At 37.6% G+C, this 55,876-nt stretch overlaps 1 protein-coding gene across 4 annotated transcripts; it reads left to right on the forward strand.

Annotated features, from left to right (window-relative positions):
- The first annotated feature begins 3,526 nt into the window (after positions 1-3,526).
- fam49al (family with sequence similarity 49 member A, like) lies at positions 3,527-33,578 on the forward strand. 4 transcript variants are annotated; one of them, XM_026929711.3, is made up of 12 exons: positions 3,527-3,975; positions 18,520-18,612; positions 23,549-23,629; positions 26,600-26,721; positions 27,062-27,167; positions 28,126-28,262; positions 28,414-28,491; positions 28,596-28,712; positions 28,846-28,925; positions 30,767-30,893; positions 31,328-31,398; positions 31,589-33,578. In XM_026929711.3, exons 3-12 carry the CDS (start codon positions 23,560-23,562, stop codon positions 31,650-31,652), a joined length of 972 nt encoding a protein of 323 aa, XP_026785512.1. In that variant the 5' UTR covers positions 3,527-3,975; positions 18,520-18,612; positions 23,549-23,559; the 3' UTR covers positions 31,653-33,578. The 4 variants fall into 4 exon arrangements, with proteins under 4 accessions (XP_026785512.1, XP_053084499.1, XP_053084500.1 ...); XM_053228524.1 differs by lacking the exon at positions 23,549-23,629 and adding an exon at positions 23,975-24,054; XM_053228525.1 differs by lacking the exons at positions 3,527-3,975; positions 18,520-18,612; positions 23,549-23,629 and adding exons at positions 18,626-20,108; positions 23,975-24,054.
- The last annotated feature ends 22,298 nt before the right edge of the window (positions 33,579-55,876 follow it).

Here is a 55,876-nt window from a genome sequence, read left to right on the forward strand (position 1 = left end):
GTGGTTAAAAATGATATTTGTGCTTAACCACACATATTTCACTTCCTATCATGCTATCTGCCTAGCATGGCTCAAATGTGTCATACAGTACATAGCAGACAGGGAAAAAAAAAAGGCCCAGGTAGTCAGAAACTTGTCGAGTTTAATCACACTTCACTTCTTGACTGATCTCATAAGATACATCAGCAGATGACATATGGGGATTTCCAGTGATTCCCCTCTATTGTGGCTATAAGTCAAGCAACATGTATTTTCATTTTTGTTCAAACTGAAACTGAACTTCTGTTTGTTTACACACTTAAATAAATTCCCCATTCCAAAGTGTACCTCAATCCTCCACCAAAAGCAACAGCAATAACAGATTAAACAGAAGTCACAGGACGAGCCATGACTGAAAATAAACTGCTGTAAACAAGCATTTGGAATGAAATACATCACATTCCTAAGTAGAACAGTGTATGAGATCTGAGTAGTGATATAAGCAGTGACAAACAGTAAGACACTGTAATAATTAGATACATTAAAAGCATTTGTCATGCACACAGTCTGTAGGAGTTACCCTCTCGGACAATTTGGGGCATTATCTGTGTTTGTAATAATGACTTGTGATTCAGTCTAAATGATTCATTCTGTTTCAATACCAACTTTTCTCACTTTGGGGACATTAGTGAGGTTTTAAAAGTGTTGGGAGTACACACTGACTCATTCACAATAGTGGTCAAACTTTTCATTAATTACCACCCATGGGCAACCATTAAGTTAAAAAAAGTACTTTAAAAGTCTGTATGTGACATCACAGTATGATCTGTCTAGTAGAAGGGCAAAAACATAGCCTCCATTGTATATCTGATCATGTTGAAGAGGAACTAGTGCAAAGTCCCTTCCTGTTATTAACAAGTGTTCTAGTGGCTGTGGATACTAACCGATCACATACTCACACCGGTATGTGTAAGTACTGCACTGTAGTCTTATAATGAGATGTGGGAAAGGTGACAATTAAAGATCACCTTGTATTACCTCACATCTGTGAAAATCTGTGCACTTAACCACACTGCAGAAACCTACAGCTGACACCTATGTGCCCCAGAGATAGAAATTCTGCTTCTGACAGTTCCTCAAGCTCAGCTACATCACTCAAGTTATGCATAGGACAGTTTCTTTTAAATCCTGCTCATGCAATTATTTTTGTACATGCCTGTGATATTTTCTATTTGAATTGAACTAGTAGCCTAATGCTGCATTCAGCTAAAGGTAGTAACTCATAATTTCTAAAAAAGAAAACACCCCTCAACTTAGAAATCCTACTCAGCAACTCGGGATGGTCTCCTCAACCCCAAGTTGAGGTGAACAAAGTAGCAAGGAGTAAGCAAAGTAATACAACATAAATGAGTAATGCTATATATTCTAGTTGCTTTAGATCAACATGCAGACATATTATCTTTATTAAATGTATAACAATAACTATACAGTTTGCTGTTTTGAGGGGGTAATCACTCATCACGTTTAGCTGCCTAGCTTGTTGCTAACAAGGGGAACGTGGAGGTGTCCATTGAAGCTCAAAAGGTCAAAAAAGGGGTAAATGCAATTTCAAATTTCTGACTTCCCACTTCTGATGTAAGTCAAATTCAGCATAATTTAAACCACCATTAACAGCCAGTTACTGAGGAAGAGTAGATGAATGCTGTAAATGCATTGTACAGCACAGCATATTCAAATTAATGAGTGTGGTCTTTTTGTCCCCATCTGACTTCTCACAGACACCTCTATGAAAATAAAAGCCTCCCACTCGCTTTTTGTTGCATTCGTCTCAAGAACCTCCAGTCTCAACCAGAAGCCCTGTGAACTTTTCTGGAAAATTAAAAAAAAAAAAAAAAAACATTGTGCCTCCTACTTGTATCTGTTTACAACACATTAACTGTTCATTCCAAATAATAAACTAATGTACACATGTTCTGATTGGTGTGTAAGGAAGTAACTCTCCATACCAACAGGTGGCAGTTGTCTGTCTTTGTAAAAAGAAAAAAAAAATCTCTCTGTGATTCTAAGTCTACTGAAAATCATAATAATGCATTAAATAATATGCCACTTACTAGTATCTAGTTAGTGTGATATGCAGTTTTTGAGCGTAGTCAAATTAACAAATTAAATTATCCTAGCTATCATTTACCAAACATAGGTGTGTGTACTAGATAGGTGTGTGTGTGTCTTCCTGAGAATGTTTTATTCTTGTCCTGCTTGTTTCAGTTTCTCTTCTGCACTCAAGTGCTGATTGAACATGCTCAGTTGGAGCTGAAAACTACAGGCAATGAGCAACTGACAACTGATGATAACTGACAACTGATGGCCAACAGTTGCCCTGGTGTGTCAGGGCCCTAAATTTTTATGACTAATGTAATGAATGTGCATGCCTTGTGATCGCCTTGCTATATTGTATGGACCACCTGAACATAATGACATGTTTTTTTTCCTTTCTCTTTCCTTGGCTCACAGCGACTAATACTTCTGATTTATTATTAAAAGTCTGACTTATTATTTTTGTCCAAAGTCTGGAAAGTGTTGAATGTTTACACCCTGTTGCCCGGCCACAAATAAGCCCTCTGCTCCAGTTATGCGACATCTTTTCGTCTTATATTAGCTTTTTCGGAGTTTGATCCCTAACAGAGATTCTCTAACAAACTCTACACTAAGAATACAAGACTATACACAATGCAAAACTAATGATTAGCCAAACGCTGTGCAGCAATAAGGGATTGCAGTTGACAATAATAAATAGTGCTACAACGTCCAAAGTTAAAAATCAATGATCACACAAAGTTGTCATGTTCAGTATCAAAGTGTAAGTCAAATTTAACAACGTGCAGTCATTTGATATGAGTAAGATAGATGATAGCACTGCAGGAGGCCACTGTAAATAATTGGCATAGTCCCTGCGCATTCTGGAGGCATACTGCAGAGATGATAATGATGAACCCATGAATCATATATGAGTTGAATGCAAATACACATCTAATACATGAGCTAATGCACCATCTATGTGAGCATGCATCTAAAATAGGTCAACTGCTATATATTACCAAATACTCCACATCCCAGCTTCAGAGATATTGAGATACTGTTGTGGCCCATGCTAGGGTGTGTGTTGACCACAAACTGGGGAGGATGAGGTGAGAAGGGGTACAAAAAGACGGAATGAGTATGAAGTAGGCTGGTGAGTACAAACAATGGCCATTTTGTTCACACACTCCAAGCCAGACGCAGATCGTTTGACCAGTCGCATCACTACAGAGACCAGTCTTGTTTTTATTTGGGGAGACGGCTCACACACACCTGCTACGAGGGAGGGCAAATTGCATGACAAAGGGTTAAATAACACCCCCCCATGCCATAAATGCATAAAGCGCACATACTCACACACTCCCCCCACTCATGCTTGTAGGCTTTGGAGATGTCAGTTGTTAGTCAGGGGGAGGGGGTGTGAAGGGGATAGGCTGATGGGGGTCTTTGTAAGAGTGAGAGACAGAGAAAAGAATATGAGAGAAAGAGAGGGAGGGAGGATGGAACGGAGCGTACTATTTCTCAGCTGCTAAGCAGAGAGTCTTGAGTGCAGAGACAGTCAGAGTGAGAGAGATCATTTGGTAACTGAGCAGGAGGAGCGCATGAGCAAGCCAGAGGCAGGCAGGGAAAGGGACTGACACACACATTTCACACACACACACACACACACACATACACACACGCAAACACACACACAGCGTGAGGTTGACTCTAGTCGTGCGTTCAGGGAAGTCCACACAGCCGCTCACAGGGGAAGTGAAAGGAGTGCTGTTTTTTCACACTTCATACTCTTCCTTTGTATTCTCCAAACAGGGGTCTGCTCTGATCTTTTAGCTTCTCTATTTTCCCTTTTTGTCACCTATTTCTTTTTCCTGAAGACAGAGCAGGAGCACCGCTGCCTCCCTGTAAACCTTCTTGCCGGTAAGCAGCATCACTAATGCTCTTTCTCCATTTTTCAGTTCCTCTATCTGTCCCTTCCTCATTTGTGTCTCTTTCTTTAATTCAGTTGGTATCATTTTAGATGCAGCAGTGCTGTAAATTAGAGTAGAAGGTAGCACATGGCAAGCGATGGCAGCCGCTCTTGTTACCATGCCGGCATCCTCTTCAGCCAGACTTTAGAGAATTGCACCGGTAGAACGAGAGAGGGAGGGATGGAGGAAGAGACAGAGAGAAAACTGAGGGGTGTGCTACTTTCCTAGCAAGAGATCGGTCAAACAGGGCTCGTCCTCTTTCTCAGCAGTGCGTTGTAGTTGCAAATAGACACATAAACACATACATGTGCACACACACACACACACACACACACACACTCAGTAAAGTCTGGCATGTGCCTATGATGCACAATACACCTCAGTCTCTATATAAATACACGCTTTTGCAGTCATCCTTTAATATACTAATATATACTTTTATTTTCAGTGGTATAAAATGGTGCTGTAAAATTATTATTAAAATATAAATAACAGCGAAGTGAAAAGGTGTTTCAGTGTAAAACTGGCAGTTCCCATAACAACAGACAGTCTGTACTGTATGTCAGCTATTTCCTTTTACAAATGGCAACCATTTTGCCCTGCAAACCAGTTATTGAGCGAGTACCCCATTCTAGCTTTGTTAGAAATGACATTTTACGGCTCATGTGACATTTAGATTGGCATGCAGAGCATGTAGAGCTAATTAGCTTGTGTGTGGGTGTGTGAGTGTGTCTTTTAATCCCATGCATTCTCACACCTACCTAAAACCACCATCCTTGCAATAGGGGTGGAAATAAATGTGGAGCAAAGAAAAGAGTGAGAAGCAGGGAAAAAAATGAATGAGATGGTGAATGAAGGAATGAACCACTCCTTTTTTCCACTCATTTCCCTGGTCGCTGTGGTTTATTCAAACCACAAAAGAGAAAAGAACTAGATGTTAATGAAGTGGCACAACAAGAGATTTGATGGGTTTTGGTGGAAGTCTCAAAACCAGGCCTTTCAGGATGTGTGCTTTTCCCTTAAGCCTTATGAACAGATTCCCAGGTGTGTAATGAGTGTAACAGAGAATTTATATTGAATCTTTTTTCCTATTATTAATGTATATGTGCAGAAATTCACATAGGCACTTGACACAACACTGGTAAACTTATCAACTGCATCCCAAATATTGGACATAAAAATCAGTATAGTGAGGAGGTATATATGAATATCTATTATTCAGTGACATTTGAAAAAAAAAAGTCTTTATTCTGTGTCTAAATACTATGGCTAGCTGGATCTCAGGTATCAAATAGATACTAACAAAAAATATGTTAGCCTATGAAGCAAACCGTCTCAGGAGAACATTCCCCCAAATATACAAAATGAAAAGAGCCAGAACAGATATTTACTCGTCTGTTGCTAGGACACTCCCTTTGAACATTTTATAAGAGCATCCGGATTGGCTGATGCAGATGATGTAGCTTTCTTACCCCAAATCTCTCCCCTTCGCCCATGGAAACATGTCTGCCTGCGCTTCTCCTTCCATTCCTCTGATCTTTCTGCCAGTGGCTGTCTGTCTATTTCTCACCTCCATCCTCTCTTCAATTTATCTGTCTACTTGGTCATCTTGAAGCTGTCTCATTGTAATGATCACACTCCTGTTGGAGACACAGGAATCCTAATCCTTGAAAAACACCTTTCATTAGGTATGTCTATTCAATTTAGCAGTCATGAATAACATCCCATATTAGATTTTCTTGTGAACAAAAAAAATCTTGTTTTGACATGATGTAAAATGTACATTTTACACATCTTTCTCCTTCCTGCCTTTATAATTACTATTTGTCAGTCATGGAGATGCACATTAGGTATATTGCATAGTGCTGAGGATCAGACCTATGTAAGCTAAGAGGTGCAGAGATTTAGAGCATATGACAATAGATATACTGTATGCAAAGAAGAAATATGCTCAACAATTTAAAATGTACAAAAAGACATATGACATACAATGCATACACCATAACAGAAGTCTGTACAGTGCATATAATATGTACTTAAATAGAGTAAGCTTAATAACAGCAAAGAGATGCAGTGATGATGAATGTCCGGTAAATCTTGCAAATGAATGCAGAGAGGGCAGAAGCACAATAGCCCTGGTTCTCATGCCACATAAAATCCCAATCAGTTATTTCAAACGGAGGGTATGCATGCCATCATTTTTCTATTATCTGTTTAGACTGTGTCATGGACATAGTTGTTAGAGCAAATCTCACCTCATATTATAGCAAGATGCTGTTGGAGGAGGAGGATGCAGAGCCAAATTAGACAGTGGCAGATGTCATATGACAGTCATTGATAACTTTGCAAGAAAAATTGGTACTAAGCCCTTTTTTCACTGCATAACTTACTGGAACTTTTAGCCCCGGAAAGCTGGAACTGATTTCTTACTGGCAATGGGCCTAGCACCAAAGGTTTCAGTTGGTTTTAGTTTTTAGTACCTGCTCAAGATTGGCACCAACATGAACTACTGGTGCACAGGAATAGCAGAACTGTTCATTGTTGACTGGCTATGCAAACTGTGTCGCAATGACTATCTTCATATACACAGATGAACAGAGAATAAAAAAACACAACATAGCATTGTATAGCAGGGTAAACACAACATAGCATTGGTGCTGTTTATGTGTATATCCATTGGTGCTTCTTATGTGTATATGAAAAAGAATAGTTTTGTTTTCTGATCACATGGGATGCCAAACTTCATGGAGGTTTTTAATTTATTGAAATGAACTGGAAGCACCACAGGTAGTTTTGGCACCTCATATCTCCAGGATTCAATCCTAAATAAGTCTCTGCTCGGGTTTTCATGTGGTGGTTCTGCATCAAGTGAGTTTACACTGGTTTCTTCCTACCTCCCTAATACATGCCAGGAGATGTACAGGCTACTCTAAATTGCCCATAGGTGTGAAGGTATGCATGCGTACATATGTGTGTGTATTCTCACCTTGCACTCAGTTTTCCCAGGATAGGCTCTGGATCCACCATAACCCTGACTAAGATAAATCAGTTACTGAAGCTAAATGAATGCTATCAACAGTCATTTCAAACCACTTTAATTTCATCACCAAGCATCTTGCCATTATTCATTCATTGATCTTCAATAAGTACTTTATCTTAGTCAGGGTGGCAGTTGATCTCAGGAACACTGGGCACTAGGTGGGAATACACCCTGGATTGGACAGCAGTCCATTACTATGCACACACACATTCACACCTAGGTGCAATGCAGTGTAGCCAGTCCATTTACTGTCATGTTTTTGAGAAATGGGAGGAAACCAGAGAACCCAGATGAAACTCACGCAGAAACAGAAATGCAAGTTCCACACAGACTGTAACCTGAGCTCAGGATTGAACTGGAGCTGTGAGGCAGCAATGTAACCTGCTGTATCACTATGTTGTCCTCTTGATGTTACTGTAGGCAAAATTAAAAAACTTTGATTAACATACCTTTTGGTCAGTACTTTCCTTGCATTCAGCAGAAGCTAGTTAACCAAATGACCAGTGAAACAAATAAACAATGTTAATCCAAACTCAACAATGGCATTGCACACTGTAATTATGATACGGTTACTGTCATCAGTGTAAAAATCAGGTTAATGAAAAGAAAAAAAGAGTCTGAACTCTCTGCTGTTCATATTAAAGTGTTTATCCCCTCCTGTGTCATTGAAGAAGTAGATGATCTGGATTACTGTGTTTGGCTGAAAGGGATTGTTTTAGAGGGCATCTGAGAGAACAGGCCCAGTGGGTTTTATAGAGCTGGACTAAGATGGATTTTGAGTGCTCTGTTTACTGCACAAAGGACATGTAGTGCTGTGTGTTCTCAGTTTAGAGAAGATATGCTGAGCAGTGGTTTCTGGTCTCATGAACTACCCCTCTGCAGAGAACATGAGCTTGGCAGGTATGGAGGGTGAGAATCTAGAGAGCAAGTTGGGGGTGGATGCAGTGGGGGATGTCAAGGGATCTGTAGTAACCTTGAGATCAGCTTTGACTGTCACTGCTGCAGTGTGGATGTGTGTATGTAGGCATTATAGTGTGTGTGTGTGTGTGTGTGTGTGTGTGTGTGTGTATGTATGTGTGTGTTTGCATTGCTAGGTAAAAGAAGACTGTAGAGAACACATACATTCCAGGTTATCAGAGGCACTGATGTAAATTCTCCATTAGTTAATTTAAAGTGGTTCAAAATCCTGTGAGACCTGGTACATTACACACATCATACTATAAAAGAACAATAGATCTCTAAATGAATTAACATAAAACACATAGTACACAAGTAGTATAATGGGCAAATGGTGAATGAAACATAAACCCATAAAACAAACCCAAATTCCTAATTAACATGCCCCAACAATAAAATTCTGCCACTAGCCTTAGTTCACATAGGTGAATACTGTCAAATCCATGTCAGCATTGTGTACAAAGTTTCTGTATTCACAGCTGGACGCTTAAAATAACAGATCATAAAGCTGCCCAGAGTAGAGGCATATCTGTCAGTAGAAATTAATTTACTATTTTTTTGGTGTCCATCATATATTCAAATCTTTTTTAAACACATTACATGTAAAGCAAAACGTTGTTGGCTTGTTGCGACTTGTTGGCATTTGACTATTAATGGTCTTACAATGAAAATAACATTCAAGTTACTATTGTATAAACTGCATTTCCAGGTTCCTTGGTACAGTTCTAATTTTGTTTTCTAAATTAAAACAAATGTTAGATTAGTGGATGATTTGGAAGAATAAAACAAACAAACAAACAAACAAACAACATCTCAAATTTGCTAATTGCCAGTATCTAAGCATCTTGCTGATTCTAACTTGGCAGTTTCCCATAGCTTACTTATCATTAATATTAAATAAGTTGAATTAAATGGCTAAAAATATAACTGAACCATTAAGGCATTTCACACCACACTAAACTTAATTACAAAGACACAAATGGCCAATTAATGTTCAGGCTTAAGATATATAAAAGCGTATAAGTAAAGCTTTTACAGTTTCAGTTGATCATTAGACTGATACATGGCTGATCCACTTGAAGCAGTTTTTGGTAGTAGTGCAATGGTCACTTCTTTTAATATGGAAATAATTTTTTTAAATGTTTTTATTACCAGAGAATAATCAATTATTTAACCTTAAATTCTACTGCAGTTCTGCAACCAAGGTTGATTGCTAAGATATGCAACCTTCTAGTTTTTCACTCTTGACACTGAGTGGTCAAGATAGAGAGCTGCTCCACAAGCCTTGAGCTGTCAGTCTCTGGCAAGAAGCTCTGTTTCAGAGCCCAACACATTTGGACAAAGCGCAAAGAGCAGGTCTGAGAAGAGAGACACCCCTACAGGAAGGGCTAAAAATGACCATGTCTGATAGAGAGACAGCCAGAGAGCACTGTGAGAGTGCAGCATGCTGAGGACACACATTTACCAAGAGCTAGTGATGATACAGGATACTGGACATTATCAGAAACTGTGTCTTCAACCATAAACAACTTCCTTTAGATTTCCAAAACTTATCAGCATATTGTGTAGTAACTACAGAGAAAACAAATAAGAATTAATCTAATACATTATAAGATTAAGGAGAGGAATCATGGAGTTTAAGGAGGTTAATAACTGTTTCATGCATCATCAGCTATATAAAATGAGTCATTTATTGCTGTACAGTGGTACTGACCTCCAACAAGAGATGTACACATATAACCCTGTAATGTTATCATAATAATAATAATAAATATAGCAAATAAGAAAGGGAGAAAACCATATATTATACAAATCCAAACACTTTCAAGCAGCGCAATAATAACATCACATTCAATCGATTGAATGCGCTATTACTGTAGAAGGAATAACATATTACAATGAGCGCATTAATATAAATGTATGATTTGCCTTGCAGCCAGAACAATGGATAGAACTGCTATAATAAAAAATGAATCAAGTCCTTCTGACCAATCAGACCAATTTGATCATAATGACATTTTTTTTTTTTTACTATTCTAAGGATAATAAAAATAGCAAAAAAAAGGAGGGAGACAACTCCTTACATATATTATACAAATTTGAACACTTTCATTCAAAAGTCATACATGTGAGGGGAAAAAATTGATTCTCCAGCTAAATTTAATCCAAAACTATTGAGAATGAAGCCATTTCAGTCATTCAGATTTTTAGTCTAACAACCTTAAGGCAACAGCACAAACCAATTTGCATGCTATTTTAAACACTCTGGTCTGCTCATATTAACATATTTATTATCTTCTTCATTGCTCAAGGGGTAGATGAAACTAATCTGAAGTGTTTTGTCTGCCTGAAAACGTTTGGGTTGGAGGGAATTTTAGAGCACAAATCCCAGCAGGACTGGCTAGCACAGAGCTTCTCATCTCCTCTCATCTCTCATCATCCGTCTCTCTCTGTGGCCCAGGGCAGCCGAGCGGCGGGCACAGAGGGCAGCCTGACAGCCATGGCACCTCAGTATCGGAAAAGCGTGCAGTGGATTAAAGAACAAGCTGCTGGCACAGATCCAAACAAGACTCTCAGAGAGATCAACAAACTCAAAGATGCACTTTGAGATTAACGAGCATGCTTTTATGTCAGTCATGGTAGTATGTCAATAACGGATGTGAAAGATATGTTCTTTCCCTCTCTTATCCACTTACATAGAAAAACTTTCATATAATACCCATTCTCTTCATTTTCAGACTCAGCAAGAGTCAGGTCAAACCAGTACCTTAATCAAAGGCACAAGGACAGAAGCTTTTGTCAATGAGTCTAAGACATGTAGCTATATATAGATTGCTGATTTAACTGATGACCTTGAGCAAATGTGCTCTGTCAAAAGGGAAGGAAGAGAATAAAAATTGATTCGGATGGGAGAGGAGATAGATATACTGTGAAACCAGGGTTGGTAACATTTTTAGTAATTAGAATAATTAATTTAAAAAAAAAAGACCAAATAACAAAGGAGCAGATGACAAATAACAGAGCTCTCTCCCTCATGATATTTTGCAGCAAAATTCAGAACAGTGAGTATTGCAATTTAGGCATATCATGGTCTTTGATATTTTGAATGAAGTTCATTGATATTGTTCAAGTAAGCAATAAAACATGATGGGCCAGGCTTTTATAGGAAAATAAAGAAAACCCCAGGGTTGTGTGATGCAGCCTGATGGAAAGCAGACTCACTGTTAAGTTATTTTCCAATAACAGCATGTCCCAAAGTGTTGTTTTTTTCTTATACCACAGCAATTTGACAATTTATTATTGAAAGACATATGATACATTTAGCCTTTAATAGTTACATTTAACACTGTGGAACTTCCACAAGACACGTTAGTTCCTGATATCCTTTATTAAAGAAAATATAAACAGTTGTTTCCTCACCAACCTGTCTTTTTTTCTTGAATAAGTAAACAAAATATAGCCTTATCATGTTACCAAGAAACTGGAAAGCATTGTCTTCTCAGTCCTGATGACTCTCCTGTGGTGGAAAACCTACTGAATATTACAAAGCGTAGACATCTAAAACCCCTTCCATTAACGTTAAATAAATATCTTCTTACAGAAAATTTGATCATACATTTGTCTTTGTTAAGTAAAAACAATCAACAATTTTTTAATCCTTTTGAACAGCTCATTCAAGCAGCTCTATGGTAACAGCACATTCAATGGTTTGACTGAGCTGTTACTACAGAAAGAATAATATATTACAATGAGCGCATTAATATAAACCTGTGATTTCCCTTGCAGCCAGAACCATGGTCAGAGCTGCTGTAATAAAAAATGAATCAATACCGTCTGACCAATCAAACCAATTTGATCATATTTACATTTTTTTTTTTTTTTTTTTTTTAATAACACTTTCCTTACATTGTTGTTACCAAAAATGGATTGTCACCAAAAAAAAATCCTCAGAGGCAATTTGATTTTTAAAAATGCAGAACTGTAGCAGAAGAAAGCCTTGAGGCTTCATCACACTCTTTCAAAAGCTAACGCACGCAGTGTGAAAACCATGCATGCAAGTGAAACTCTTTCAGTAACCCAGTGAAGCAAAACAAAACATCTCATTATGCATTCTGTTAATTGTCTTTTTTTATCATAAGAAAAGTAAACATGGCATTGATATCTTGAAATATTCCAAAAATCTGCTAACCTTGAAACCCAATCAATGACTAAATGAAATGAGTCAAAACATCAAATGAGATTTTTTTTTTTTAAATGGTCAGATCCTATACACTTTGAGCTCAATTCTTAATGCTGGTAATCAATTGGCTTTTTCATGCAGCACCATTCTCTGATCACAGACACTGAGGATGGAGAGAATGTGGGGGGAAGGGTGGCACAGTAGAAGCTCCCCCTACCTTCCTGTCCCTCTCACACAATTCTTCCTAGTGCTAGCATTCACTGAGGTTGATGACTGGGCGTCTCAGCCCCATAGCATCACGTTACCAGTCAGTCTAGTCCCGACATTGCCACTTCCCATCAGCTGCAGAGCTGAGCTCTTTGTCTGCACTAACCTCCCTCCCACTGCCCACTGCGCTAAGCTAATGTTCCATCCACAGCACATCGACCATGCTAATGTCCAGGGGAAATGTGTTCTCCTCACATCAGAAAAAATGGTGGGAAAAGAGGAAAGACAAATGATCAGCACCTTTCTCGCTTGCACAAAATGAAAGACACTTCACTCACTGACAAGAATTAATGCAAGAACATATTGCGAGAGAAAGAAATAAGCAGCCAGGCATCATTCGCTCCTTTCCATCATTCTGTTTTTTCATTATTTTCTAGAAAAGGAAACACACAATTTAAATAGCAAGAGAGGCGAAGTTAACATGGCTTGTTATATTACCTGATTGTATCTTTTTTGTGAAGCAGAACCTTTGATATAGCAAGTGGATAGAGATGTACAGTGCCATGAAAAAGGATTCATCCCCTTCTTGAGTTCTTCTATTTTTGCATATCTGTCACACTTAATTATTTCAGATTTTCAAATAAAAATTAATATGACAAAGACAACCTGAGTAAACTAAAAGTATCATTTTTAAATAATCATTTCATTTACTGAATGAAAAAAGTGATTCAACACCAACTGGCCTTGTGTGAAAAAGTAATTGCCCCTTAGTTACTCAGACAAACAATTAACCAAATGTAACTGATAATTGGGATCAGTTAGACTAGACACACCCAGGCTTAATTACTGCCTGCCCTGTTGAATCTAAATATCATTTATATAGAACTTTTCCAGTAATCTGAAGTAGTGGTTTCAATGTACAGAACACTATGCCATGATCGAATGATATAAAAAGCCATTTCTAAGGCTCTGGGACTTGAGCAAAAACAGTGATAGCCATTATGTCCAAATGGAGAGATCAAGGAAAAGTGGTGAATCTTCACAGAAGTGGTCCAGCCTAGCAAAATTCCTCCAAGAGCGCACTGACAATTCATCCAGGAAGTCACAAAAAAGCCCAGAGGAACATCTATGTAACTGCAGGCCTCGCTTGCCTCAGATAAGGTCGGCATTCATGACTCCACCAATAGAAAGAGACCGGGCAAAAAAATTGTATCCATGAGAGAGTTGCAAGGTGAAAATGACTGGTAACCAAGAGGAACATAAAGGCTCATCTCACATTTGCCAAAAAAAAAAAAACACTTTGATGACCCCCAAGCCTTTTGGAAAATGTTCTGTGGACTTTTTGCAAGACTTCAGTCCCCTTACATCTGGTATGAAGCTAACACAGCATTCCATATAAGAACATATCAGTAGTCAAACATGGTGGTGGTAGTGTGATGGTGTGGGGATGCTTTGCCTCTTCAGGGCCCAGGCAACTTGCTGTAATTGATGGAACCATGAATTCTGCTGTCCTGAAGGAGAATCAAACCGTGATCTGAAGCTCAAGCACAATTGGGTTATGCAGCAAGACAACGATATGAAGCACAAGAGCAAGTCCACCTCTGAGTGGCTCAAAAGAAGTAAAATAAGGTTTTGGAGTGGTCTGGTCAAAGTCCTGACTTGAACCCCACTGAGATGCTGTGGCAGGACCTTAAACTCATGCTTGAAAGTGGAAAGTGCAATTTCACAGAATTAAATTAAATTAAAAATAAGTGGGCCAAAATTCTTTCACACTGATGTGAAAGACTGATGAAGAATTTGGCTGCAGTTGTTGCTGAAACAACAAGTTATTAAGTTTAGGGGGCAATTACATTTTCACATGGGTGATATAGGTATTGCATAACCTTTTTCCTTGAATAAATGAAATGATGATTTAAAAACTTCTCCTTGTCTTATATAACATTTTGAATGAGGATCTGAAACCATTTGCTGTGACAAATTTGCAAAAATAGAGGAAATCAGGAGGGCCAAAATACATATTCACAGCACTGTAGATGCCGTACTACTATAAAAAAAAATTGCAGTATCTATAAAAATAAAAATACATAAAAAATAAGAATGAGAGTACTGTTGAAATTGACTACTTCCTCAATAATATAACTAAACAAGTCGTGGAAGTCAATTATATATTACTCAGCAGAAAAGCATGGTTTGGGGCGTGCTTCAGCAACAGACTACTGTACAAATATCATATACACATTTTCTTTTCATACTGCAACATTAAAAATGGGCTTGTGTTCACCGTGGCTAGGAGAAGATTCCATATAAATATCTCACTCTTGTGGCATTCACTGTTTCAGAAATCAAAATTCACTGATAGTTGTGATGCCATTTGGTTTGAAGTCGATGTTAATTCTAATGACTGGAAAGTGTCACTTAAGTCATACGGAGGTTTTTTTTTTAAATTTTTTTATTTTTACAAATTTACTAATGCAACTGAAGAAAATATTGACATCCCTGATGTTTTCTTCTTGCTTTCACTGTCATTGTGCATTTAAAAGCCCTACCAGCTAAGTGCTAGCTAGTTAAATCGATAGCCTTAGTCTTTATATAGTTAATGCTTGGTGTTCTAGAGCTAAATTTTCATGACTTTAGCTACAAGTGGCAAGCGTGTCTCGAGTGTTCACCATTTCACATTAATAGAGCCCTTGAATTCCTTTTAAACGCAGCATCCGTAAGTAAAATCATCATATAGCATCAATATTCCTTTCTCTCTCTCTCTTCAGGTGGTGCTAACTGCTAAAATCAAAAACAAAGGGACTGTAGCTCTCTGCTCAAAAAAGACACAAGGAATCAAATTAAAGCTGACGGCTGCACATTTCACAGAGGGTTGGTCATTACAGTGCTTGTCTCTTAGATCTAACCGTAATGCAATGACCAGGATTTATTGGAATATTGAGGTGATTATTGTCAATATCAGAGGTGAAAAAGGCTGACCTTGCTGTATTATACATCCCACATCATAAACAAACTAGGCAGTCTATAATATTTAATCATTTGTGGCTCTGAACCATTAAGCAGTTCACTGACAAACCCCATAACATTTGATCCACATACAACTCAAGGTCTCAAAAGCATCTTTTGACCTGTGATGACCCTGTACGGCCCTCAAAATGTATTAACAATACTGCCCAGTCAATACACTCACTGTAAATCCATCAGGGAACAGAGAAACTGAACTCTTCACAGTCTGGCATTTCAAACACCACTTGGACAAGGATGTGTGAGACATAAACAGAAGAGACGTTATTATATCCAGTAAAAAATACCATACATCCCCCATCACCCCAAAGCACACTGCTCTAGTTCTGTCACTCATGGTGTAGTGATAATGGTTCATGTTAATGATGATGCTGAATCGGGACTGTGGTTCATGTGGAGCAGTTGTGCGGTTCAGTGTGAGTGCGGTGCACAGCAGGACAGCAGGTTGCTCATAAGCCATGGCAACAAGCAGAGCTGTTTGTGTGCTATGATGAATATTCTTTTGGATTTATGGAGTGGACATTGCTGCATTATGCATCAAACTTATTGGCTGTGGCTGGTGATGATTTTGAGTGTGGAGTGTGTGTGTGTGTGTTTTATTTAGATGTGATAAGAAATTTATAGACCACAGTTTCACGTTATGTCACAAAGCCATGATGTCTATTAGTGTATATTTATTTAGGGTTAGTATACAGTTAGTGCATAGTTTATGTTAGGATGTAACTGAATATGAATATATTATTCACAATGAAATAAATAATATGTTCTAAACAGATGCAAATGCAGATACAAATAGTAGATATACTACAACTAGGTATACTATAATACTATGGTTTTTTTTTTTTTCATATTTCTTCATATTTTTTCATAAGTTCATATGGTCTGGTTAAGACTAGATTTATGCAAATAGGGACTGGGGGCAGAGTTGTAGGGCTTATATTAAATTTTAAAAAAGAAGAACCCATCCAGTTTTGGCCATTTCCACTTTGGGTTGAAATCAAAAATATAAATACAGTTATGAATATTTGGAGCATTAAACAGATACAGATAATGTAATTGTGTAATTACACCTCTAGTTTATATACAGATGTGCCAGCAGATGTTTGGATGTATATCAATAATGAAAATTGGTGGACAGAGTCAATAAGGCCTGTTTGCACATCACTGACCATAGAAAGTTTGTCTTTGAGTCCATATATTAATGTCTTCAAGCAGGAGGAAGAAAGCCATTGGCATTCATATATGCTTATGTCATTTTCCATATTTTGTTAGTCAGTGACTAACATGACTTAACCTGACAGGATTTCTGAGAGGATTTTTAGTCATATTCATAAATGTTCATTATCTTATAATGTTAGCAATAGCTAGCTAACATAAGCTAACCTGACAGGTTTCTGACATTATTTTATCATTTACAATCATGTTCACAATCTTCCCTGAAATGCTAGCTGGCTGATAAACTAACCAGACAAATTTTCTTAGAAATTTAAGCATTCATAATCTTCATGGCAAAAACTGCCTAGCTAGGTAACATAAGCTAACCTGACAGGATTTACGAGAAGATTTTTAAGTCATTCATAAATGTCCACATCCTACACTACTAGTATTAGCTGGCTAACATAAACTAACCTGACAAGATTTCTTAGAAATTTTAAAGTGTTCATAATCTTCACATGGCAGCTAACTTATGAAAGCATGACATGATAACTGAGAGGATTTTCAAGTACTATTCATAAAAGTTTATAATATTCACTGCTAATGCTAGCTAGCTGATAAACATCAGATAAATCGGCAAGATATCTGATCTTAAAACAACCTCTGATAGCTGCGTGCCTACTCAGGAACGTTTGAAGGGTGTTTGAGTTCATACTATATACATTATAGAACATCTGTTTTGCTTAAAAACATGTTCAGAGACCTGAAGTCTACTGACAGACCCTCCTCAGTAGAGTTGAGCTGCTTGTCCTTTGAGAATTCATTAGCCCAAGAATTTTCTGGGAACTTTGTTGTGAAGTGTTGTTTTATGTTGGATTTCCCACTGGAACTATACACTACGCTGATTGCAGACTGCTGAAAGTTTTCCTATGCATCATGCAAGCGTGACATGTAATAATCAATAACAACACTCATATACACTTACATACTCTTGGCAGGAACTACAGAGTTTAGAGAAGGTGCTTTTAGTGAGATGTGTGCACAAAACGGCCAGTAACCTAGACACTAGAAAATCTAAGACATTTCTTGCCAACTTTATGTCTCCATTATTAACAAACTGTTCTGGGCTATAATCCAGTATCATTTTGTTAATTGAGAAGCTATGTCTTAGAAGCTAAGTCTTCTTTCAACACAACAAATGCACCGTCTGTCTTACAATAACTAAAAGCTTCTACATGTCAACACTGAATATTCATTTGAGTTTATTATTTGAGTTTATTATTGCTCAAAAGCCAAAAATAAAAAAATTGTCACTTTCCATTTCTACAGTAGATGCTCCTAATGATGTACGCACAGATAAAAAAATAAAAATAATAATGTATGTCTAGATAAAAATTATCACTTTAATCACACAAATTAGGTTAGGTTCAACTTTATTGTCATTGTCAGCGTACTAGTACAGAGAAATATGTGCGTTTCAGCATGCATGTATCTTTTTTTGGAGAACAAATGTCCCCATGATGATAAGAACACATGCAAATTTTGTGGTTGCAGGTCCCTGTGAAAAAAAAATCAACTTTTATTTGAAACACTAAAATAGTCAAAGGATTTCCTTTCGGTTGCTGAAGTTAAGGTTTGGTGTAGGCACGTAGGATGTTGGCTGGTTCCCATGAGAAAAGCTACTTTACCGTTTATTAAACAAAGTAAAAGAGTCAAAAGGTTTCCTTTTAGTTACTGAGGTTCAGGTTGCGGTTAGATTAGCTGTGTTAATATTTATCTCAGTGGTAAGTCCTCACAAGGATAGTTAGACAAACGTGCGTGCGTGTTGCACCTTGGTTGGTCAGTGTTAGCACCCTGTGTCTCTGCTATCTTTTTCCAATCAATTTTCTGAAAAGAAAACCAGCAAGAACAATATCTTCCCTTCTCTCCTTCAGGCGGTGGATGCTGATGCTGTGATACTGGCAGAGGAGCAGACAGGCCCCCAGTGGATGCAGTAAAGTGCTCTTGGAGGAACATTGCAAGCAAAGGTATGAGTATGAAACTGGCCAGCTGTGGCCTGTGCATCCTTGTGCAACTAACCCATATGGCACAAAGAATGATGGAACAAGGGTGCTGGACAGACAGATAATAAAACATAAAACCACAGAATGCATATGTCACTTGCATTATCTACACATGTTGTTTCACAAAGTGGCTGCAGAAAGGCCATAGCCACAAAGTAAATCAAAATGAACTTGCTTTAGAGCCAAAGTAGTGCATTTAAACAACAAAAAAACATACATACCTATGTAGAAGCAAATGTCTTACACTAAATTCTACAAATAAATACTTAAAATTAAAAAAGTTATCTGCCCATAGAACATGACTATTTCAAACTTGAAATTGAAATTGCTTGAAATTGAAATTTAATAATCATACATTTGGAATATTGTAATCTTATAATAAGAAATATTAGATACATTTGACTGTATGCAAAATATATGCACTTGCTATGATGCAATCCTTTTGCGGCCATGGACAGAATATTTATAGATAATGTATATACTGCACTAATGTGTAAACCAGAGCATGGCTCGATTAAAGTTCAGGAAACTGGGCAAGAGCAGGCCTTTGGTCTGGTTTTAGCATTAAACACTGATGAGGCAGAAGGCATTTTCATTCTCACAGTAGTTAGACAAGGCTGTGACTTCTCGTCTAACTTCCTCTTTACTAGCAAGGAACTTTCTCTCCGCACCTCACCATTAAATATATTTAAATCCAGCTATGAGGTGCCTATTATTTATATTTATTCATTTAGCAAACGCTTATATGTAAGTGCTTCTTGTCACAAACCTTAACCACAGAGCTATCAGCTATCACTGGCTGCCACTGCACACCATACATAGTTGGCATTAATGATTTATCCTTTCCTAATATTGTATACGCACCAAGCATAAAAAAGTCTAAAGAGACATCTAACAAAAAAAAAGGAACAAAATGTAGCATTGGGAGCTTTCAGAGGTTTTTTTTTCTTTGCGGAAGCTAAATCGGCATCGTTAGACAGAATTCTGTTTAGCAGACTTTTTTGTCCACAGGAAGCTGCTGTTTAAGCGTTCACATAGTTACTAAACCCCAGGCCTAGTTTAGGGCATCCTCTGTAGCCCACACTCTTTTTTCACACAAGACCAAAAAGTAACACATCTATCAGTCAGACACACACGCACACCCACATACATATACACACACACACACACACACACACAACCACACACACCATGTGCCTTCAAATAGCAGTCACAAAAAGAGAAGTGTGAAAAGAACAGTGTCATGCTGAGTGCAGAGCGGCTTCTGCACAAGTGCACAGCTCTTATAAGGCTACACAACACATAGGCTGACTGTTGGTAAGCACATGGTTCTGCTGATCTGAGAAACACCTCAGTGTCCAGCGGAGGAAGAGAGTGAGGAGGAAGAGGCACAGCATTGTTACAAGAGAAAACTAGAACAAAACAAAGAAAGGTGGGAGAAGGCAAGCGTATGTTGGCTGGTAGGTGATAACAACAATAGATGTCATGATGTCCGCGTTATGTTGAAGTGCGTGCTGTAGAGCCATAATTAACAGTTGTCGGTTTGCTGAGAAATTGTCCTTGATGACAGAAGTAGCAGAGTTGACATTAAACTACCTCTCTCATTCTCGGTTTGAATGGTGGATGGTGCGCCTTTAAGTGCAGCAATACTAAAAATAACTCTCCCACTATGTGTTTTGGCTAAATTTCTCTAATGAACATGAAAAATAATAGTAATAATATTTATATTACAGAGATTATCTTTATGTCATTTATACTTAAAGAAATATTAACCAAAATATTTTCCAGTAATTAATATATAAGTTAATATATGAATATAAGATATATTGTGTATTTTGAGGTGAAATTTCAAATCAGATGCTATAGGAGCAAACGATTTGAACAATATAGATCAATGGACCATCCATTAAATAAGCAGTGAACAGAATATGTAGGATATTTGCTGCCTTCTCAAACTATTTTTTTTTTTATTTGGGAAGCAAAATGACATCCATCATGTAACATCAGCCAGGTATACTGTAGCTCCTATGCCCCATTCCTTGTAATAAGTACAGGCGAAAATGAGGAAGCATGGGGCTGATGAAAGTCCCAGCTAGCAAAGAGGGAGGGGGAGAAAGCTGAGCAATCCAGCCATGGAAACAGAGCTATACGGCTAGTTGCCAGGAGACGGGCAGTGATAAACCGGCTGGGAAATGCTATCTCTGTACTGTGTGTGTGTGTGTGTGTGTGTGCGCGCCTTTAACCAACATACTGCATCACCATTTGATGCAGAACGTAAGGCTAGCTGCCATTTCAGATAACATTTGTAAAAGGAGTCTCCTAACACGTCAAGCATTTATTTTCAGTCTTTCCATTTTTATATAGCTGCAGTATGGAGATATGGTATTAAATCTTTGTATGCTAATGAAGTTTATATACATGTGGAATGCTAATATGAAAAAAGAAGTGAACCCCTGGAACCCCTGTAGATATTTATTATCGTGAGCCTTCTACATGCTTAATAGCCATGGTAATTACACACAGTGATAAAATGTAAAATATAAGTTGGTGGCTGATCTGCAGTAGACTGAGAATCCAGTGAATTCATGGGGTCTTCATGACTATTGGGTTAGATTATATTTTTACAGTAGAGTTGATGAGGGTTTTTAATGTTTTATGATATACCGCATAGGGGTGCAAACCACAGGTTTCCACTCGACACAATACCATTTCAATTCATAAGGCAATGATTCAAAATTTGAAAATAACACTGAATCTGCTACATTACAATACAATTTCGAGTCATAAGGCAACGATTCGATATACAGAACTGTGCAAAAGTCTTAGGCACATGCAAAGAAATGCTGTAGAGCAAAGATGCCTTCAAAAATAATGAAAGTAAATGTTTCTACATTTAAGAAAATACTATAAAGAGCAGTAAACAATAATAAATGAAACAAAGTCGATATCTGGTGTGACGACCCTTTGCTTTTTAAAAAAAAATTAGGAGTCACAATTTGTACAGTTTTATAAGGAAATTAGCGGTAAGTTTTACTGAACGTCGTTTAGAAGCAGCCACAGTTCTTCTGGAGACTTTGACTGTCGACTTCTTATTTTTGCAGTGAAACCCAGCAGCCTTCATTATGTTTTTTGTGAAAAGTGGTCTCTTACGTAATATTCTGCTTTCTTTACTGACATACAAACATTTTTCTGTTGCATTTAATTTTGTGCTGGAAAACTAATGTTTGGAAATCTAAAATGATTTTGTAAAAATCTTTAACAAAGTTTGTACTAAAAAAAATATAGGATGCCTAAGACTTTTGCACAGTACTGTGTGTGATATTACCACTGAATCTGCTACAATAAAATACAGTTCACTTTAGGAAAATTTGTTCAGAATCCGAGGTAGGCCTACCGTTTGTTGGCGAATGCTGATGATGCAGATAAAGACTATTTTTAAGGTATCAGAGTTATGGACAAATCACCTTATTGGCCTATTAAATAATTTATACATTAGTTTAAAAATAGAATTAAAATATTTTTTTTTACATCAATACATCGATTCAATCGTCTGATTATTACACCCCTAATGGTGCATGAGCTAAATCATCAGTAATCTACTCCCATAATTATCATATTACATGCTGTAAATTATTATGCATATAAAGATTTTTGCTTAACCTTAAAGTTTTTAGGCATCTGGTGGTACTCAGAGCACACATGAGAACCAATGGGAATAACAAATGGATTCGCCTTCATTTAAACCAAATAATTATGGTGGTGTGGTGAGCTTTCAAAATTTAATTTGACCAAATATAAAATGTCATTTGTAAAAGATTGGAATTTTAATGAGAGAGGACATAAACTACAGTTATTAGGCACTAGCAAGAGTCCATATCATATGGTGTATTACTTTGATGTGAGGAGTGGAAAAAATGGGATGTTTCAATCTCACCCCTTTGCAACTGACCTACGTTTAATATTTTTGTGTATAATTACTGAAACCCAGGTATGAGAGACTTACTGTATTATATATGTATGTATATTTTCAGTAGTTCTGGTCATACTAAGAGCTGAAACACAATGAAATGGGCATATGTAGTGACTCTTAACAGGGACCAAATATTTTTGAGCTTGAAATCATTTTGAGATGGTAAACAGATTTTTTTCTTAAATCAGATTTTGTGTTTGTAACATGATATTCACAAATCTGATATAAAACTTGTTATATACTATAGGGTGCATGTGATTCATTATTTCAAAGTAGCTAGTAGCTGCTACTAATGTTAGAAAACAACAGAACAATTTAACAAGGTAAGGTGCAAGATTTTAGCAGGTTCTAGAAAAACAGGAGACACGCTGGGAACTAAAAGCAAATTATTCTGGAGTGTTAATATAGATTCACCACCAGTTAAATTAGGATATCCTCATCACTTCACTGAATAAATGACAAATGGTATTTCACTTTTTACACCAAAGCTTTGAGTTTTTGCATTCCTAGCATACTTTTATACAATGCCTTACAATTGCATCCACATACTGCTAAACAAACCTAATTGGATACTGAATATAAATTGGAAATCTGATTGGATATGTCTTGAGTCACACTGATCTTTTCTGAGACATTTATTCATTGATATCTCAATCATAACTGATGAAGTTTAAAGATCCAGATCCAGTTTAAAGAGAGACATTAATGTATTAATATGATTCTTTAATGCTGTCAGAATGTCCACGTTTCATATAATATTATACATATAATATTTGATCAAATAAAAGTTGGCATGGCTCTTGCACATGTTATACAGTTATAGTGCTGAAGTCAAAACCTGCCTTCTGAACTGCTCTTGTGATTAAAAAAAAAAAAAAAAACAGGTTTTGTTGCCTTGTACTGTATGCATCTGTTGTCTCCCTTGCCCAGGTTTGCCAGCCATGGGGAACCTCATTAAGGTCCTTGGCAAGGATTTAGAGAACTGTCCACATTTTTTTCTGGACTTTGAAAGTAAGTGCTTGTTGCTGTGTGGTGTGTTATATCTCAGTGTGTGTGAGAGCTCGGGGTGGATGTGCTGAGGTTGGAGAATGGAGGGATTGGAGGAGGTTCTGTGGGTGCCTGCACTTGTTCTGAGAAATAAGAATGGAGCAGGGAAGAAGAGATGTATTGCTACACCATGACATCACACCAAACGCCCCAGTCTTCCTGGTCTTTGTCAACACTTTTTAACCCATTCCATCCACACCTTACGCCTTGTATATGCCCCTGGTGTCACACATATCTGTATACACACACACCACACAGATCTCCATGACCCTCCATCACCCACACATGTCTCCCTTCTTTCTGTTCCAGGGGGCTCATGGGGAATCTCCTGAAAGTGCTGACTTGCGCCGAACTTGAGCATGGCCCAATAGTTTTCCTTGACTTTGAACGTGAGCTCATCAGCTTCTTATTTTTTGAGTTTTGTTTCTTTATTTTCTTAGCGCTGCTCATCCCCATTTGCGTCCATCACAGCTTTCATTTCCTTTTTCCCTCTGTTCCTCTATTTGTTCATAAATTGCTGGCATTCAAGAGTTTCAATGTGCAATGTCCTCCTACAGTGATCAATTTTTTTCTTCTGATTTCCAGGTCTAGCATGATGCACAATCTTTTGCAATATCTCAGGAATGCCATGCATATATTGAAAGATATGCTATAAACCCATCTAATGTCATTTCTCCTTCTTTCTCCTCACTATTGGTTTCTGACTACGCATATGCCCATGTTATTTGTTCATCTGTCAGTGTGTGTGTGTGTGTGGCTGGCAAGGTGGTGTGACTGAATGAGTGAGAGAAGCAAGCATGTTAATGTGTATGAACTGAGGAAGTGGGAATTTCCATTTCTCTGTTCACTTTTTAACTCTTATCCTTCCCGAATAGCTCCTCCTTTTCTGAAACCTCCAGTCCTTTACCAGCTCCACTTTAACATTTCCTCTCTGGTCTTTCACTAACTTCATGTGCACAATACCCAGTGAGCTCAAACAGGCTGCTATCCAAACAGCACTCTGCAAATACTCAGCTCTAATGAAGTAATGTATAACGACACAGCCTAAGCCATTGAAAACAAAGCTAATTACTGTCTAATAGTGTAGGTGAGATAGAGATTTGTATTATGGTTATTTAGAATGTAAATAACCATAAAGCACTCTGAAAGGATGGACATGGACAGCAGCCTGTTCTGCTCTGTACTATACTATTTCTGATGCAACAGGGAATGGCCACCTCTGTCACAGTTCTTGGTTTCCTTTCTCACAATCCCAGTGATTCAGCACCTGAAGGAACAAAATACAATTCACTGCTGTCAAATGAAAGCTTCCTACCTCCAGTTTTGACAGCATTCATTTTACATAAACTGAAAGTTGACACTTGCCGGTGTGTATTCAAGGTAGATGTAATCTAATCAAATCTACATCTAATGCCAGGGCCACACTACAAAATGCAACCGTAATTGATGTGAGAGACCCCAGATATAATGACAGATTTCACAGATTTTTTTTTTTTTTTTTTTGCCTTGGCTTGTCTTAGGCATTAAACTTCTCACACTATAAGATTTGTCCAGAATACAACACCACACACTTTCAAATTATGCTCATAAAGAGTCCACACAGAGTCCTGACCAGTGATCCCATCTCCCAGAACCAGAGATTTTCAACAAACAAGATCAGATTAAAAAAAAAAAAAAAGGACAACAGTTCAGTTGTATACATTAAACTATTAAATATCTTAAAATGTTTAATATTTACTCTTTTAAATCATGGCTACCATGACTAGTCTGTGTAGACTGGAGTGTTTTAGATTGGATTTTACTCACTCCATACCACAGGAAGATAACTGTTTTCACCTTTTGCGATTCTAGTGGGGCAAAATGTCCTCAAAATTGGCCCAATCATCCTCTAGTGTGGCCAAGAATAAGGAAACTAATTCAGTTTAATTCAGAAAATTTAGTTCCCTTGTAGTAAATATGGCAAAGCTATGTATAAACAAGCATAGGCAAAAAAGGTAAAATATATTTTGATACCTAATACAAAATTAGATGACTAGGACGAGCACATTTAGTGTGTATGACTGGTTGCATGTGTATAGCCCTAGGGAAGGCACTGTGGTACAAACATGTACAAGTGTAACTGTCCAAACAGGCACAGATGGAGAGACACAGAGTCAGAAAGAGAGAGCAATACTATAATATGCTATGGCACACATCAGAAATACAATATCTTATACTATCTCACACATGTTAAGCCACTTGTGAGATATTTGGAAGCAACTGACCTTTTACTAGGCTAAAATACACCACAAATATATCAAATCTTTGTTTCCACTTCTTGTTACAAGTAAAGAATTGGTAAACTGTAAATACACTGTATTTGAACCTATGAATAGAGTGCAGATAAACTGGACAGTGGTGGTACAATGTTTCCACGAAGTCCCTGTTTAGTCACACCAAGCTCAGAATCTCAAATCTAACTGCTCATTCAATCATCAGTCCCCTGAAAGCTATTTCAACCACAACAAATCCTCCAATATACTCTAATAAAATCAAAATCCTCCTAATGTATTTAGACTTGGAAATAACACCATAGTTATTACCAAACTAATCCATGTGGATTTAAAAATCTCTGTCTCAATGCCTTTGGACAAAACACTCTCTGTGAGATAATAAAGTAATAATACCACCAAAGTATGGAGTAACTATTCCATCAGGGTCAGAAACTGGGCGTGGTACTTAGTTTACTGCCATTTCTGTGAATCAATAGTAATGTGACTACTAGTCCAGTTAAACTCTAAACTATTGGCTTCCAAGGAGAAAGGAACACATACAAGGCTATGTGTGACAGAGGTGATAAATAATCCAGAAGAACCAGTAAGAATATTGGCTGTGTTTGACTTTAATCTACATTGACGTCCATAAATTGACACCGGGACCATGTTTGATCTGCAGATGCCCAACCCACAGAGGCGGAGACGGCCGTTTGGAATCAAGTCAGCGCCGTTCTGGAGGAGGCTCATGGTATCCTAGCAGAGTTACAGTCCTACAGCGGAGCAGGGCAAGAGATAAGAGAGGTGAGAGCATGTCCCAAAAGTAAGCAGTTCTCAGCCACACAGCTGGAAATCTACTATTCAATTCTGCTTTAGGAATAAATATTTTTTCTAATAGGTTGGTTTTATAGGTTTGGTTGCATATATTTGCATAGTACCAATGGGTACATGGGGTGTATTCAGCTGTGAAAACTCTCAGATCCTGTAGATCAAAGCTTGCAGCCAGTGGAAGCTAATTTACAGAAAGAAGAAAGGATCAGTGCTGATGTCTTTCATTCTAACTCTATTTACTCACACTGGATTGTCAATTCTAACATAGCTATTACAGATGTTTGGTCTAAATTTTGTTTGCTCTTTTCTTCAGGCTATTCAGAACCCCAATGACCTCCAGCTTCAGGAGAAAGCCTGGAACGCTGTGTGCCCCCTGGTGGCCAAGCTGAAGCGATTCTATGAATTTTCACTCAGGTTAGGTAAGTAGGTGTCCAATGCTCTTTTTTTTGCAATTTTTTAGATGAAAGGATAAGTAAGATTAGGTGACGTGGACACCACTTGTGCCAACAAGGCATCAGTGTGCAAATACACTAGCAGGATGTGCCTTCCCTCTGGCGCAGATGAAAGATTTTTCACAGAAGAGTCGCCATGGCTACCGCATCCGGCAGAGTGTAAAGGATGCAGAGCTTCCATGTCCTGTGCATGGGAGGATAAGAATTTAGCAGATTCAGAGGCTAATACAGCTAGCTTACCACTTCTCCCTTGCCTATACTGATGAGACAGTAACGCAGTGCTAAATCTGTGTCATGGGAATGCATCTGACTCAGGAGAAACTTAACACACACCAAGTCAGTGAAATGATGACTGCAGGAAAACAAAAATGCTTCTCAACATATCCAGGCCTTCATTCTCTCCATCTCTTGTATCCAGGCCTCTGATATCAGCTCAGGAGGTTTCAAGTTTCTCATCAGACTTCCAGATAAAGATATCGGCTTATTATTTATAGAAGCGCTGCTGCATATTTCATGAGGAGAAGGGATAGCTTCTCTTGAGATATGCTACAGCATGCTAAAGACATTAATGGACACATCATGTGTCAATCATGTGTCAATATGGCAGATTTAATGATTTTAGGTTAAGTTTTAAAAGATTCTGCATCCATTGATGTATTGGCTGACCAACTGACTAACAATCTGAAATCTTAAGCTCCAAGGAACCTCCAGTGTTCCCAGATTCTTATTTATTACTCATGTAAAAATACACATAAAAGATTAATAAACATAAACAGCATGGACTGTTCTCTCTCTCTCTGCACCCTTCTGAAATATTGCAGTCACATGTCACTGAAATCTAAATGGTTGCATAAAAACAATTTATAGCAGAGAACAGTATACTTTTAGGGAAATATTTTCTGATTGTGTTATATTGTTGTTTCAGAAAATGCCCTACGCAGCCTGTTGGAAGCACTGACGAGCCCACCGTACGCTCCCATGCAGCACCTGGAGAGAGAACAAGCTCTGGCTAAACAGTTTGCAGAGATCCTGCACTTCACTCTTAGCTTTGACGAGCTAAAGGTGAGATTAATGCGCAGCATCCTTCTCTCTCTCTGTGCTTTGTCGATGATGTGAAGTCGATGTGCTGTGTAATAAATAGCCATTTTTACAGCATCGTGAACAGGCTGTATGATTATCAGATGTTCTGAAAAAGTTGTCTTGTCTCCAATAGATGACAAATCCAGCCATTCAGAATGACTTTAGTTACTACAGGAGGACCATAAGCAGGAATCGACTGAACAATCAGCAGGTGCTGTGCCAAAATAAACTTTCAACCTGAAGTTTGGACATGTTATCACGCACATACACACTCATGTTCACTGTCTGAACAAAAAATATTTATCTCTCCTGCAGTTAGAGGCAGAGAATGAAGTCAATAACGAAATGGCCAATCGGATGTCTCTGTTTTATGCAGAAGCGACACCTATGCTGAAAACCTTAAGCAATGCCACAACTAAGTTTGTGTCAGAGGCAAGTATTTAGAACTGCTCTGGAGTAATGATTTGAACTGTATAGACAAATTTATCTTTAAAAAATGGTGTATTATAAATACATTGTATTGTATTGTATTGCTATTGTATTATCCACGTATTGTATACTGCAGAACAAAACTTTGCCTATTGAAGACACCACAGATTGCCTGAGCACTATGGCCTGTGTGTGCCGGGTCATGCTGGAGACTCCGTAAGTTCTTCCTTTTTAAGAAAACCCACATAAATTTTTCCCAGTCCAGATATGGTTTTGGTTAGAAAGGACCAAATGTAAGAAAAGATAAAGAATTTTAACCACAGTAGGAAGACCGTCTAGGAAAATGCTTGTAAATGAGATTAGCATGACCAGGATAATGACACATAAACCAACAATTATTGGAAATAATTAATGGAAATAAATTGGAAAAACATCATATTTTTTTCTAGCACAAAAAAGAAAAGTAAAAAGCTTTGCATTAGTATTCAACCCCTTTAAAAATTTCAATACTTTAATGTTACAACCTAATATAGAAATGGACATATTTGGGATTATTGCCATTTGATTTTCACAGTATACCATAACTAACAAATGTTAGACATATTAGGTACAATTATTTTTATTGTGAGAAAGGTTAATTAAACAAAGCAACAGATATTTAAGTATTCTCACCCCCAGAAATCAATACTTGGTATAACCACATTTGGCTGCAATTGCAGCTACTTCTGGAAAATGTCTCTATCAGCTTTGTACATCTGGATGCTGATATGTTTGCCAATTCTTCTTGCCAAACTTAAGTCTTGTCGCATTCTCAATTGGATTGTGGTATGAGCTCCGAATAGGCTGTTTTAAAACATTCAAGTTCTTGGTTTACAACCATTCCAATGTAACTTTTCGGGTCATTCTCCTGTTGGAAGGTGAACCTCCTCTGCAGTCTAAAGTCTCGTGTAGACTGGAACAGGGTTTTTTCCTAGGATTGCCCTGTATTTGGCTCCATCCTTCTTCCCACAACCCTGACCAGTTTCCCAGGTCCTGGTATTGAAAAGCATCCCCACAACATGATGCTACCACCAACATGCTTCAATGAGGAGATGATACACTCATAGTGATAACTTTTGTTGGGATTCTGCCAAACATAGTGATTTGTGCCAAGGCCGAAAATTTTTGTTTCATCAGACCAGAGAACATTTTTCCACCTTCTTCAACATGGCATTTGGCAACAATTCAAAATTTTGGGCTGTTTTGTGTAGCATAATACACAAAATGTATCATGGCATAATAAATGTATCATGGCATAATAATCCCAAATTAAATCCATTTCAGTTCTAGGTTGTAATTCAAAATATGGAAAAGTTTAAGGGGGTGAATTCTTAGGCACTGTAAATACTGTAAAATGTTGAAAGAAATTGAAAGCACTGAAATCTTTCCTTCAGGTTATCTAACAATGTTTTTTTTCCTCCAGCTAGCTGGCTAAAATGTTAATTGTGAATTGTTAATTGTGGTTAATTGTGGCTAACTAACAGGTACTACTAACGGTTGCTAGCAATACTTTTAGCTAGCCACTAAAACAGCAATTAACTTCTTGTTTATAGCTCTATAACTATATAATACTATAATATTTTGGGGTCACTACTAACTTCAAAAAAGAATAATCTTTCCTTTTTTCCTGAAAACCCAGTGAATTACTCTAAGACAAATCTCCCATCATCAGATACAAAAACATGTGCATTTGTAGAACTTATTGTATAGATCCACTTTGACAGAAAATTTAATTAAGCTGCTAAATATAAATCTTACTGAAGAATGCATGTAGATAAAATTAATCAGAGCATAGCCACTCACTGAATGTGTTTAGATAAGATTTTGTGCTGGTCAGAAAAAAATAAAACTAAAAGAACAGTGAAACATCTTTGGTCTTTTGCCTTTCCTTATATTTTGTTGTGTCAAAAATTCAGACATCACTTCCTGAATCTTGTCTAAATCAGTCTTCATTAGCTAAAATACAGGTCAGTGATAGCAACAGGACGATGAATCTAGCTGTTTTTCTGTGTATTTAGGGAATACCGGTGCCGTTTCACCAACACAGACACTATGCTGTTCTGCATGCGTGTTATGGTGGGTGTCATTATCCTCTACGACCACGTTCACCCCGTGGGTGCCTTCGCTAAAACCTCCAAGATTGACGTAAGACACATCTTTTTTTTTTTTTTTTTTTGCTGCAGCTACATTATGGCTCTGTTTCATTTATATCCATTCACTTATTTTACACTCTTAGAAAAATGGTTAAATCTAGAAGCCTAAAGAGTTTTTCAGTTTGGGGAAACCAATAAAGGTTCTATGTGGAACCCTAGAACAGAGGACTTCCCTTTTAGAGAAGGTTCCAGGTAGAACAAGCACTTAACTATCCAAATCCCCTATTCCTAAGAGTATACTTTCATAGTAATGTGGGGTAACAGATTAAGTGTGTGTGTGTGTGTGTGTGTGTGGCAGAATTGGTTATTCAGGAGCAGATAGATGTGTTCACTGTCACAGTAGGAGTGAGGATCAGAAGGAGTTGACCTTTCTCTAACACTGTCTGCGTGTGTGTGTGTGTGTGTGTGTGTGTGTGTGTTGTGCAGATGAAGGGCTGCATCAAGGTGTTGAAAGAGCAGCCTTCAAACAGCGTGGAGGGACTGCTGAATGCACTGAGGTGAGTAGGAGTGTATGGATCATGTATGTACAATATTGTTTTTAGTTGATACAAAGAGTAATGAGAATAACAGAAACATGCTTTTCAAATATTATTGTGAGATTACATTATTTGTCATAAATAATGCTGTTTCTAAAATTAAATTGTAGAGATTTTTTTACTTGACTTTTAACTCTCTGTTCATCTTAAGGTACACAACAAGACATCTAAACGATGACAGCACCTCTAAACAAATCCGTGCTCTGCTTCAATGAGGGGAGATGCCTGGAGAGAGAGGGTGGAAATGGAGCGAGTATGAGAAAGGGAGAGAGAAACAGATGAAGAAGGAAGTTGCTGACAGAGAAAAAAGTATGAAAGCTAGAAGTTTTTGGGTGACACACCCACAGAAACCTGTTTGTTTACATGAATGAAATGCAAAATGTCAATTTCAAAAACCTAAATAGGGAAAAATGGAAAAAAAGTATATATAATATATTGTCAGTTGTTCATCATGTCTTTGATTTTGTAAAAACATGAAAAGAGATTATAGAAATATATATATGTAGGTATATTAAAATTAAAAAAAAAAAAAAAAAACAGCTGAAACAGAACCATGGCTTACCAGATGAGAACATTTAAGAAAAAAAAATCCATATATTAAAGCCCTACGATCAGAAACAAAAACAACAAATAAGGTCCATATAACTATGTACTTCTGCAGATTATTTTTGCACATAGATAATCCCCTTAATAATTATAAAGATTTTGAAAATGGCTTCACATTGTATAGTGTATAGTGTGTATAGTGCCACTCAGTCTCCATGCATTTAAATTTTATCTTTATCTACACCGTGCTTCTTCCAATTCATTCTACAGGAGTATTTAAATACTGCACTCCCTTTCCAAGTTTCAGTTACAGAATCAATTTGTGAATCATCCATGCTATTTCTGCAGAACTCAGTACCTATAAAACAAGACACTTGCATTGCTGTAAATACTTGAAAAGCACAGGTTAAGGATTTTTGTTTGACTTATTCACTAGTGCTGTACAGCAATACTGAACTAAAATTACAACTGCAAAAGCAGTTTAGAATAAGCTGTGTTGTGCCAATATAGAATGAACAGTGATCAGTTCATGAACAGAGTAAAGGCCTTAGTGAGGTGTACATGTAAGGCACTGAATTAGGAATTGTTCTGCTTCGGGAAACTTTGTGAGAAGGAATTGTAAGAAAGCCATGAAACTCTATTTCAGAAGCCACTCACATTTCACGCAGCACTGTAGATACTATCTCTGCAACCATCTCATCTGAGGACGTGTAGTTTATCAGGAGTCTACTACATATTGAGTGAACTACAGGTCCCAATTAATCAGCCGCTTAACACCAACCTCTTAGTAGTACACCACTAAAACACACACTTATGGTGTGTTAAATCTACTGATCAGAAATACCAGAAAATCTGACCATGACATTGCCTATTACTGTACTCAAGTTCAAGTTCTGGGCACATTTATTCTTGTAGAAAACTGGAAATCAATCACTTATTACTTATACTCACTTGCACACACACACAAATACACAGACACACATGCACACACACAAAGGGCGTACAGCTGAAAAAATTTAGAAAGTTTTGGTGTAAATAAGTGAATAAGCGGAGGATTTTCCACCAGCCATCTAAAAGGCCATGGAACTGATGCGCTTAAATTCAACTAGAGAATGTTTCTTTTAGTAAGATGCAATTAAAAAAAAGATCATGTCATAAACAAGTGAATATTTAAAAAATAAATTATTTAATAAAATTAAGATGCAACAAATGCAGTGTTGTATTTCGATGTCTATAGCCCTTAGTTTAACTTAATTTGATCTGACAGAATATTTTTTATACAGGGGTATGTTCACAAACATATTCTGTATAAATAAATAGATGGCATGCTGTACAACTTCAGATGAAATTGTGTAAATACGGTGTTTTTATTCATTTTCAAATGTTCAGTGACTGAATTGGGTGTGTGTTGTGTCTAAGAAACCTTGCATTTGGCTTGGACTATTGGACTTGCTGTAGTCATAGGTTCCAGCTCTTCAACTTCATACTGGCGGAGAAAGTAATGGGCAAGTTCGATGGGGGAGGGAGGGGACTGTCCATTTGCTTGTTATTTTGTACATTTTGTGCAACAATAAACTTGTCATTTATTAAGTTCAGTTTTGTTTGTGATCTTCTGCTCACTTCCTCTTGCCTACAGACAGAATTACGGAACCACTGTAGCACTGTGCATAAATATCACATTTCTCTGCTGCATTATGAATGTAGAATGTGGAGTTAATGTGGAATTAATCACTATTTCACTTGAACAATAACCCTAAGTTTACACTAGCAAACATCAAAATGAAAGGTGCCCAATTATTTCTGTGTAGTTGTGCAACACAGAGTCACCATCTCAGCGATAGCGGCGAAAGACAAAGCAGCAGTGCGTCAAGCGTCATTTCCACTGAGAGTTTCATTAATTCTTTGCAAACTGAACTTTGGTAAAGCAAAGCGATTAATGCATTATTTATTTCATGTTTAGCCTTATGAGCTGTGAATAGCTACTACCATTTCTCTTCAGAACTAGACAAACCCTGGACAGTTGAGCAGTGGCGTCTCATTCATGGGGCCGCCATTCAACAAATGTTAACATTCATGAAGTCATTCACAACTCCATACACTTAAAACTACATTGAAATACTAATTACCTCTTATGAGTAACCAGTGATTTTTTTAATTTTGTTTTTTGACAGAGAGAAACCAATGCTCCTTCAATTTGCTTGCCTTTTTAGATGTTGTGCAGTTGAGGTGCAGCAGTTTACTTTCCATAGAGTTATTATTACACTTAGTGATCAATACTGCCACAAGTGCTAACAGAGGTCCATTGGGGCAAGAATCACTCTGCCCCATGTTCAGGGTAGAAGCGGCAGACAGGACAGTTGCTAAATTAGGCTGGTTTAAAAATTCCCCTGGGAAGCCAAGATCTTGTTTTATAGCAAATAATCAAAATTAAATCTGATAAATTTCCACAAACAAAGTGTAAGTGAATACAGTATGTCTAAACGTGTCTCACTGTTCCAGTGCTGCTCATGTAGGGTTACAGTGTTAAATGATGCAAATGTGCATATGCATAACAAAGCAACTGGAAGTCATTCATTGTCAGTAAGAGCAGGCAGTTTTCAGCAACAGGAGGCAAAGCTACGATTAGCGATGTGAATTAGGCAGGTGAATTGTAGGTAGGTCCTAAAGTTGTGAGTGGGGAACTGAAGAAACATCGGACTACACACGTCTCACTATTGGTCTGAGGAATTATTCAAGACAATGGTTTGAATTTGGTGCTTTACCACGTTATAGGAAATCTGCATATGAGAAAATCTCAAATCTTGCCATGTTGTTGCTTTGAATCTTACCACTGTAGAAGAAATCTTGGCTCGGTGTCATGCACATGTACTGCATCACATTTTAATGTTCCACACATTATCTTTAGAGAAAAGCACAAATTACTTAACAGTATTAATTCAAGAACTCGAAATACAAAAATTGAGATCATGAATAAAGTAAATCGCCCACACACATCACATGTTCCTGATCTCAATTTATTATATCATGGCCATATTTAACTATAAATCACACTGAAAAAAATGAGTACATCATACACATGAACAAAAAAAGATCCTTTTGTGGCCTCTCTAAGGGTCTATAATAACTGGTAGAAAACATATAATGTTTAGAAAATTGCAAAGCCTTCCTTGACTTTATATCACTAGAGGACAGTACAATTCATGTGTTGCATGGATAAAGGCAAGTTCATGTCATGCACACCACATAGTTACATTTGCATGAACAAAATTACTGTATTGCTGTTCACAGTGATGCCATATTGTAATACTGGCTGTGGTTTGTTCATGCACATGCTCAAACAACAACAAAAAACATACTTTTATATGTAGCATAGCCCAGAAATCGACATGTTGGAACAGCTGAAATAGTCTCTACACCCACAAGGGGGCAGTAGAGTATTAAGAACCCATGCAAATATGAGGCTATAACCAAGCATTATATCTTAAGATCTGTTCAACATTCAATACACTTGGTAAATTTGGTAAGTCTATTAAGCAGATGTTTCTTTGCTGTTTCAACATTTCATTACTTTTAATGTCACAATATGTGTTGTCTAGACATAGGGATTGGATCAGAGATCTGCAAGCAACCTAGAGGAGAAAAATACACTAGAGGAAAGATATGGTGTCTGTATAGTCATTACAAGAACTCCTCCAGGGGAAGATTATGAAAGAGACTCCATCTGGAAATAATTTGAGAGACTACCATCAATACTGTTGGAAATGAGTTCTGTCCTGTATCATACAGGTTGCACAGTCACAGTCACATACCATAGGAAACTGGAAACGTCTGCCTCTTTATCCACTTTTTGATAAACTGCAACGGTGTGCGTAAATTTCCTAATACATGGTGCTCGCAGATTCTGCAGATATACAGAACAGAAAAGAATCTCTAGGAGAGAAGAGTCACTGCAAAAATCAGTACAAAGTTATTCAGACTAATCACCTTTATTCTATGATGAAGCTTTTCTATCCTGACGGTGGTAGTGATGAGCTCACCCCCAAACACAGGGCAAGAGGGTTCACTGGATGGTTTGACGAGGATGAAAATGATGCAAATCAAATGCTATGGCCTTCACAGTCACCAGATTTAAATCCAATTAAACACCTATGGGAGATTTTGGATCTTTTGGAAGAATGGTGTTCATCCTCTAGTAAAGTTCCCGAGACTTGTGGAATCTGTGCCAAGGTGCATTGAAGCTGTTCTGGCAACTCGAGGTGGCACATTACACATTTTATGTTGGGTTTTCCTTAATTTGTCACCCATCTGTACAATTTTCCCCAGCATATGTATTTAAATAGTGTTAAATATAGTATATTTGAATATAATTGCTATTGTAGTACATAAAGTGTGTTAGTTAGTTGTCCTCAAATGTTGAAATAAAGAAACTTGTAAGCCTATTTCTGTCTCACATACATTATAGTACATATAGCCTAGCCATAATGTTAATAAATTTTATATATCATAATAATATTGATTATATATCAATATTTTTTAAGATTTAATTATATTATATATCAATATTATGTAAAATATATGAAAAACTGTGTAAGTAAATCCAAAAAAGTAAAAAAAGGTAATTAAAAAAAGAAAATGAAACTTTCTATCCCCTGCGAATGCTCTTTTAATGCAGATATAAAACTAAAACCAACTTGGCAGTTTTCATCCGTTTAAAAAGGGCCCATGTTGCGCACATTTTCACATGTTTGTCATGAATTTATCATGAATTTTTAACATGAATATTTTCCAAACTTAGTCATTCATGTTCAGGGTCAGTGTGGATCTGGAACCTGAGCATGATGCACCCTGGATGGCGCTCCAGGGCATCCATCCAGGTCATCACAAACACACGTGCTCAAATACTCATTCACATAATCATCTTGGCTGAAATGAGCTGAACAAATGCTTAATCTTGGGCTGAAATCCTTTGAGACGTCAACAAAACCAAAACCCTTTAGCCACACTTATCTGATATCTGGAAAGATCCATTTGCCCATTGACAGTCATGAGCATCGATACATTTAGTTTCCCTTCAGTGTGACTGTGTGGGGCCAAAGTGCTGTAGGACGAATACATAAACATGCTCATGGTAGTGACATCACAACTATGAGACTTTCACTACAGGCTAACCTTGCCATTGCTGTAGATACCCTTGAGGACCCAGAGGTCCATTATTTTGTAAATAAAGTGTCTTTTTGTGCATCTCAAGTCCTTTGCTGTAATGGAACAGCCAGCAACAGTGTGTGAGTCAACTAATGTGGTTTTATAAATATTGAACAGCTGTTGGTCAGATTTATTCAAATTTCTCTCCAGTCAGGACTATTTTAAGCATAACATTATGGTTGAGTTGTTCATGTTGTACAGGAGTTGGCAAGAAACGTTACTAGTAAGTAATGTTAAGTATTCTAGGTGATGCCATGTTTAATACACGATTAATTCTGGGAACAAACTGACCTTGCTACAACATCTGAGGGAGATATGACTGCGACAGTAATGCTTGCTAACAAATTTTTACACTACCACTGAAGAGAGATGCAATATGGTGTAAAATTTATTAACATTTGAATGTGTGGGCAAACAGAACAGGAACAAATCCACTGATGGACAAATGGCTAATATTATTCCAGGAAAAAAATCATTTTAGGACTGGTCTGAACTGTTTTTCATTCATCTGAGGAAAGGGGTAATAAGTGAGTGAATGAGCAGCTTGGTTTCCATAGTGACTAGTGGCGTCCGCTTAGTAGTCCAATGAGCTGAATCTCCTGTGAATGCAAATATTCAAGGAAAAGCCCAGCGTTTCCACTTTCATATCAAGCTTTAATCAAATAATAGTTTCCTGGGTTAAGTGTTGTTATAAGCATACAATTATTATTTAAACATTGACGGTAATCTGATTTTAATGCATTATTAAAATCTGATTATGAATATTTGTTACAATGAAAGATCTGAAGGAGGAAGAATAATAGATTATACAGCTTAACCAAAGCCAAAAACCCACCATACACCAGCTGTGTTTAACATCATTTCAAGAATCAGTGTGAGAAAAGTTACTTCATGTTACTTTTATTGTCTTGTGTCTATTGTTCTGGTGTGTGTATTTATTGTTCTGGAATCATCTCACACTGTTGTCCTGCGTACTGTTCTGTGTTGCACCATGGTCCTGGAGAAACAACATTTCGTTCCAGCGTATACAAGCTATAGAGAGGAATGACAGTAAAATTATTATTATTATTATTATTATTGTTGTTGTTGTTGTTGTTGTTGTTAGTAGTAGTAGTAGTAGTCATTTTAACTCTTAAATACAGCTGAGTGCAAATGTTTGCATCCCCCATTTTTTAAAATAATATTGGGAAAAATTTACCTACAAAAAGTTTTTGTATCTACAAATACAAAATCTTCAAGAAGTTACAACTGAACAGTGTCCTGCAACAAGACACCAATCCACAAGACAAAATCAACAGAAAAAATATTTTGAAAAGCAAGAAGTCAAAGTTTTATGACAACCGTCTGAGAATCCAAGCGTGATTTAGCGAAGATGGTGTGACATCTGGCAGAATTATAACAAAGATGTGAAGAAGAATTGGGAGGAGGGTGTCAACATTTACACTTAACTCTTATTTGTATTGAGATATATCATTTGACCATTTTCTTTCTTGTGACAATGAAGGAATATTTGTGAAATATAACTCAGACTAGTCTAGTTGGTGTATATTAAATGTCTTTGTCTTCTTCGTTTTGTCCTAAGGGTATGCAATATTGGGCACCCAGCTGTAGAAGAAAAGATAAATCCAGTTTCCCATGACATAGACCCTTAAACTAAGTGAACATGTTTGGACCTGTCCAGTGTTCCCAGTTAAGATATAAGTATTATATAAGGAAGAGACAGAGTGAGTGCTGACTGCAGCTGCCTATCGCTAATGGGAAGCCCCTGGGCTCTGCACTTGGGAAGTTTCCAGGTAAATTCAGGAGCAGTGGGTCCGTTGACAGGAGCAGGGCCAAAATAAACACACAAGCTGAAATATGAGAGCGGGCCGTTAGCAAGCCCACACCAGAGGGAAGTACTATAGAAAGTTAGCAGGAAGCTAGTGGTGGTTAGTCAAGCCCCAAACAGTTACTCTCTCATTTGCCTGATGTGTTTCACAACAACAGCTCAATAATTTTGGAGCAGTTGACATGTAGTGTGCACTTATTGTGCTTTTTTAACAGAATGGGCTAAGCCTCCGTTACCTGTTATTCACTTGAGTGGTGAGCACACATGCTTTGCACACCTGTATGCCACCTTTGCCCGCTTTGACTCTATTGTTGCAGGTAAATCCGGGCCATGTGGCAGCAGCTTTATGGCAGTACCACCTGCGGATATATTTTCAACAGCCTCACTGTACCTGACCTCCATACTCGACACACAAACTCCAAAAAGAGCAGGTGTGTTTATATCTCAAACCACCCATGAGGGTTGGAGATGGTAGTGCTGGTATATATTTCCTTATACAAACACACACATGGACCACTTCACCTGTATTCAGACACTAAAGCTAATTACTCTCTCATGGGAAAGAAAATAGTAAGCAAAGAAGTAGGATAATTTCCTTAAACCTAACATCAGGCCAGCACATTTACTTAAAGTATTATATTACCAGCTGACATAAGCAGCAGTTAAGGCTCTAGGCCACTGATCAGAGGGTTGATAGTCTAAATATTGGCACTGCCAAGCTGCCACAGTTGGGCCCTTGAGCTTAACTGCTCAGCTTAATTAACTGTAAGGCAGTTTGGATAAAAGTGTCTTGCAAAAAGTAAATTATCAGTCCACTGTATGAAAAAAATGCATGGTAATCCTTACTGGAAAATAGGAAACAGTTAGGGTTGGGTACAGAGCACAAAACCGGGGCATAACATTATTTGACAGGTACAGCAAGAATATACATACAATACTGTGCAAATGTCTGCAATCAAATGCTGTAAAGCAAAGTTGCCTTCAAAAATAATGAAAGGTAATACTGTCTATGTAAAAAAAAATTCTAAAGAGCAGTAAACCATATTAAACTAAACAAAGTCTATATTTTTATGTGATAGCCCTTTGCTTTAAAAAAAAAAAAAAAAAGTCAGTAGTCTCAGTTACAGTGTGTGCAGTTTTATAAGGAAACCAGCCACAGTTCTTCTGGAGACTTTGACTGTCACACTCGCTTCTTATTGTTGCAGCAAAACCCAGCAGCCTTTTTTTTTTTTTTTTTTTTTTTTAATGTTGTCTGTAGTGTAATTTGTTGATTTCTTTACCGACATACAAACATTTTACTGTAACATTTAATTTTGGAAAAGTTTTGTGTTTGGAAATATAAAAAGTTTTTGTACTGAGTAAATAATGCCAAAGTCGTAAAATAAACATCTAGAACAAAATTTGTACTTAAAAAAAAAAAAAAAAAAAAAAGTTTGTAAGATTTTTGCACAGTACTATATATAATTAAAAAAGACGAATACAGGGAATAACTGCAGTGTACTTCAGTAAAGATGATTAAAGTTTGGTGTAGTACAGTTTCCAGTAAAACAGAACTTCCGTCCATTCTCTGTACCGCATATCGCAGGGTCGCAGGGAGTCTGAAGCCTATCCCAGGGGACTCGGGGCACAAGGCGGGGGACACACTGGACGGGGTTCCAAACCAGCACAGGGCACTATCACACACACACACCCATCCACTCACTACGGACAGTTTAGAGATGCCGATCAGCCTACAACGCATGTCTTTGGACTGGGGAGGAAACCGGAGTACCCGGAGGAAACCCCCAGTAAACTCTGTATACTGACCTCATACGACTTTTTAATGTCCATGATAAAACTGCATTTGATCAAAATATCGATCAAAAGCTGATGTGATGATACATCTTGGGTAAAATGTTAATTCTTTAGTATTGGATGGAGACTGACATGCCTGATTAACCCTGCGGTACAACAATTCACAAATTCAAACTGGACTCATAAATAAAAGAAAACAAGATTACATGGCTTTCTAAGTTCCTCTGTTGATGCTAAACCAGTAAACAAACAAGCTCGTTGCTAAATGTGTGTATATAAACAATAGGAGGGACAACTGTCCGTCTTGCAGCTCCAGCTCCTGGAGATTAAATCTGTTTTGCTCATCACATAAAGCGCCCGCATGTGCACGCTTGAGAAGCGTGGCGATGAAAGAGTTAACGCTGCGGCGCGCTCTGTCGTTAGCCCCGCCCACCACATAGTGCCTCATTTGCATGTTGAGCATTTGGCGGGAAAGCCGTCCTCGGCTGTGTCTTTGTTGCCGGAGCCCCGCCCATGCGCCCGGCTCGAGTGGCGGGAAACTGCAGCGCGCTAAAACTGCAGCGAGAGTGCGGCAGGCAGAGCGCGCGGATCAGACCACGCCCATCCTCTGTTTCCCGCGGCGGCTGAATAGTGAGAAGCCGGCCGAGCACAACCGTACCTAAGAAACGAGCAAACACACACTCAGCTTGGCGTGAGGGGGCAAAAAAAACACACGCCTCACAAACAATTAGGATATAATTCAAGCCAGGAAGATTACACAAACACTGTGAAACACGAGCACGTTAAAAGGGGGTGGATAAGTAGAGTGAGAGCGGGAAAGTGGACAAAGCGCGAGGGAACGCCCAGGTTTTTCCGGGTTTGGGCGCGAGACTGCTGTAAGCAAGGCTAAGCTAACTCTTACCTAGCCAGAGGGGGATTTACTCTTACGACTAAAATAATAACACAACAAAAAAACAAAACAAACAAACAAACAAAAAAACCTACCACAGGTACACCACAGTCACATTGTGTCTTTCTGAAATAATCTTCGAGGCTTTTATATTTTATTAGTTTAGTTTTTGTGTGTCTGAGGGGGTCATTCTGAGCAAATGGCAGACTGTAAACCATCAAACCAACTTGGTACAGGAAAGAGAAACATGGGAGGCCACAGCCAGCAAGCTGCAAGAGCACTTATCTAAAATGTTAGGTAAACACTGCACTACCATCTCTCCCTCTCTCTCTCTCTCTCTCTCTCATATACACACACAGAGTCTCATACACACAAAATAAGTACACAGTGTTCTGTTATTGCATAATAGTCATGCACACTGCAAACACTACTTTCAAATACCTCAGACAAGGCTGTTGTAAACTTTGAGGCACTGAATTAAAACCTGGATAATGTGGCTACATATGTTGTTGAAATAATGTTAATTCTTTTGCAAACATCCTTTACATTCATTTATGTATCTGTTTATCCTGATCAGAGTTGTGGTGGATCCGGAGCCTATCCCGGGAACACTGGGCATAAGGCAGGAATACACGCTGGATAGAACACCGGTCCTTCGCAGAGGACCATGCACACACCTTCACACACTCATTCACACCTGGGGCAGTTTAATTCAGACAGCACAATTCCAAGCATATTTTTGGGACGTAGGAGGAAACCTGAGAACCCAGAGAAAACCCATACAACATGCAGAACGCTGCACAGATAGCAACCTGAGCTTATGGTCAAACAGGGGCTCGGGTGTGAGGCGGCAGTGCTACCATGCCGTCATACGTGTGGCAGGTTCTTGTCAAATCAATTAATGTAGCTGATAATAATCCCCAAATCTTTTCGTCAGGAATTAAAGTACACAATATCCATTTTGAATTAACTTTCCTTGTAAATCGTCAGGGTTGTGCTGCAACACTTCCTTCTTCATTTTGTTTATACACACTGTTATACATGTATACAGTGTGAGCACTGTCTCTCTTGCTCTTTCTCAGACAGACACGTTTGTCTTACTATCCTTGTAAGGACCTTACATTGACATCATTATGAATGCAGCTAATTAATAATAGTAAAGGGGCGCCATATCATGCATGACCCTGTGCTCTGACCCCAACTTCCTAACAAGCTTGGATATGCAAAGAAAAGAATTTCACTGTACTGTAATATATGGCAAATAAAGTCTTCTTTGGCATCTTCTTTTAATTAATGCTTAAGTAAAGCACATTTCCTTGTGTGGACGATGCAAATATCCCCAAATGGTCAAAGCTGTGAGACATTCCTAGCTATGAGGGGCCCCGGCTCAGCCCTAGCCTTCATAGTTTTGACAGCCCCAAAATTAAAAGTGTGAAGCATGAGGCCATGTTAAACAGAAATAAACAAGACTTCACTTACACAAGAGTGTATATATTACATATATTACATTATATGCACAGAAACAGTTTTGTACAACAGCTGTATTCTGCATAAAACTTCAGTAAAACACTCAAATCTTATAGATGTTAGGCCATCAGGAATGACGTAAGACCATAAAGACACGTGAAGGCTGTGGGTAAACTGAAGTTTAAAGCTCTTTCGGTATATGTGGTGGTGCTTCCGTACAGCTGAGCGGCTGCCTGCTCCTCCACTTCCTGTCTGTAGAAAGGGCTTCAGTAGGCCACTGGGAAAACAGGAAGTCAAACAGGAAGAGCGGCAGAACAGGGAAGAAAACAGAAAAACGAAAAAGGGGAGCGTGGCCCACACATTTCATAATCACACAGGAAATCTGCAGGCCTGTAACAATCTCTCCTACACACACACATACAAACACACTCACTGAAAACATTGTATACAATGCAAACAAACCATTTACTAAATACACTTGGAAACAATAGACATACACAGTGTAACAGATGGCACTCTTGTATAATATCAGTCATAATCATGGGCATGACAGGTTTTTTTTCTCCCCACACATTTGCTCACACACACCAGGCATGAAGCCAGATCAGCCTCTCTTAAGGTATTAGATCTGGAGAGTGTTTGTGCCAGCTGTATTGAGAAATCAGCTACATGGCCTCTCCACTGCTCTCTTGGGAGATTTTTATCCCTAGATATTGGAGCTGTCAAGTATCTTTAAAAATCACATTCAAATTTTAGTTAATTAAAAGATTTAGTATGTAAATGCATTCAAGTAGGAATTAACCTATAATTTCAAACTGCAACAGACAGAATAAACAGAAACTTGTGAAAATTGTCTTTTTTTAAGCAAAGAAAATCAAAAAGTGAGTATTTTATCATAAACCCTAAAGTGCCCCCCCCCCAATCTATTTTCCCACAATAATGTTTTTTTCTTAGGTAACCCAAGATTCTCTTGACTTTTAACTAGACCTGGACATTTCGAGCCTTTTTAAACTTTTCATATCCTAAAGAATGAAGTAAACATGTTGCCTGTATGTCTTTGGACACCTTAATGAGGCACATTCAAACAACTTACGTAGACCACGTCAAAGGGGGTACAAACTTTTAAGGCTGCTTACGTAGACCCAGCTACATGTATTAAATAAAGATACACCAGTAAATGAACGTAGAGTTCTGTTTAGTTAAAGGTTAATTTTTTCACCTAGAGACCAAGGGGGTGCTGGTTTGCCCTTAACTGTAGAGTCAGTAAGTAAAGAATAAAACACAAAAAGGTGTTATCACTTACACTATAATAGCTATAAACAGTTGTTCTTTCACCAGCGGCTCTAGTTTCCTTCTCTTGAAGTTAATAAAACAAAATGTGCAGCTTGTCATATTACCAAGAAACTGCTAGTACAATATCCTCTTTCTAAAGACTTTCCTGTGGTGGAAAAACGTATTAAAAAAAAAAAAACAGCTTTACCTCTACTAACTGCCTCAAAGCACATAAATATTACATAAACATCTCTTTATAGAATGCTTCACCATATCAATGATAATATATTTAAATCTGTTTGTTATTAGGATTAAATCATGTGGAGTGTCTACCAAGTCCCTGTGAATGAGTTACACAAATAATAATGTATTACAATGAACACATTAAAATAATCCTATGATGTTACATACAGCCAGAACTACTGTCAGCGCCATGGTGCTACAAAACGTTCAACAACACCTTCTGACCAATCAGAATCAGGAAAAAGGGGTAAGATAATGGCATTGTAGAGTCTATGTAGTGCACTATAAGCCCAATAAAACATATTCAGCTACAGAAAAACAGTAGAAAACAGCCTTAAAATATAACTATATGTTTGGAAACTAAACAAGGAAGATACAGGGTGCAAATGAATATCAGTGTTAATATCATCAACTAACCACACATTTCTTAAGAGCATGAACAATGCCATGTTAGTTGACAGATTTCACTATATACAGGCACTATAATGCTGTTATATAATGCTGTTCTATAGTGTGGTATAATAGTCAGTTATAATGCTGAGTTATGTATAGTGAGTAGTGAGTTATAAGTCAAATGTTCTCAATTTTTTCCAAAATGATCTCTTCTCTGCATAATTTTTCTTTCAAACATATGTTACACCGAATCATCTGATGACAGCATGGAGGAAACTGCAGAGTAAATGTACTGTATAGAGAAAACAAATGGACGTTTGTTCTTATAGAACAATCAAAATGAGTAGTTGCTGGAAATAAGAACAATGATTTATTCTAAGAGAGGCAAATAGAAGGTTCTAAATAGAAGATTAATTAACAAAATGTTGAACACTTTTGAGTTCTGATCTGGTGTTTCAGTAAACATCTATTTTTAACTTTCAGTGTAACAAATGGACTTTTTGAACAGTCAAAAAACATACTGATAAAACGTTTGAAACAGAAACATTGTTAAACAGTTCTGACAAGACAGGATCTTTTGGTAAGCTTCTGTCTGAGTGTTTTGGTGTAATAAAATGAAATGTTTTTGCAATGAACCATTATTTATGTAATTTGCCTTTATTAATATTTCATGAAAATGTATTATTATTATGTATTATAACGATAATTCCATGGTGTTGCCCTGGCAGTGAGTGGGGTTGGTTGGTGTAATCTTCTTAATTCTTCATCATCTTCAATTTAATTCTTCTGAGTATTAAGCTGGACTGTTTCTATTAATTTATAAAGAAGGAGAACTCCATCAACCATGTAAACCCTTTAAACGCTATTTGATTAGGTCAGTCATATCTGTCATGAACTCATACAAGTCATCTTATTCAAGCTAATGAACACCATTCAAATAGATTTCTATATCAAGGAAAGTGAATTTGGTCTGTCATGGGTTTAAATGATGACGAATATAATACTCAAACTCAATGTGTATGTAACATGATATCTACTGGATCTGAGGTCATTTTGGCAAAAAGGCATACAAAGGAAAGGTTGAGCCTGATGATTATGCTTACTACAGGTGTGATTATGTTATTGTACTATTATTAAACTGTTACATAAAACCACCCACCTTTTCTTATTGTCAACTTCCTACAGAAAAAGTACAATGTCCTATTCATTACTAACATAAAGAGGTCACAGAAACCGTTGCAGTTTTCTTCTCATTCTGTTGTCATTCTTTCACTGTATGTGTTTAGTAACTGGTTTAAAGAATGGTTTACTAGGCAACTTAATGACCTGGAAGACAGAAAACCATTATAGATACACACTCACAACCACACACACTCACAGAGGGTGTGGTGGTTCCTGAGAAACCAGTTAACTGTTGCTCTGTGGCTGTAATCAGAGCCAACCCGATAAACGATTAGAGAATAAAACAGAGCACAGTGCAATACTGTCACCGAGCAGCAATGACTGTACGTAAACTAAAGGCAAGTTTGCACACAAAAGCATTTCCAGAAGTGTTACTCGGCTGACTCAAGGAACAGACACTTCTATTTTAACCAATGTTTTAAGCCATGCTGACGCTGTTAGGCGTGCATTAGGGATGTCACCCCTTCCTCCATTCTAATAAATTTTTTACTCCCACTTCTGCACGAAGCATGAACTCCACAGAAATCCATTCATTTATATCATACACTCTAACCATCTGTATGCTGTGACATTTATTACAAATTAGAATCTATAACAATTAGGATTTTGCGGCCTGTATTCGCAGAGCAAAAGGTTTATACAGTATTGATCCTCCTTAAACCAACATGGAGAAACATAATAAACACTAATATGCTGTCCATTTACTATGTCTCACTGCACTATAAAATGATTTAACACTAGGTAATATATATTAACAGAAACATGAGGTATTATATATATGCATAAAATCATGCAGTTACAAGTCAAGTGTTTCAGATAATGTTTAAATCAAACATCAGAATGGGGAAAAAATGTGATCTCAGTGACTTTAACCGTGGCATAGTTGTTGGTGCCAGAAGGGCTGGTATGAGTATTTCAGAAACTGCTGATCTCCCAGGATTTTCTTCCACAACATCTCTAGATTTTACACAGAATGGTGTGGGGGGAAAAAAAAAAAATCCAATGAGCAGCAGTTCTGCAGGTGGACATGGTTTGTTGTTGAGAGGTCAGAAGAGAATGGCCAGACTGTTTAAAGCTGACAAGACGGCTATGGTAACCCAATTACTCTTTGCAACCATGGTGAGCAGAAAAGCATCTCAGAATGCACAACATGCCGAACCTTCAGATGGATGGGCTACAACAGCTGAAGACCATATCAGGATCATCAACACTGGACAGTTGAAGATTGGAAAAAGACCAGGCAACATTTAAAAGAACAACAAAACAATCAAGATGTTTTGTTAGCTCAGGTTCTAAGCTTTGTAATGTCTCTTAGAAGAAAATTGTGCTAAGAGTATCCATCTTTGAGTCACTTACTTAGAATTCATTTATAATGCAAGGTTAAGGGCAGTTGCTGAATCTGGTATATTAACATTTATAATTGACTGTATAATTATTTATTATATCAATTATTTACAGACTGTCCAAAAGTCAGCGACTGGGAAAACGTGAAGAGAGTAAGGGTGAGAGATATAGAGCATATGTTGTAAATAATAAATATAAAAGTAGGCATATGTAGTTTTATTCTCATTGGTTCCTGATCTTTTGATTTATGAATGATCTATAAATTAATAATTTATTATAATTAGTCTTACATAAGTGATAATACAAGGCAAATCAAAGTTATAAAATGTTATACTCTAACAATAAATTACTTAGGATGAGAGTGACATGATAGAATGCCTTACCAAAGCTGCTATGTAGTTTTATCCACCTTGAAATTGTGTCAGTGCATAATTCATTTAAAAAAAAAAAAAAAAAAAAAAAAAAAAAAAAAAAAAAAAAAAAGGTAGTGCCATCATTGGAAGAAAGAAATTATACAGATTTAGAGCTGAATTAAACCTTGTCAACATGAAAGCACTTATAGCCGCTATAGACTCCCACTGCTCTTTACTCAGTACAGGGGCATGTTTAAAAAATTCTGCTCTGCAATAATCACATATTCACTACAGATGTGATGAATAGATATTAGGCTAAAGAATCCAGAGTATTTCTTTAAAGTGGTAGACGTTCTAGTAAGAACACTAAGTAGACCTAAATTCCAGGTTCTTGGGAAGAGGCTCAGTCTGCGTGTACTGTTCCAATGCTGCAGGAGACCAGTGATCAATCACCATAGAAAGAGGCTGCAAAGAAGAATGATAGATACAGAGAGAGAGAGTGCGAGTTTTGCAGGAGATCGTAGCTGTGAGTACTCTGCTCCTGAGGTAATGGCCTTGCATTTCCCACAAAGAGTACAGCAAGTCTTTATAAACAGCGAGCTTTTAAAAATGTAAGAACGTGATGTTGCAGACTATCAACAATCTGACCTTGTTTAAGAACAAAAAAAGAGAAAGCGAAAAAAGCAGGGAGGGTGTGAGAAAGAGAACACGTGCAGACAGAGAAAAAGAACACCATGCTCTTGAGAGGCATTCTGAATTCAAACGCACCATTTACAAACCTGACACTGGTAAAAGTTGTTATTATGGATGTACTGAGCTCTTATCAAAGCCTTATGCTTGTATGAGGAATGGAGGAAGATTTATTCCAGTGTGGGCTATCAGCTGTTACTGAGATGTCACTCAACACGGTTTTGTTTTTACTAGATTACCAAAACGTGAATTTGGTGCTGATGTGCCATTTAATTAAACAACCTGAAATTAAACCTGCCCTTTTTTTAACCTTTGACTGGATATGATTAATGTGTAACAAGACATAATTAAAGGACATCATTCATTCATCATTCGTTTTTGTCAGTAATCCTCCACTCAAGTGAAGATTTCAATCTGCTTCTAAATGACATCTGATTTATGGTCTTAACATGTAGTCACCCATAAAGAAAAATATGTCTGAATTTCCATTTTACATTATCTTTTAACAGCTAAAAGGCTCAATAATGAATAGACAGAATGCGTGAAACACGGGATTTCGTTACTGGCTATGGCTTAGACAAACAAATAAATAAAAAAACAAAGTAGATAATATGTTGTGTTATATTTTATTATATGTGAATTTGAATAGGACATACGGTCAAGACAATGCTGCTGAGTGACATCAAGCTGCAGCGCCACTGACTAATCCTCCTGCTGGTGGGCAAAGCCTCAGATTTGGCAAGAAGAATGAGCGAATGTAGAGAAAGTAAAGTTTGAATACAAAAGAATAGAAAAACAAATATTCGGGGGTAATGACTGATTCAAGTAACATTTTGTAACTTTTATAAATGCTTAGTTAATAATGATAATTATATTGTTAATAATTGTTAATTTCATCAAAGTACAAACACAAGTGAACTGTTAATTACCTAATTATAGCAGTCAATGGCAGTTAGGTAATTATGGACAAGACAGATATATACACACACACACACACACACACACAGCTGTCCTTCTATTGTCATAACTATTACTGTAGTTAATTAATGCTATGCCTACACAAAAATTAAAACATTTAAAAAAAAAAAAAAAGAAAAAAAAAAAAAAGAAAAAAAAAAAAAAAGAAGAAGCTTACAGGGTGCCCAAGAGATGCAGAAGAGCGGTCCCCCTATCATCGGAAGATCACAAGTTCGAATGCCATACAGTCAGGTCCATAAATATTGGGACAGTGACACAGTTTTGGTAATTTTGCCTCTGTACACCACCACAGTGGATTTGAAATGAAGCAATCAAGATGTGACTGAAGCGTAGACTTTCAGCTTTAATTCAAGGGGTTTAACAAAAATATTGCATTAACCGTTTAGGAATTACAGCCATTTTTTACAGAGTTCCTCCATTTTCACAGGCTCAAAAGTAATGGGACAATTGACTGATAAGCAGTTTCATGGCCAGCTGTGGCCTGTTTCCTCCTTATATCATGATAAATTAAGGAGATAAAAGGTCTGGAGCTGATTCCAAGTGTTGAATTTGCATTTGGTAGCTGTTCATGGGAACTCTCAATATGCCATCCAAAGAGGTGTTGATGCAAGTGAAGGAGGCCATCATTAGGCTGAAAAACCAAAACAGACCTATCAGAGAGATAGCAGAAACTTTAGGAGGGCCAAATCAACAATTTGGTACATTCTTAAAAAGAAGGAATGCACTGGCGAGCTCAGCAACACCAAAAGGCCTGGGAGACCACAGAAAACAACTAAAGTGGATGATTGCAGAATTCTTTTCTTATTGAAGAACAACCCCTTCACAACATCTAGCCAAGTCAGGAACACTCTGGAGGAGGTAGGCCTATCATTGTCAAAATCTACAATCAAGAGCCACCTTCATGAATGTAAATACAGACGGTTTACCTCAAGATGCAAACCGCTGGTAACACTCAAGAACACAAAGGCCAGATTAGACTTTGCTAAAAAACCTCTAAAAAAAGCCTGACCAGTTCTGATGCAAGATTAACTTGTACCAGAATGATGGGAAGAGAAAAGTATGGAGAAGGAAAGGAAGGGCTCATTATCCAAAGCATACCACATCATCCGTCAAACATGTGGAGGCAATGTTATGGCATGGGCATGTTTGGCTGCCAATGGAACTGGGTCACTGGGGTTTATTGATAATGTGACTGTTGATAGAAGTAGCAGGATGAATTCTGAAGTGTACAGAGCTATACTTTCTGCTCAGATTCAGTCAAATGCTGCAAAACTGATAGGACAGCGCTTCACAGTACAGATAGATAACAACCCAAAACATACTGTGAAAGCAGCCCAAGAGCTTGGAAATTAAATGTTCTTAAATGGCAGAGTCAGTCACCTGACCTCAACCCAACTGAGCTGCTTTTCACTTACTGAAGACAAATCTGAAGGCAGAAACACCCACAAACAAGCAGCAACTGAAGATGGCTGCAGTAAAGACCTGGCAAATCATCTCAAGGGAGGAAACTCAGCATTTGGTGATGTCCATGGGGTCCAGACTTCAGGTAGTCATTGACTGCAAAGGATTTACCTCCAAGTAATAAAAATAATCCTAATATTTATGATTATATCAGTTTGTCCCATTACTTTTTGAGCCAGTGAAAATGGAGGAACTCTGTAAAAAATGGCTGTAATTCCTAAACGGTTAATGCAATATTTTTGTTAAACCCCTTGAATTAAAGCTGAAGGTCTACGCTTCAGTCACATCTTGACTGCTTCATTTCAAATCCACTGTGGTGGTGTACAGAGGCAAAATTACCAAAACTGTGTCACTGTCCCAATATTTATGGACCTGACTGTAGTCTTTCCATGCTGGGACCCAGGTTGACATACTCTATCCCCTGTCTATCACAGCAACACTAGCCAATCATGAGTGTTTCTGAGGTAATGTATGCAGAAGTGGGTAGATAGCACTTTTCTCTGAGCATATTATGCAGCATGAGCAACAGTTTGATAAAGATAGGGTTGGCTGACTTCACGTGCCAGCCTTCACCCTCCCCGACAGGTAGCTGACATATGATAGGGGACAGCTGGCTGGTGGGTGGGAATTAGAATGTCACCAAATTGGGGAATATGGAGAAAAAAATTGGTCATGACTAGATATTTAAAATACAATTAGAACAATATATGTACAGTATATTCATGCTTCGGTCTTCTTTATTTTTATACATTTGAGGTTGTAGCCGCAAAATAACCAAAAAGAAACTACCAGACACAGCCCCTGCTCTTGTATTCGCAAACAGGGTGTCGTGCAAAGTATTCACACTTTAAATGAAGTGAAAATGTGTTGGAAAGTGTAACAGAAATTACATGTCAAAAAAATGACCTCTGTATGATTTTTATGCCACCAGGGCCACCAACTGCCATCCATGTCACAACCAGAAGTATTCTATGGTGTATTGACTTTGAAAGTATTGCGTGATAGATTTATAAATTGGAAAAAATATATATATACACATTTACAATATCTGTTAATACTGAAGTAACACTTCGGGTCCTCATCAACCCGTGACTGACATTCCATGCAGTGATGTGTGAGCAGAAATTAACAGGCAGAGCAAGTGAGAACAACATATTTATTATGATGGTGATTAAACTTCAAAGTTCACTCAGGGCCACGGAGAGGAGCAGGCAGGCTGGCAGCCAACTCAGGAAACACATCACCCAGTCGCCCTGCCAAACACTCTCTATCTTCCTGCTATACACTCACTCACACACACTCACACACACACACACACACACACACACACACACACACACTAAAAGGAAAAGGTGGGTGTGGAAATCAAAGCCCACACAAATCCATTTTTCAGCGCTGGTGCTGATGAAGTCAAGTGCTTACGTGCGTCTTGATGTGGAGGAGGAAATGGTGTATGAACGTCTCTGTCAGCGCTCACTAGACGTTTTATATGTCTAGATTAAGGGGGAAAGATACAAAGGAGAAAACAATGATTAACCCACTGCATGTCTATGTATCCCCACCTTGTCTGATACTGAGTTATCCCACTACACTATGACATACATCACTAGTGACACAAAGCATCCATCATCTCTCAGCATCAACACTGCCAGAGCTTCCAAACACAATCTAAATCACTGACACTGGGAAAGATCCGCCTCAGCACTGCTCTGTTCTACGCAACAATCACAAACCCCAAACAAAATGAAAAGTACAAACCATCAGGCCAGACTAAACATGTGTGTGTATGCCTGGGATTTCATCATTTTCTAAGTTTTGCAGACTAAAGAATGTCTCAAATTCTAGCCTTGGGATTGTGAAGGCAGACAGATAACTATGCCAACCTTCATGACTAAGAGCTCGCAGATAAAGTTTGAGTGGAGTCAAGTAAATGCAAACATTTCACCAACTCATGAATAACATGGATAAGTAAACAAACAGATTTGTCTCATATATGCTCCTTTACCTGAACCGACTGTGGAGACTGTTCCTGCTTTCATCAAAGTCTTCAGCTTTAATTGAAAAAAAAAAAAAAAAAATCCATCTAACATTCTCTTAAAAAACATGATGGGGCATGATGTTATAGGAGAATAATCAACAACAGGGTGGTGTGATGCTGCCTGATGAGGTACTGGCAGCATTTTTTTTTTTTTAAATTTAAGAACAATTATTAAAGAATAACACATTGTACTTTTTATCAGTTTATAGTCGCATTTAAAGTTGTCCAGGAAACAAGTTATCATTTACATTATACTAGCTATAAGCAGTTGTTCCCTTTTCACTCACTGGAAGTTAATAAGACTAAAAAAATGTCCTGAAGTCTTTTCCATGAAGGAAAAACTTAGAGGTACACTTAGAGGTACTGGAAACTCCTCCCAAAAATGCTAAATAAACGTCTCTTAACAGAAAACCTCACCATATCAACGACTATGCACATTTTTTTTTTTTAAATCTGTTTGTGTGGACTGTCCATTATATGTCCTTACAACTGTCAGAGCTGCTGTTATAGAAACTTAATCAACACCTTGTAACCAATTAGATTCAAGGAATCAGCAGTTCTGCGGTATAATCTAAATTATAGCACAAATGAACACTTCTGATTAGTGTTCTCTTCAGTCAGACCCGCGTTCAAGCCGCAGTAGTTAAACAAAACAAAAGGCAAAATAATTGTCTGAGAGGCACGTGAGAAGATGCATGGATGGAAGCATATATGCAAAAATCTTTTTTTAATTCACTTGTTAGAAAAATGGCAAAAAAAAATGTAAACAAAACATTTTGAAAGCAAGCCCAGGAATCACACAAGTCAAGCATGTCAAGAAGTCACGCATGAAAACACAGTGTTTTAATTAATTAATTATATAAATAATTAAATAATTAAGTTTAGAACATCAGTATTTTAACCATATCCAGCACACTCATAAATATCATTTTGATTGTTTTACTATTAATATTACTCATGAACTAAAATATCATTCAGTACTAGTTACAATATACAGTACTTCACCACTATAATCTGTCCACTGTGTCCAGTCTTACTGTTTACTGTTTTTATTTCAAGGACACTTCTAAAGTCCGTTATCAGGCATATTGTGTCTACTTTATAGTTATGAAGTCAGTATATAAAGGATATACTAATGTTTGTCTGGATAGTGTGGTTGAATAATATTTGTCTGGCTCTGGCTGGAGGTTTGTGGTCATTGTATGTTTATTAGCCTTGTTCACGTCGCCAGCTCCAGATGGCCATCTGTTTTGTCTAACGGGATTAGGATTATCTGCAGATTTTACAGGCGACTCTAAAAGCAAGCATGCATGCTTTACAAACTCCTAACATATTGCAGAAAGAGAGAGAGGATTAAATAATTCAGGCCCACAAAAGCAAAATCTACCAATTTTGTTAGTGTATTTGTTGTTTTTGTCATGTAATTGAAGTGATTAACCTTCCTATTAGCCATCTAACAAACCTATATGTAATTATCTACATGCTGCGTGTTTGGCTGCACATCAGATAAACTGATTTTACCCAGTTTTACTCTGCGCAATTATTGCCATCTGCCTTAATAGAATATTGAATTTCTTGTCTATTTGTCATAAATGTGTGCACAGCAGACAATTCTGGGGAAAAAAGAAGGCCTTCTGGTCCTAAATCTAAAGGGAATCAGCACAGACCCATTACAATGTGCCACAAATCTTACACCTATGCCTAAAACACCTGTGGATGATGTTAGTTAAAAGTGGGCTTCATGTGTAACTACACATGGTGCACAGATACAGCTGTCATTTTTCCTTTCTTCCCTCCCTGTTCTGTTACACCGTTATTTTTTTTCCCTCCCTGCTCTGTCACTGGCCACTGTCTGTTTCATTCGTGCAATAAATCACTGGTTATGTTACACTACAAGACTCACATGTTTTCAGTAGTAGGATGTTAATACAGAGCGATATTAGAAAGCTGAAAGTGAATCATTAAACCCTCTCACACCAATGATAACTATTATGATCAAGCACCAGACCCAGAGATTTACTTCTGATCATCTTCTCGGATAGAATTGGGCTAGAAATCATATACAATATGTTCAGCTTAAAAAAAATGCAAAGAGCGATGAAGTAGACAAAATAATGTAATGTATTAAAAGGGATGGACAAATCACTAGCCCAGATGCCTGGAACATGCAGATTTAGTGTCTTAGTTATCAGTTTTATTAATTCATAGTTGCAGACATCCAAGTAAGTTCAACAACACAATTCTTACTGGGGGAAGGGAAGAGAGAAAAAAAAAAAATCATTTTGTACGTTTAAACTTAATGCTCATGGTGGTGTGAGGCACCTGCAAGGCACGCACAGAAACACAAGCTAGAATAAAGTCCAGTGCAAAGCTGTCATATACACTATATGACCAAAAGTACACCTGATCATCACAATCCGCTGTGCATCCTGAACATCCTATTCTAGAGTTTGTCCCCCCCCTCTCTTTGTGCACAGGGGCATTGTCAAGCTGGAACAGGTTTGGGCCTCTTACTTACAGTGAAGGGAAAATGCAAAATGCAAAATGCATGCAAAGATATCCTATACAATTGTTTGCTTCCAACTTTGTGGCAACATTTTGAAGAAGAACAACATATGGGTGTGATGGTCAGGTGTCCACATACTTTTGGCCATATAGTATATCTCTACTGCTAGAAGTAACAGTCAAGATGCTAATCAGACTTGAATAATATCTTTATCTCATATGTAAAACAATGACTTCCTGACTTTTTTTGAGAG

Source organism: Pangasianodon hypophthalmus, chromosome 23 (genome assembly GCF_027358585.1).
Source record: "Pangasianodon hypophthalmus isolate fPanHyp1 chromosome 23, fPanHyp1.pri, whole genome shotgun sequence".
Taxonomy (NCBI): Eukaryota; Metazoa; Chordata; class Actinopteri; order Siluriformes; family Pangasiidae; genus Pangasianodon; species Pangasianodon hypophthalmus.

Bases quoted from the DNA above. Each gene is read 5' to 3' on its own strand.
- fam49al (XM_053228524.1), top strand. From the start codon at position 23,982: ATGGGGAATCTCCTGAAAGTGCTGACTTGCGCCGAACTTGAGCATGGC. The intron at 27,168-28,125 runs GTAAGTAGGTGT...TTGTTGTTTCAG, and splicing joins TGAATTTTCACTCAGGTTAG to AAAATGCCCTACGCAGCCTG. The intron at 28,926-30,766 runs GTAAGTTCTTCC...CTGTGTATTTAG, and splicing joins CGGGTCATGCTGGAGACTCC to GGAATACCGGTGCCGTTTCA.